Source organism: Simochromis diagramma, unplaced genomic scaffold (assembly GCF_900408965.1).
Source record: "Simochromis diagramma unplaced genomic scaffold, fSimDia1.1 OVJJ01000802.1, whole genome shotgun sequence".
In the NCBI taxonomy this organism is placed as follows: domain Eukaryota; kingdom Metazoa; phylum Chordata; class Actinopteri; order Cichliformes; family Cichlidae; genus Simochromis; species Simochromis diagramma.
The window spans coordinates 1865918-1936812 of NW_024387492.1; the positions used below are offsets into that span (position 1 = coordinate 1865918).

General features: G+C 42.1%; 3 protein-coding genes and 3 long non-coding RNA genes across 8 annotated transcripts; 3 read left to right on the plus strand and 3 right to left on the minus strand.

The window, feature by feature from the left end:
* Positions 1-7061: 7061 nt before the first annotated feature.
* LOC120725306 lies at positions 7062-16336 on the minus strand. Of its 2 annotated transcripts, XR_005694088.1 has the most exons (3): positions 15252-16336; positions 14950-15076; positions 7062-14829 (listed from the first exon to the last, which is right to left on the minus strand). It is a non-coding gene; the product is annotated as an uncharacterized LOC120725306 (long non-coding RNA). The 2 variants fall into 2 exon arrangements; XR_005694087.1 differs by having other exon boundaries at positions 7062-15076; positions 15252-15887.
* A 4968-nt stretch (positions 16337-21304) lies between these two features.
* LOC120725130 (proteasome subunit alpha type-6) lies at positions 21305-26993 on the plus strand. The gene is made up of 7 exons (XM_040017819.1): positions 21305-21496; positions 22370-22464; positions 24239-24320; positions 24711-24866; positions 24954-25132; positions 25308-25402; positions 26781-26993. Exons 1-7 carry the CDS (start codon positions 21421-21423, stop codon positions 26836-26838), a joined length of 741 nt encoding a protein of 246 aa, XP_039873753.1. The 5' UTR covers positions 21305-21420; the 3' UTR covers positions 26839-26993.
* Positions 26994-28306: 1313 nt separating this feature from the next.
* On the minus strand, positions 28307-30701 carry LOC120725129 (NF-kappa-B inhibitor alpha-like). The gene is made up of 6 exons (XM_040017818.1): positions 30402-30701; positions 29722-29827; positions 29418-29625; positions 29215-29303; positions 28842-29102; positions 28307-28745 (listed from the first exon to the last, which is right to left on the minus strand). Exons 1-6 carry the CDS (start codon positions 30623-30625, stop codon positions 28716-28718), a joined length of 918 nt encoding a protein of 305 aa, XP_039873752.1. The 5' UTR covers positions 30626-30701; the 3' UTR covers positions 28307-28715.
* Positions 30702-39709: 9008 nt separating this feature from the next.
* On the minus strand, positions 39710-40981 carry LOC120724774. Its single transcript, XR_005693988.1, has 2 exons — positions 40236-40981; positions 39710-40030 (listed from the first exon to the last, which is right to left on the minus strand). It is a non-coding gene; the product is annotated as an uncharacterized LOC120724774 (long non-coding RNA).
* Positions 40982-45457: 4476 nt separating this feature from the next.
* Positions 45458-52963, plus strand: LOC120725224 (breast cancer metastasis-suppressor 1-like protein-A). Of its 2 annotated transcripts, none has more exons than XM_040017989.1 (10): positions 45458-45726; positions 45944-46034; positions 47205-47332; positions 47827-47906; positions 48151-48247; positions 49695-49784; positions 49895-49959; positions 50051-50090; positions 50308-50437; positions 51001-51872. In XM_040017989.1, exons 1-10 carry the CDS (start codon positions 45591-45593, stop codon positions 51023-51025), a joined length of 882 nt encoding a protein of 293 aa, XP_039873923.1. In that variant the 5' UTR covers positions 45458-45590; the 3' UTR covers positions 51026-51872. The 2 variants fall into 2 exon arrangements, with proteins under 2 accessions (XP_039873923.1, XP_039873922.1); XM_040017988.1 differs by lacking the exon at positions 51001-51872 and adding an exon at positions 52825-52963 and having other exon boundaries at positions 45459-45726.
* Positions 52964-54631: 1668 nt separating this feature from the next.
* LOC120725235 lies at positions 54632-57045 on the plus strand. The gene is made up of 2 exons (XR_005694068.1): positions 54632-56139; positions 56498-57045. It is a non-coding gene; the product is annotated as an uncharacterized LOC120725235 (long non-coding RNA).
* Positions 57046-70895: the final 13850 nt, after the last annotated feature.

Genomic DNA, 70895 nt, shown 5'->3' on the forward strand with positions numbered 1-70895 from the left:
CACTCATTTTCTTTCTTTCAAAGTCTTTTACACCTCCTGCGTGACCTCCTGTCTTTTGGTTAGTGCCGTCGTTTCCAAACCACAAATCACAGCAGCTCTCACACTGTCTTGTAAAACTTCTCTTTCACTCTTGCTGCTATTCATCTGCCACAAATCAGCCCCGACATTCATTTTCAATTACCAGAAATTAATGTTACCAAAAAAGTAACAACATTAAATTGATGTAACACTTCCTATTTAAAATAAATACACCAGTTCCTTTCTTAGCCAAACTCATCCCTGTGTACACAAGAAGCTAATGGGCTAACCGCTTAGCTTAGCAAAAAGGAGCTAACCTTGTTTCACACAAAGCTCCTTGCAGCCTCCTGTAAGCTGTGCTTCAGTTTTTATGCAGATTAAAAGTATTGATTATCCAAAACTGTGTTATTCTGGGGGGTTTGGAGTAAGTAAGGCTAAACTGGACAGCTGCTGGTTTTAGCTCCATGTCATTTTTGACCGATATGCAAATCAGTATTTTAGCTTATACCACGATGAGGCATTCAGCTGTCTATGCACAATTCATAAGAATCTTTAATCTTCTTAGAAGTGCTGTCAGAATTTACCTTTCACATGAGGATCACGTAATGGGGGCTCAGTGCTCAAAGTCAAGGTCACGTGTGTTTTTCCAAGCAGTGAGAACTGTGAGGGATCATTAGTCAAATGAGATACGTCATCGGCATTCTTGTTTCCAAAATGCTGAATTTTCCACCTCTGCAATCAAAAAGATCTTTTTGATAAAATATTGAGTTTCATTTTGATTTTTTATGCAAATCGAGTTTCCCCTTGACAGCGCCCGAAAAGACAAGGCCAGTGTGTTAAGGTTAATTAGTCAAAGTGGTGTTGCTAATGCTGAGAACAAATTTTAGAGCTCAAGAAACACTAACGTGACAAACCGGAGATTTTGAAGTGTGAGGAAATTCCGCTTTCAGAGGAGTTTCACTTATTTTCTAAAAATAAAACAGGGCTTGAAAAAAAGTAGTATGCCAGTATTTTGGGGCTTAATGAGAACCTGAATGACTTATGGTGTATGTTAGATGGTGAGCACAGAATTTCCCCTTTCAGCATAATTGCTGCTTTCTTTGTCCCTCTGGTCATTTTGACAAGCTGGGAAATGATATCTGTGGACACCTAAAACTGCAAACTAGCAAACAAGCTAGGAAAGAAAAGCCTGTTGGTGCATGAAGCTCCATTTGGTGGTGGCTTACATATCACAGCGCATCATTACAGTGGTGCCATGATGAGACGGCTCATCTCTAATTCTCAGAAAGTGAAGTGAATTCACTCCACAGCCAGAGCCACACAAGGCATCCTCACACAGCACCCACGCTGGGAGACAGTACCACCCACCGACAGGCTGTGCAGCCCCGTACACAGTCATAGCACACTGATCATTCATTATGCTCATAATTCAACAGAGACAGGGCAGATTTTTAAATTGTTTGTTTCCGATGTGAGTTAGGCTGCAAGATGAATATTTTTGTTAGGAATATTGATGTTGTTGCGAGCCTGAAGGTTAATCCATATCAGCGCTTGTCCAACCTGCTGTAAACAAACCAAAAACAGCTCCTAGCTCATTTGATCTATTATTTATTTACGTGCTTCTGTATCTCCGTATCTGTACGCATACATTTCAAATCTCAGTTCAGCCTGGGGACTTTTTTTATTTTAGCTGTAAAAGGCTGATGGGGCACTGTGGGCACGGTGGGATGGTTGTGTGGACATCTGATAACTTGAGAAAGAGGTCAGGTTTTCAAACATAGTCGCATCTAGTCCTCGGAATTTGTTGCTGAGGAGTTTCGGTCCACTCTTCCTTATAAAACTGCTTCTGTTCTCTGAGGTTTGTGAACATTTGTTTAAGCGCAGCTTTCTCGAGGTCCCACCACAGCATCAGGCTGAGGTCTGAATTTTGTATCACCTTGACTCTTTTCTTTTTCAGCCATTCTGTTGTAGACTCGCTGCTGTGCTTGGGATCATTGCATAAGAAATAAGAACCACCGGGGAACATGATATAAAAGTGTGTTATGTTGCATCAGCCATGAACCTCTCTGTTCTCTTTGTCTTTGGAAAGTGTGTCTAATCCAACCAAGCGGGGCACGTTGGCATTTGCTTGCCCTTTTTGTCATTAGCCCCCAATGAAAGGAAACAAAAGGCTTTTCATCTTTAAAAACCTCAAAATCTGATAAGTTTGCAAATATACTTACATTCGGTTTCAAAAACACTCAGCTCAAGGCTACATAATGGGACCTCCCTAATGAGAGGGTGACATCATGGCTAAATCTTTTATTCCATCTGTGGCGATTGTCAAAAAATAGAACCCTCAACCTAAAAGCAGAGTTACACTAACTTCTCTTAAAAAAGGAAATGTAAATTAAAAATGTAATTCATTATATGTTGTTGTTGTTGTTATACATACACACATGTGTCTGTGTGTATTATATGTACATAGTGTATGTAATACTTACAAAGGCGCTGTTACACAAGCACACCAGGACAAATCTCAGGTTTTAAGTTAAATTCCCATCAGTGCAGTTTGCAGTTGCAGCACCTAGACTCTGGAAAAATCTTCAGAGTCTGTTCAGTCTTTTAAATCACGTCTTAAAACTCACTTTTTTACGCTGACTTGATTCAAGCTCAGTTTGAGTACCATCAGACCTGTTTTTTAATGTTAATTCATTCTGTGTTTGTTTTTCTATTTTTGTTCTTAACTGATTGTGACGCACTTTGGTCCACTCTGTTGCTTCTAAACGTGCTGTAGAAATAAAATTTGAATTGAACTGAATCAAAACATAGTATAAGTTAAAGTAATGGCAATATTTTAAATGACATGTGGACATTATTTACATTTACAGTGTACCCACTCACTACTACATTGCATTTCCTTCCTCTTGTGCACCAAAAGTAGAGCAGCATCCAAACCAAACCACCAACTACCTCTTAGATGTTTTTCTTTGAGAATGGCTGGGCTATTTTTGTTTCCTTTACAAATTGAACAATTCCTTATGAGTCCAGCAGAGGGCAGCACTCTCTTTAACAGGAGAGACTAACTGAGGTTAGAATAGAGCGGGGGAGCAGCTAAGCTAAAACAGTGTAGGTGACACTGATCGTGAAGTAAGTTTGTGGATGATATTGGGGTTTGTTTTATTTATTTATTTATTTAGCCTCAAATGTAACAAAAGCAAAACCTCATTAAAACTGCAAACTGAATTTTCCTGATGAAATCTAATCAGGATAAGCAGCACTGACTAGCAGCTGGATCAACAGAGAGGAAACCGTCTATCTGAGCTGCTTCCTTCATGGAGATGTGAGACACGTTGCAGTCATCGGGCACTCAGTGATTAAGAGGGAAAATCCAGACTTGAAAATTCACAATGCTTTTCCTTGTGACTTGTGTGTTTACTGGCGTTGGCATGAATGAGCACACGTGCACAAACATCCACATGCAAATGTGTGTGCATATTCAGAAGGGTCAGTCCCAAACTGCTGCTTAAACATTCATGTGCCAATCTCCTCCTCTCCCTTTCAACACGGCAGACTCTGTTTGTCTGCTGCTCCGAGCATACCTGGCATTTTTTGCGGGTTGTGAGCGGTGGGGGCTGGGAGAGAAGGTGTTTAGTGATCTGGAGGGAGCCATTCAAGCGAGCATTTTGGCTTCTGAATCACTCAGATGTGGTGCGCGATTCTAATCACGGATCCAAAAACAGAAAAGTAATACACCATGCTAGACTGCCATATGTGCTGATACCTCCAGTCTGCGATTAATCAGGGTGCACATGCTGTTTAGTCACTCGCAAATTACTGTTCTTACACAAGGCTTAGGTGCAGTTTGCACTCCAGATGTAAGACAACCTGCTAATCAGTCTGGCACCTGGCTGCCTTGTCCTTGAGATGCTACCATAACTCCTGAGTGTGAAAAAGAGGCATGTATATAAATGGAAACAGAAGAGAGGAGGTAAGGACATCAAGACTGTGAGACATATAGAAAGACGGAGAGAGGGAGGATGATGAGAACAGCAGCAGCCCCTTTGATGTGGGCCTCAGCGGGGCCCTGTATGTCTAAGACGAGGCTGAGGGAAGGGGATTTCCAGCACTGCTCGGGCTTCTGTCTCACCCCCTTAGCCTTTGCTTCCTCCGTGGGCTACAGTTTAAAAACAGAGAGCCTGTCTTCAAAGACGAAGCCCCTGCAGCCAGGACCATCACTTGAGAATGACAGCTATTGTCATCCCAGTGATAACACATGGTTACAGTCCCACGTTCCCAAAGGGGACGGGGGTACACATGATAAAGTTTGGTTATGCTTGCATGCCACACAGTGACACTAAGGAATCATTATTGTTCCGTGTATGCGTCGCAGTGCAACATTTGCATGCTTTGTTGCACTTTGTTGATTTTTTTCAGTGATTTTCGTTTTACCTCAAACACACGCACACAGACCCACACATATGCATGTGTTGATTTTTTGATTCTTTTTCACATGCATCGAAAACACACGATGCACGATTAGGATCTCCGCTTCACTACTGCCAAAGCTCTTTTTCTCACACATGTTGCAGTTCACACCACACTACACTCTCTGGCTGTCTGCACACAGTGCCCTTTGCACACCCAAACACACATGCACACACCCAAATGCAGAAACATGCACTTCACTGTCAAGTACTGTACGCACATACACACACACACACTATGTGGTGGAAAGTCCCTGGCACTAGCTGCCTACTATCTCAGCTACAAGTTTGCTAGTACAGGTGGCTGCCACGGTGACAACAAGGCTAACACAGTATGACCTGTGAACCCACAGGGTACTTTACTGACCTGCAGGTGTAATAAACCTTGCAGGGGCTAAAATTAAGTAATAAACATCACATGTGCAATATTTTCATTACCTAGTCTATTAATTCATACTGCAAAAAAATAAAAAATACAAATTGCAGTGGGATAAATGCACAGAAATGTTTCCTAGTCTTTGCTTTGCACTATAGTTTTGGCAAGCAACACCATCGCTATAGTTAAAAAGTGCAAAACTCACTTTTACAATTCAAACATGCATATGATACAGAAGGAAATGTCTGCAAACTGTATTTTTTTCTGTAGGTCTTTGATGTTGATGTCTTCATGCTGCTTTATTGTTATATATATATATATATATGTGAGTCAGTAAAAGCACCGGACAGGATATCATTCTTATCAAGCCATGACTCAGGCTCATGACACTAATCAAACCACTGTGTCCTTGATTACAATCTGTAAGTTGTCTTCATCTGGACACAAGTCATGGTAAGTGCTGACGCTTTGTGAAAAGTCCCGGCATGAGGCTGACATCAGTCTCATTTCCCAAAACCATTTTAAGGTTATAATGGTGGTAAAATCCGTTTTATGAACCCAATTTAACGTTTAGGTGTTTTCCAAAAGCAATTGATACATGCTATATCACAAAATAGCTCTCAGAGATTAGAAAGAGGATAAGAGCAGCACAAAAAACTCACAGTTTGTTTTTTTTTTGGCTCATGCACATTTCCTGATGGAACATAATGCGGTTCCGTGATCTGTGTTGTTTGCCGTATGCTTAAATACCCACTGCAACAAACAAATGAACAAAAAGGGTAGCATAAACTGTTGTTTTAATGCATTCATTTCTCACCCCAAATCACTTCAGATTGGATTATCAAAATTATAGCAGGAAATGCAACAATCAAATAATTGTGCATGAGCAAGGAACTGGTGACTGTGGGGAGAAAGAAACCTCTGCCAGCACTAGAAAGGGCAGCCACCTGTTGCTAACAGTTTCCAAGTGTTGCGTGCGATGAAATAGAAGAGAGAAAAGAAGATGATAATCTTAAATCTGATTGGCTAACCTTCCAGGAGCACAGACCTAATTGATTTTTAACTGTTATTGAAGGCAGTGCAAATGAAGCACCGCAAACACGAATAAACTACAAAGTGATGTAAAAACTACCACAATAGAAAAAAAGCTGCAAAAATGTAGGCAGTGTGGCTGCAAAGTGAGAGACAATGTAATCACACAGCGCTAAAAGACTAAAAGAAAGACACAAATTGACTGAAAAAGAAACCAAAAAAACCACCACAGACAGTAGTTCAGGGTTTTTTAGGCCCTGGGTTTTTCACTCGGGGTGTTTTGCCTCTATGTAGGAGGGGAAGGGGAACCATTTACGTGTCTGTTAATGAACCTACATTTTACTTTCACTATTCATGTGCTGCTGTAGTCGGGATGTAAAGTGCAAACAGGTTTAGCAAAGGTGTGCAAACTGTTCATCGTTGACATCTGCCCGACAGTTCAAGCGCCGTTGGAAGTTTGAAGGAGCAGCAGTGGGTCATTTTGGGCGTTTTGACTCTGAAAAAAGCTGAATGGTCAGCGAGTGCTGTGTTCTGCAGGGTGGAGGCCTGGTGCTTTTTTTCAGAAAGATTGATGTAACTGCTGGTCATGGCAAAGAGTAGTGAAACATCCTCTGCAGAATAATGTGCCTGCATGGGCGGAGTGTGGCACTGCAAAAGGACATTAAGGTCCAAATGTAAACTTTAGGTACTTTCCTCAGTAAAGAGCAACAACCACCCCCCCTCCCCTCCCCTAACCTCCCCCCTCCCACACCTCCAATGGTGTCTGTCACTGCTGTCAGATCTGAACAGCGTGAACACGGATCTGAAACAAGAAGGCAGTGATTATGTCAGGTGGCTTACGGGTCAGCTCGTGGTGTTTCGTGGGTTGCCGGTGACAAAAATAATGGGGACTCTATTTGTGTGCACTCTTTGAAACACTCTCGTTTTTACCATTCACAAAACAAAGACAGAAGTTGGAATGATAAATGTCTACAAAACAAAAGGGAGATTCAAGTTCTCTGCTTCTCATTTGATAACCATAGTCAGCGAGGTTAAGAACAGTGGGCAAAGCAATTGTGGAGCTGTTTGTTTAATTGTTGCATTTTCTGTATCGTGAATATCCCGGCACAACATAGCAGCCCGCTGCAAGAGGGCTTTAGTTTCTGAAATGACCGAGATCCTTTAATATGTGTCGGATGATGTGTTTTGTGTATTCTGTGTTAAGCTGGTGCCATGTTCTGTGCTGTGGTGTGCTGGAGCAGCAGACCGAGGGTAAAACACACCAACAGACTCAACAGACTGAGCTGCAAAGTCAGTAACACTGTGGGTGTGGACCTCGCCTATCTGATTGTGGTGTTTAGACAGTCCTTCCCACCACAACGTACTGGACAGTCACAGGAGGACGATCAACACAAGACTGTTTCCACGATGATCCGCTGCAGGATATCATTCCTACCCATTTCCATCTTGTTTATGTTCTACAATTTGTTTCATTTTACTTTAGAATATTTATTTTGAACAAATTGCACCTTGAATGGAATACCTTTTATTTACAGGATTTTCATATTTTCTATCTTTAACATTTATAGGTTGATTGAGCATCTGTAACAAAGCAACTTCTCCCCTGGCATTCTGACTTGAATTCCAGGGGAGATTATGTAGCTTGTTTAATCTGTTATGACAACAACAGCAGCATAAAGTTAAACCAAAGTTAGCATAGCCTATCATTTAATATCATGGCCCTAGCTGACCAAGTTAGCATTAGCCACCCATCTGCATTCTTATTCAAATATGGTCATATTTGATGGTCATCCAGCTCTGCAAAGAAACAAAATGTAAATTGCTACGATGCAAAAGTCGAGACTGCCCATAAGCTACTGGGTGATATCACTGTGGATGCATCCATCTTTTATATACAGTCTGTGGTTATTTTCATGCTATAGCTCAGTTGTACACAAATGTAATGATACGTGCTATAGATAACATGATAATTGTCAAGGTCCTGAGTCTGGTGACCCAGTGTTTGTGTGTTTGGTTTAAGTTATACTCTGAATTATTCTGTTTGTATGATACTTAGAGTTCCTGGTTTCTAGGTTTCTGTTCTCCGTGTGTTCTATGCTTAGTCTTAGTTGTCTGTCTTTATGTCCTCCCTGTGCACCACGTCCTGTTACTTTTTGTCTCAGCTGTGTCTCCCTCCTGTTGTGCATTTCGCTCGTTACCTTGTGTGTAATTGTGCTTCTCTCTGTCCCTCGTTTTCCCCCATGTTGCCTTGGCTTGTCATCCTGTGTGTCTCCTCTGGATACCTCTTCTCTCCTTCCCCTCACATTTCCAGGTTTTCTACATTTTTGTTTCCAGTTTTCAGGCTTCATGTAGTGTTTAGTTTTCCTAGTAACAGTTCCTTTAGCCGCCTGTAGTCGTTCTTTGCTTAAATTTGTAGTTTTGTTCAGTTCAATAAAAACTCGCTTTCTTTTCATCGTCACCCTTCATCTCCGATTGCCTGTGTTTGAGTCCACACTTCATTCATTTCATTTCGGCTGCCGTGACAATAATAAGAAATTAACAGGTAAAACTTCTCCTATGTTAGATAACTAAAAAGCATATTCAAATAGGACGTTACTTTAAAGAGTATAAAAAGTGGTGGTGTGCAATACTCCCGATTTTGGCATTGATCCCAAGTAAATACAGGGCCGGTACTGACAATAGTTAATAGGAATGTATTTTTTCCTTTACTTTGGGTTTTCTCCTGGGTGCAGCACACCAAGCTGTAAAGAACAATTATATAAGCAACATCCTTCACTGGATTCTTGCTGAAAAGTGACAAATTAAAATAATAGGAATTCAATAAAAACTGGAAGTTTAAAGCAAATGATATAAGAAAAAAAAGCTAAGGGACGCTAAACTGATTCCATAGAGGGAGATCATAATTCTCATTAAGCAGCACACATCACAGCACAAACTGAGATCTTATAAAAATGAAACAGAGTTCAGCTTTAAATGTCATTCATTTCCAGGGTGCAGCAGCACTCCCGTGCTTTCAGTAATGTGGAATTCATAGCACAAAAATAGCATCTGAAACTCTTTTCATTTCATAGTGAGATGTACTGATCTTGAAAGAAGAACGTCAGCTCTGGTATTTATAGCGTAGCTTCCTGTCTGCTAACAGAAACAGATGTGACAAGACATGGCGGACAAAGCGCCACTGTTTTGAACGCCCTTCCACGACGGGATAAAAATATGTCTTTACCGCATCCACTTTACTCAAACCAGGGTGTGCCCAGTCACCTACATGTTCCTGAAGGAATAACAGACAAGAAGGCCAAATAAATAGAGAGCGTGACTCTCAAGGAAGTGGTAAGGTTTTATTAAAGGCCACGTGAAAAGGAGAATGGGAGCAAACCAAGCCCAGAGAGACACAACAGACCCTGATTTCTTAAACAAAGTCAGGTTCGTATTACTCGACGCCTTTTGTGCTCCCTGTTCCAAAGGAGTTATGCGAAGAGCTGCAGACTACGTTGACCTGCATCAGCGTTAACGAGAACATCCCGTTCCGAGTCTCAAAATGCTAATACAAGGAAATCTCCCGTCATCCTGGAGGAGAGGAAACTCCCTGCTTTTGTTGTGCTGCGGCCAACCCACGCAGCAGCAAAACAATAGATATTTTTAGCCCCCTTTGTCAAATTTAACCCACTTAGCAGTGCCGTTAAACTAAAATTGCTATTTTCATTTCTTGAGGGTTTTCGGCAAGCAGAGTCCTGTCTCCTGCTCGCTGCTTTGATGAAACACTTATGGCTGAAAAGTGTTTCTTGTTTTGCTTTTTTCCCTCCTTTGTCATAGGACGTGCGGTGAGGTGCACTCAGAGCCCACGGTACCAAACAAAGCTTCACAGTTAAGTGCTTGTTATGTCTGTGCTTCAGACGCTGCACCGTATATTTACAGAAAAAGATTTGGCTCTTTTATCCTCCCTTTAAATTTCCTTAACACAAAGGATCCCACACCAGCCTGTTTGTCTGTCTGTGGGGAAGCCGATCATGACACACGGGGGAAACATGAGAAGAAGAACAGAGGGAAGCAGTCGACCAATTCATTGTCCCGACTTGAGGATTCAGGGGGACGAAAACACACGGAGGCATGCAGTGAGAGAGGAATTCCCCTCAGTAGGTTCAAATGATTGCAGATGTGCGCCTGGCGGACCGCTACTGTGCACATCTGGGCCCAGAAAGCTGCCCCGCGCCTCCTCTTCCATCCGCCGAGCCCTCCACGTCTCATCTGTATAACGCTGCCCTGCGCTCTACCCTGGAAAAGTAATTAGGTGGAACACATGGCCGCGGTAAACTGCTGCTTGCCAGGCAGCCAGAGTACCGGCTGCGGTGGATCTGTAGCAGAGCGTGTATCACGGGAGTCCTGAAAAGGCCATTATCTTGGCGGCGGGGAGAATAGATTTTGGCGTGCGGAAAGTTTGGGGGATTTCAGAGAGGAGAGATGCAGCCTGTAAGCTTTGGTGCTGCTGGAGGTCAGCAGTAGTCTACAGCCTCTGCAGAATTTCAATTTTAGCATGTAGTTTTATGAACTCCAACACATGTGGGCATTTTGAAAGGCACAGTCTACTCTTGGTATTAAAAACAGAGGCATTAATGAGTAAGCATGCTTGCCTGGGCAGTTTGTTGCTAGATTTGGAGGACAAGATGTCCTGTTGAACAGAGAATTACTTTTACTCATCGACCTGTAATAACACTCATATAAACCGGAGTCATCGCCTGGCACCTTTTACCTGACACACACCTGTTTTATCTCCTGAAACGGAGCCGTGCACCTGAGTCAGGCTGGCGTGTTTGTGTTCAGTCAGAGACAACAGCCGTTTCACACGAGCTAAAAGTCACACGGCGCGCATGCACACCGCCGCTCGCTCACGCTGCTGGGAAATTCCCAGCAAAAAATTCCACTCTAGCAGTCCTCTGTGAACACATTCCTGAGTTTTTCATAACATCTCACAGCTGAAATGAAAGCCAAACTTGCAGTTATGGGGCAGTTTTGAAGATCCAGTTTACCCTGAAGCTAACAATAAATCTTCCCAGACCGAGGATACTGCATGTAAGCTCATATCCCTGCTAGATTTCCTGGATGCAGCTCACTCTGGGAATGTCAGAGAGCTTGAAGGAACAGGCAGAGGATGAGACGAAAGGAATTCTCTAGGTGCTTGAAAGTATTTTTTTTAAATCTGAATGTGTATTAAGGTTAATTAACGAACCAGGGTCTATGCTTCTGCCACGCCAGCACCTTGTATGGTTTGTATAATTTTCAGGAACAGCTTTCTCATTCCAAATTCCCCTTGAATTCCCTTCACTGACTTCACAGCTATTTATTCCGAATCCCGTTTGCCTATCTAACATAACCAAATAAGGTCGATGAGAGCATGATTTCCATTTGCGGACAATGTGGATACACAATTAATGAATACATAAGTGTGCAAAAAGGGGGATTTTTATAGGGGGGTAACTGGGATCTTTCATTTTCTCCTTATTAGCGCACCGCAATCTATCAAGCAGTGGTCACACTTCAAGGGTGCTTAATATTTGGTAGCACAACAGTATAATTTTCTTGTACACTGCTGACACCGGTTTGATATTTCTCTTTCATCCTCGTGTATATACTGGTCCAAAGCCCGGTTGGTTTGGCCGCTGCTGCACGGTTCAGTTGGCATTGCTGCGATTGCAGCAGGGTGTTTCCTCTCTTCCTAAGCCATCAGGAGATCACTGACTTCAGTCTGTTATTACTGAGGCCACCACCAAATAATGGCCTCCAAAATTACTTGACATGGGCTTTCCAGTTTTTTTTGTATCTACCATCCCTCTTTCTCCTGGTATTGTGCAGTTTTTCCACTTTATTGCATTTCAGAAATGACCCGCTGACTTCGACAGCTGAAATTAGAAATACAGACTGTAGCAGGCAATAGTCTCTTACTGTTGACACAAATTTAAGAGAAAGGCCCATGTTTTGGCTGGTTTTTTTTTTTAAATAAATACATAAGGGAAATTTTCAGAGAACTTTAATAACGTTTAAAAAAAAGCCACACACACACAACATTACTGCTTTGTATACTTTGATCAAATCATTTTAAGAAGTGCAAAAAGTTATGCAATGCTAGCAACTTTATGCTAGTTTATGTAGGTAATTATCATTTAGCTTTGTAGTTGTCATCAAGGCTGCTGGGGCAGCAATTGCTCTTTAGCTCAGTTTTCTAGACATGGCTTAAACATGGTCTTAAACTAAACATTTTATTCAAAGTCTAGGACTAAGCTTAATTCATGTCTATAAAGCTGGCTAATACTGTTAGCTGACCTGAGCTTGTGCTAAGCCAAGCTAGCACTGGGGGCATATTTGAGTTAGCTTAGCAATTAGCTCACTAGATTTTCTTATTCTTATTTTCATTGTTCTTTTCATGCCATTTTTCTTAAAGCAGTTAGAACAGCAAAGTAACATTTGTTTCTTTATTACTGGCGAGTTGGTGAATGTAGCGGAGCATAGCTGAGGCCTAGCTAGAGAGCTAAAAGCTTTTACAAGGTTTTGTTGTATTTGCAGCTGTCAGTGCCTCAAAGTTACCACAAATTAAGCCTACACTTTAATACATTGACTTCTGGTAATGAAAACTATTTAATTATCAGTCAACTTTGTAAAAAAAAAAAAAAAAAAGTAGCATAAACAGGAGCTGATCCTCCAGTTAAAGCCTGAGGTGCAATGACTAAAGTAGCACTCACTCAGCTTATGAGTAAGGCGTCTCAGCTGCATCACTGTACATTTGGCACTGGAAGTACACATGATGAGATCACTGCACACGAGACTGCAGAGGATGATACAAGGACAGGACACAAGGCACGGTTGATAAAGCCTACTTGGAAAACCTGTCTGAATACGCCTGCTGGCATGTACTGAGAGAGGCTCTGCAAAAGCAGGCGCGAAAGCCAGAGGGGGCTTTGAAAAAGAAAAACAGGGTTTGGGTTTCATGCGTTTCATTTCTGTGACACAGACTGAGACATGTTCACTTCCTCAGCTTAGGAGAAAAGAAGCTCAGGTTGTTCTTGTTGGCTTTTAAGTTTGCCTTCTTCATTTTAATTCTACACATTCAGGCCTAGCTCTAGCGTAGCAACACCCATAGTCTATAGTAAGCCCAGAAACAGGGCCTGTTTGAATATGTCCATCCTACAGGATAACTTGGTGATACATACAGGATAAAGAGGAAGTCTGTGGGAGTGAGATGGCTGTTTAAAACCACTATTGATCTCACCCACCACTCTCACATCCAGGCATGTGGGTTTCTTTGCATATTTGCGTATTTTTAGATTAGACAGAGAACGCATTGACTTCAAAATAAATAGACTCAGCGCCTGTGAATGTCATTTGTTTTGTGTCTGTCCAGGGGATTTCATGTGCTATTCATGTGTTGTTTAAGGTTTTTTTTTTCCTGAGACTTTTATAATAGGATATGTGGGTTAAAACCACGGATACCTCCCCTCCCCTCAACGCTCGCTCTATTGTTACCACAGACACCTGCTCTTAAACAGATCACTCAGAGAAACCCGTCAGCTCTTGCTCACTCGTCATATTATACCATATTGTACGATTCACAGACCCTGTTTTTACTGGAAAAAGAACAAAGAGCGGAGGTCATGTCAAAAAGCTGAACTTTACCGATCGTTACTGCACACTTACCATCACAAAGTCGTTAAGGCTGGAAACACGTCAAAGAAACCTCTGGGAGGTCACAGCCTTGAAATACCCCCTTACTAACATTTATTTTAAATCAGGAGAGGACTCGAGGGGGAACACAAAGGACTTGCATGTGATAAACTGCACAACTTGTAGTGTGCGGCATGATTGTGTAACCATCGTAATTTCTGCTCTTAGCAGTTAACCTGCCTTTGACTTTGGCTTAAACTGCACTGTCACTGCACCGCATCATTATCAAAGTTAAATTCTCAATTTTCCAGCTACAACTCAACAAAATGAAACGTGGATATTTTGGGGGCAACTGTATAAACATGTCCTAACCGCCTGACATAAACACTTGGAAAGTTGTTCATGCTGCATAAGAATTACGATGCTGGCCCCGTCACGTGGACCCACAGCACCAGTTGTTATTGGGTGGTGTGTGTTTCTGTTTTCTGGGAGCAGAAAACCTGGATAAATGACAAAGTGCCATAAGTTAAATATATAATATTATAAAGGTGCAATGCGCATATTTTACACATCAATCACACTTTATCAGTGACAGTGAGTACAGATTACCTCATGAAGACACTGGCATGATGTCTTTATGATCACCATGCCAGGTTCTTATTGGAAAGGCAGGCATGTAGACATCCCTACAGACCCTTGTGCTAACCTTCTCATGACAAAATGTACTAAATTTTAGCTGGATTTAATAAGGGGGTCACCACCCGCACCAATGTTTTAAAAGCAAATGCAAGATAAACTGTAAATGGCTTCTCTTACAGTGCAAACTAAGAAAACTGTGGGTTTTATTAGCACTAGCCTTCTCACCTGGTGGTCCGTACCTGTTCACTGTAGCGTGCTGAGCAGGATCCAATTTTTGGAGACGGATCGTAAACCAAGTCAAAATAAAATTGTAGAAATTCACTCACCATAACTGGAGCACAGACTTCTGGATCTGGATCATCTGTTACTGCAGATTTTCAGCACAGCAAAAGGTAAAAAGGCACCAGCACCCCAAACACAGTGTGACCCAAAGTCTTACTAAAATAAAGAAAGGATAAGATAAAAGAGAGAAACTTGTTATGAAGAGAAATGTTAGGTATGTAATGTTAGGTATAGCTACCATCCATCCATGCGTTTTGTTGCACTTGTCTCTATTGGGGTCGTTGGAGAGGGCTGGAGCCTATCCTAGCTACCACAGGGCAAGAGGCGGCAGGCACCCTGGACCCTGGACAGGTCACCAGTCAGGGACTAACACAAAGAGACAGACAACGTTCACACTCACATTCACACCTACGAGCCATTTAGAATCATCAGTTAGCCTAACCAAACTAACTGCATGTCTTTGGATGTGGGAGAAAGCAGGAGTACCTGGAAAGAACACCTTTTTTTAACATTGACCCCGTACAGGAACTGACTTAACTGCAGAGCCAGTCTCAGGTGGCAACTTCAGGTTTTGGCATGTTTACGTTGGCTTCATTCTTCACCTCAGAGTTTCCTGTTTGGAGTAAGAAACGGATTCAGAGCCTGCATCGTCTTACTATGCAAATCAGCTGGACATATCAACAAACCTGTCGGGGCAAGCAAAGCTGCAAAGGTTCCGCCTGCTACAGCTACTGCCATTGCATTCATTATCGTTTACAAAGTAATTATATGGAAAGAACTGGCCTTACTGGTATGCTACGCAATGGCTGCGCTGTGTTTCGCTTTCCATTGTACAGTCAGTTTAGTGCCCCCATTTCCAGAAGAGATGAGTAGCAAGTGTTCCAGTTTGATCATCAGAGCAGCGCCGTAGTGAATGGGGTCACACCAAGTGGATAGTCAAAAAAGTGCAATTTTCTTGCTAGTTAAGTAAATACGAGCCTATTCATTAACTGGCAGACGGCCAGCTCACCAAAGCCGGAGTGCAGACGTTTGATGGAGGGGAAAGTTTGCTCTTGTGTCAACCACCAGATCATCACACCAGACAGGAAACCAAGGTTTATTATAGCTATGATATAAACCAGCTGTGATCTTTATCTCACGCTTATGTTATTTACATCTCAAAACCACACTTAGTGCATACTGTACATGCTGATCCCTGTCCAAAGCACAGCCAAAAACAAACCAAAACAAAATGTATGCAAACAGACGGGAACGACGGCATTCTCTGTTCTGCTTAATGCCTCTCAGCACAACACGCGAAAGCATTTCCAAGTAACTGTGGCACCACTAATTGCAACACACCTTGAGGCTGCTGTTGCAACCATTTAAGCATTTGCAACATGACAAATCACTCAACAATTTACAAAGAACAACATGCAAATTCTAAAGAATATGCATATAGAAGAAGGAAGTAACACAAAGCATTATCTCTCTCTTTCACACACACACACACACACACACGTTCAGCAGACTTATATCATCTTTGCATCACTCAGCACTTTAGTGCACTTTAGATAAGCCGTTCCCAGAAGCTGCTCACGGCACTGGGGTTCTTAGAACCTCAGCGCTGTGTTTTGGTTTGTAAAATGATTTTTTTTTGCCTGCTTTATGTCTTTAGGGTTTCTCGCAATATGAAAAATTGAGGGGAAAAAAAGTGATTTCAGGGAAAGTTTTTCAAATACACATTTAAGAATGTTCATTGTCATGGAAAGAAAACGTTTCATACAAAGTGAGTCAAAAAGTGCTGACATTTCATCTTACACCGTCAAGGTTTTCAGAGAAGGGCTTAATCACGCCGTTCCCCTCGTTGCTTAATATCTAAACTTTTGAGCTTGGAAAACATTAACCAGGCTGTGGCTTTCTGAAAAAGTATTTTCATCGACAGCGGAGATCCCCCTGCACTCCAGAAATCAGCCCCACGCCTCTTTGTGCTGGCGAGGGGGTGGGGGTCTTTCTGGTTTCAGATGCAAATGCTGCGAGCGTTGCACCGATGCAGCTCGAGCTAGCCGCGCTTTCACGCACTCAGAACAGAAGCTGGAGGAGACAAAGAGAGAAAGACAGCAGAGATGGGGAAGGAAGGGGACAGGCATTGTGATGGAGGGGGCATCTGCAGGGGACGGTCGAGGTCATGAAATGTCAAAGCAAAAAAAAAAAAAAACGAGAGGTGCACAAAGCTCAGTGATTTCATACCATCATCATTTCTATATTTGGCCTTCTTTGATAGAGTCATGTAAAAAGTCCTATTAATAGTCATTTTTCTACAAACTGGACATTTTGGAGTTTTTTTGTGCTGCACACTTAAAAAGGAGTGTTTGTGGTTGTGCATGAGTGGATGCATTTTTGTCTTTTTTGTAATACAAGGTTTTGAGCTCACATGATTAATCGCGTGGTCTTTTTTTTTTACCATCGTATGACATCTACTGTGTGCGGGGCTGAGTCACAGGGTTAAATTCAAATGCCCTCCCATGTGTGACATTTATCACTAATTACTTTTCACTAAGTTTTTTGTTTTTTTTTCCCACAAAGACATAATCATAAAATTTTACAAGGAAGCCCAAGATTTGACTTCTGTTAATCATATCGACACAAAATCACACTGAACAGGTTTTGTGAGTCATCACCTGGATGTGGTAGTAACTCATAAAGAGGAAGTGATCATCTTTTGTTCAGCTGCATTAGACAGAGGGGAAAACCCGGCTGACACATGGACATTAGACGCTTCTTCATGAATAAGGAAATGGGAATTGGCCATTGACCAGGATACCCGACAGTGATTTTTGTTCCTTGAAATGATCATGTTGCCTCTGTTCGGGTTTTTTTATTTTATTTTATTGTTACACAGCGGCATCACTTTCACCTTGGCTTGTTATGTGATATGGAGAAGTTGAAATCTATTTTCACTTTCGTGCAGCAGGATATCATTTTGTTTCTTTTAAATATAGTCTGCGCCATATTTTATTGGTGTCCAGATATAGAAAAGGGGAACTGGTTTCATTTGTGACAAGGCAATATACAGCTACAGTTTTAGCCTTTAATCTCATGCAGTAGTGCACAGTGTAGCGCACGAATTCATGTTGTATGTATTCAAAACACCAATGTTACAATGTACATCGGGACTGCGCCAGACACATGCTGATTAGATTCTGCACACAGAACTTACTCATTACACTGTAAGGATCTGTTGGTGTATCTGGTAGTACTCGTCACAGTTCACAGGAAACATTAGTGATTACGGAAAGAACACATTTTTATAAATGCTCAAAAATCCTGGCATCTCTCCATGCATGCACAATGTTTCAGTCAATCAGCAGCCATTTAAAACTTTTCCAAGTAAAGCCCAGGTGTGAACAATGAAATGAATCACTGGCTCTATGTATTGTAAGTGCTACCTCACTGGCAGCTCACACTGGGACACATAATGCTTTTTCTTCTACAGTAAGACAATGACATGTAGAACTCTAATAACTTTTGCTGAGTTCTAATTCGGCACGACATGTTTTCTGCATGAGTTTCTCAGTCTTTCACAACGCTGGAGGAGTTTTGGGCCTCTGTTCTTTACAGCGTTGCTTCAGTTTTGGGGCCTGTGGGCGTTCATTTACGCACAGCTCTCTTAAGGTCACAGGATTTCAGTCAGGTTCAGGTCTGGACCTTAACTGTGTCACTGCAACACCGTGATTCCTTACTTTAACCAAATCCTCACACCCCTCCACCACTGTCCTTGACAGCTAGTATGAGGTATTTGTACTGATATGCTGTGTTTGGGTTTCACCAAGCATGGCACTTTGGTCTCCTCTGTCCAAAGGACATTGTTCCTGAAGTCTTGTGCCTTGTTAAGATGTAACTTTGTAAACCAAAGTGTTGCCTCCATGTTCTTTTTAGAAAGAAGAGGCTTTCTCCAGGTAGCCCTTCCTAATAATACTGTACTGCCATAAACTTGAACCTGCTAACTGAAGATTGTGAGATTTTATTCCTTTTTTTAGTTTCGCAATGGTAAATTTGCTGGGACGTCCCATCAGGGAGCATTGTGTTAACGCACACCTCCAGACCTGCAAACTGTTGACATTTCTGCTTTTTACAGAGGTGCTCACATTTACTGATGGTCAATTAATCAAGTCCATTTGAATAACAGCACCTGGCAGCTATTCATCTTCTTAATATCCATGGACGCAGTAAGGGTGCACATAGTTTTTCTAATTTTATGTTCCCATTACTGATGCATACTTTTGTTGCAGGTTGCATGTAAGCAGTCAACATGCTGTAAGTGCTCCGTGCCAACGGGAAATTGTAAAAATACATCACTTCCTCATTGTTTCGGGTAATACAGACTATACTGCTACATATGGAACAGATACAAAGTCAGTTACTGTTACCACTATACATTTCTCTTTCTTTGGCCATTAACTGAACTTAATTAATGGCTAAAGAATTTTAATAAAGTTAAAGTTGGGGTGAAATAGATCCTTACAAGCCTTACAGACTCCTATGTTTTAGATATCAACATAATAGAAGCATATAGGATTAGTGAGATGTGGTTCTGCATCACTGCTGACAGTAAGTCAGTTGGTGGTGATGTCGCGTGGTGATGTTTTAATGTTTTGTTTTGGGCTTTTTTAGATACCATACATATTTCATAGATCACTTTGTTTTTGGTAATCAACAATTTTCATTGCAATTAGTAATAATGACGTCAGAGTGTTGTGTTATGTATGAGTATAACAGAAACAAGTGACAAGCGAGGTCAAAGAATGGCCCTTAGGAAACTCTCTTATCTTAAATTATAAGAAAACTGAAATCGTGGTTTTTGATGGTAATTTTCCTCACAGACAACTTCGGACCTGGAAAAGCTCATCCACGCCTTTGTGACCTCTAGGCTGGATTACTGCAACTCCCTTTATTTCAGTCTTCATTCTGCCCTTCTTCATAGACTGCAAACTGTTCAAAATGCGGCGGCACGCCTTCTGACCGGAACTGGGAGGTTTGCCTCTATTACCCCTGTTCCAGCTGACCTGCACTGGCTACCCATTAAATACCGCATCCAATTTAAAATACTGCTGCTTACCTTTAAAATGATCAACAACACAACCCTGAGCTACCTTATCGAACTCCTTAGCTCATACATTCCCGCTCGAGCACTAAGATCATCTACTCAGTTACTCCTGGTGCAGCCAAGATCTCGTCTGAAGTCTAGAGGCGACCGTGCGTTTGCCTTGGCTGCACCAGATTTATGGAATAACCTTCCTCTTGCTATCCACGCGTCTGATTCTCTCCAGTCATTTAAATCACGGTTAAAAACCCATTTATTTAACCTTGCCTTATTTAGAATAGAATAGAATAATCCTTTAATTGTCCCACAAGGGGAAATTTGGTTGTAACAGCAGCCAAAAAGACAAATATACAAACAAACAGTACACAGGACACGGAACAGAAACATACACAATTTTTTCATACATATTTACATTAAGGACAATGGTTACTATAAACAGAGAGTACTGTACAGTTATTAAATTAAATAAAAATAATTACAGGTAAGAGGCAAACCAGGTTGTAGTGCGAATTGGTTAATTAACTAACTTATTGCAGTTACAGCATTGACGTAAACATCTATGTTTGTTGGGAGCAGTTCAGATTGTACAGTCTGACAGCTTAATCTGATCCTTACTTACTCTATTTCACCTTTTATACATGTGCTTTTAACATGTTTTACTTGATATGCATTTTATGCTATTCCTGTGTATTAGTGACACTGACCTGTTACCATACCTGGTACTTTGTTATGGTCCTATAATATTTAATCATATTTAATATTTATAATATTTATGTCTTATTTTCTGTCTTTTATGTGAAGCACTTTGGTATACCATTGGTTTTAAATGTGCTCTATAAATAAAGTTGTATTGTATTGTATTGGATAAGCAAGTATGCTAGAAGAAGTACTCACACACTGTTTAGGAATAGCTCAAAACATGCGACATGCTACACTGAAATTATTTTTACAAATTTAAATTCAGTGTCTAAACCCATATGGAAAAGATATAAATAAATCTTATAAAGTTTGTATCTGTCTTGTGTGAAACTTGTATGAAAAGCACACAAGAGTGAAAACAGATATAAGATCCCTTGAAAAATTATATAATTAAACTTGTATGTTTTGGATACTTAGTAAAATAATATATGGAAGTAATGAGAAAGTGGCCACTTTCATGAGTAAATCATATACGTTTTTACTATTTCTTTTCCATGTGGGAAATTTTGTAACAATAAAAATGTTTAGAGCTACACCAATTGCGCAGCCTCAGTTGTAAATTTGCATTATTCAACATCATGACAGTAAAATATATTTACTAATGCATTTTTGTGTAATGCAAGATCAAATGTAAATAGCATTTTTATGGTGAAGCTGAGGTGTAGCTACTTATAACCACTTCAATTCCTGATGGCAAGTTCAAACTTGTGCTCATAGAGCAGTCTATAAAGACATAATAGGCTTGTAATCTGAAATAATAAAACGTTTAGAGATGACAATTAAAAGAATGTAGTGCGGGGACAAGACTTATGGATAATACTTGGAGAAATGCTCTCTTCACTGCAAAATAGCTGATAAGTGGACATGATGAGTAAATGTAACAAACTGGAAAACCAGCTTATATTTCTTTGTGAAGGCTTAAAAGATCGTATGTCATAAAAAGTAAGGACAGGTTTGACCACATGTTATTGTGTTATTGTACATTTTTCCTTTACCAGAAACCACAAACATCAGTAGGACCCTTGGTTTTATCACCATAGAAACGAAGCAGGCCTTTGTCACCGGATGAAGTTCACGTCCCTTCAGTTCAGTTCCGGGTAGAAATAGTGTGCATCAAGTGAAGTCTGCTTGCAAATTCATTTGGACGAACTTCTCGGCCAACTTATCCTTGTAAAATGTCCCGAGGCTCGAGTGCAGGGTTTGATCGACACATTACCATCTTCTCTCCTGAGGGCAGACTCTATCAAGTCGGTCAGTATGGGGATCTGTTTACATAAAAAGCCGGTTCGCTGGCTTACTTGTTTGCTAGCTAGCTAAATGCTCTGTCATGGTTCGCTTAGCCGAGGTTATAGTTGATTAAAAGCGACCCGCCAAATCGAAAGTAGTATGATATGTGACCACCACAGTCTTACTAATCCTGTGCGAGTTGTTATTATGGGGCTCCTTTTACGACGCTACTATCAAACTAAACACAGGGGATCAAAATAGCTAGCTGGCTGTTAGGCTAGTTAGCATAGTTAGCATTGCAGCCAAGCAAGCTGATTCATTGCTGAATGAATCAACGTGTTGTTCAGTTAAATATATTGGCTAAATAAAGTATTTTTTTGTGACTGCACTACATTTAGCTTTTTTGCAATTTTTCTTCGTCACAGGAATATTATTTTGTCTGAGAGCTGCTAGTTGGATGGATTGAAAGAGACAAGATAACATTTAATATTGTAAATTAGCGGTTTTTCCTCTAATAAAGCTGAACTGAACATGGCCATGAATTTTGTTGCTGTCTTCTAATCAGCAGTCATTCTACAGATGCCCGAGCACCTGCAGCAACAGTTAAAATCAAGTCAAAGGTTTGCAAATTTACTCAAAGTGAAGGGTTTTAAATGACACTATTTTACTACTACTGCTTTGGATGTAATGTTTGAAGCCAGACTACACAGAATTGGTACATAATTCGCTGTCAGCTGCTCAACCAGATGACATCTGATAATAGTTCTTCACTTGTGGCCCCAATTTTCCAGCTGAACAAAACAGCTCTCTGTGACTGTTAACCACGAATCCTAATGCTTGTAGCCATTGTCAAGCAAACGTGTGCTTAAAGACACCCTCTTTGTTTTTCTTTTGCAGAATATGCTTTCAAGGCCATAAACCAAGGTGGGCTCACGTCAGTAGCAGTCAGGGGAAAGGATTGTGCAGTTGTTGTAACACAGAAAAAAGTACCGGTGAGTTGATGTCAGATTGCTTGTTATTATTTTCTTACAGCCATAACAGTAGCAGTGTTATGAGAAGGGCTATAGATGTTCTGAAATTTGGAGTAGTAGTTAGAAACAAATGAATAAATAATGCAACCGTCCCTCCATCCATCCATGCTGCTTCTACTGCTTTCTGTGCTGAGGTTGTGTGGCTTTTCTCCTGTTACTCCAGCTTCCTCCCACAGTTCAGAGACCAGCATGCGTTAGGTTAGTTGGTGATTCTAATTTGGCCTTGGTTGTGAGAGTAAGTGTGAATGCTTGTTTGTCTTTCTGCGGCGACCCCATGACAGACTAACAACCTGTCAACGGTATACCCAGGCTCCCAAAACCGTCTCATATGCATAATTCTGGGATAATGTGGAAAGTGACCCTCTTTGCACGAAAATATGGTCCAAGTAGTTGAACTGTTCCTAAGGCTCTTCGTCGCCCAATCTTTAAACATTTACCCAGCACAAAGTTGATGTCACACAGCAGGTAAACATCAGCATCTACCATGTGTAAATGCCACAGATGTTTGGCTGGTATATCTGTGCATCCTAAGAACTAACCGTTAAAACCTGCACCAATCAGGAGTCGCTACAGCAGATCATCTGCCTCCATTTCACCCTATGCCCAGCATCCTCTGTCACACCGACTCTCTGCATGTCCTCCTTCTCTGTGGTCTTCCCCTTTTCCTCCTGCCTGGCAGCTCCAGCTTCAGCATCCTTTGTCCAGTATATCCACTCTCGTTCATCAGCACATGTCCAAACGTTCTCAGCCTCAGCTCTCTATGTTTGTCTCCAACCTGCTAAACCTGAGCTTATGTACTCATTTCTAATCCTAATTCTAATCTAAGACCAATTAACCGTTAGAACTAGCAGTGGAATTTGTACTTTACAATTTGCATTTAGCCCGGGTAACAATTGAGAACACAGATGGCCGTAAAACAAACAAACAAAAACAACTTTTTCAGAATTAGCACTGGACCAAAGCGCCCAGAGCTCCTGATTGGCAGTCCAATTAAGCTCAACAAGTAATTCGGGTTGGCTCATCACAGAGGTTTAAAATAGCTCATTCAAGTCCAACACCAGAACCACAATAGAAACTTCCAGTTTCCCTTATGTTGAGCTGTGAATGATTGCTTACAGCATGTTAGTGTGATGAAAGCTGCAGTGCTTAATGGCAATAAGTGACCTGGAAATAAGAGTTAATTTAGTTCATGATGTAATCATTTCGAAGTGATTAGAGGCCTTCTGCAAACTGACCTGTAGTTACCAGCACGATGTCTGCCCAGCTTTCACGGCTCAGCGCGATATCCTGTTCATCCAATGGAAACAGTTTGTGCACTGGCAAAATGTTTCAGGCACAACTGGTGTAGTTGGGGACAAACAAACAAACGGGTTACAGTCCAGCCTGTGAGAGAGAAACCTAAACTCTGAGGGGAATTTAAGAGGCGGTGTTTTACACAGCACATCCCAGTGTAGATTTAAGGAGATTTTTACAGGTTTTAAATAAAATGAAAAATGTCACATTTTTTTGACAGAATGCATTTTTCCCCCAAATCGAACTGCTAATTTGCTTCGTTTGTCTCTCCAGCAGCTTGCTCCTTGTTGTGTTTATTTTCTCACGTAATTCTAAAAAGTTCAAACCTGATTGTTACTGATTATATTTACACTAAATGTTTGATAAGTTATGTAATGCACTGAGTAATTTGTCAGTTTCACAGTTCTGTTCCTTTACATGTTCATGCTTTCCTCCTGTACAGGACAAGCTTCTGGATGCCTCCACAGTGACCCACCTTTTCAGAATAACAGATAATATTGGATGTGTAATGTCTGGGATGACAGGTAAGAAACAGGCTCAAAATGTGTAAAATTGTATCAAATCTACTATTGTTACATAAAACTTGAACATTAAAACACCCAAATCCATTTTGTCTTTCAAATATACAGAAACAGCTGTTTAGACAAAGGCTGGTTTTTGATACATAAAAGGGGGAAAAGCATCAGGGTACTTTTCCGAGTTAAACTTGGCGAGTCTTTCTTCTCAGTCCGAGCTCTTACGGCAGCTGACACTTCCTCTTTCCAAGTAATCATTTCTTTTGCAGCAAGAACAACTTTCTTACATAAGTGTGATGTTAGAGACTGGAAGTGTCACATTTATTGGCTTCTTTGGGAAAAGAAATTGACCTTTTTTTTTTTTTTTTTTTTTCTGGTCCATCATTTAATGTGTTACAGCCGATAGCAGGTCCCAAGTCCAGCGAGCTCGATATGAAGCAGCCAACTGGCAGTACAAGTACGGTTATGAGATTCCAGTGGACATGTTGTGTAAGAGGATTGCTGATATCTCACAAGTCTACACGCAGAACGCTGAGATGCGACCACTGGGCTGCTGTGAGTATTGCGCATTCACACTGCTGATTCTCCACGTAGCACTTCATGTCGTTTGAGCGCCCTTTCTAAATGCACGCTAACACGCAGGTATGATCGTGATCGGCATAGATGAAGAGTACGGCCCTCAGGTGTACAAATGCGACCCAGCAGGCTACTATTGTGGTTTCAAGGCCACGGCCGCCGGCGTGAAGCAGACAGAAGCCACCAGCTTCCTGGAGAAGAAAGTGAAAAAGAAACTGGATTGGACCTTTGAACAAACGATCGAGGTATCATAAAAGATTTTCTTTTGCTGGTGTAGCAAAGGTTCATACGGAACAAACACCAATGTGAAAGTAAAGTGTGTGCCTTTGCGGTGGTGGTTTCCAGGCATCCAACATTCTAAGAATGAAAATATCATCAACTTACCTTTTTTCCCCCAACCCTCCTTTTTTTCCCCTTCAGACGGCAATCTCTTGCCTGTCAACTGTTCTCTCCATTGACTTCAAGCCCTCTGAGCTAGAGGTGGGCGTCGTAACAACACAGGATCCCAAGTTCAGGTAAAAGTTCAGCAGCACAACTCTGTTGTATTCCTTTGAGCACTATGAGTCATTAGAGCACACAGTTAGGTTTATTTGAAATAGTATTTTTGCACCAACAAGGTGATTCCCACAGAGGCCTATCTGCAGCAGATGAACAGCATCTTAAAGTTATGTCATTAAAAACTGAGAAGAAATTCAGACCTGCAAGATGTCTCTGGTCCTGTGACAATCTTTGCCCAAATTGTCGTCACTATTTACAGAGCAGGTCAGGAGAGAGTGAGTGTCTGCAGCCACCTGTAAAACACGGTGGAGGCTGTGTCCTGGTTTGGGGCAGTATTGTTGGAGATCTTGTCAAAATTGATGGAATTGTGAACACAGAAGAGCATCATCAGATTGTCCATCATGCAGTACTATCTGGAGAACATCTGATTGACAATGGCTTGTTTCAAAAACACTGCCAGTGCAATTAAAGGATACCTGGACATAAATAGACACAGTGGAGCACCATCGGTCATGCATTGGCCTCGCCAGAGGCGGACCTCAGCATTATTAAAGCAGTGTGGGATCATCCTGACACAGAACAGAACAAAAGGCAGAAACCTCCAAAGAAGAGCTTTGAATGTCCTCCATGAAGCCTGCAGAACTGCTCCTCAAAACAACTTAAAGAAACTGCATGAAAGCTGCCTGAGAGTGTTCAGGCTGTGCTGAAGATCTTCCAAATATTGACTTTTATTTAAATTGTGCAAACCATGTGTTTGCCTCATGCACTTTATTTCCATGAATGTTTGCACATGGTTAAACAAATTGCTGCAGCAATTTCACATTTCCATAGTAAAACACACAGCGACAAGACCTTCGTACAGTATTTGAAATGCTGAAGTACTTAAAAATATTTGAATTTAAGACATCATGTGCTACAGGTGTTTGGCATTAAGTGAAATATCACTTCATAGGGACATATTGTGCTTTTCATCTCATTTACTGTTGCTATGGTGGATGCCTAAATATGGGACGCCACACGAGCAATTGACCCTAATGGGAACATCCCTGTGTGCTCACAATGCTTTGTTAGAGACCCTTTTTTTTCTTAAACTTAGCCCATGTATGGTCATTAAGAGCGCAGAGGCCCCACCCACCTACTGTTCAAACCTTCCACTTACTAGGGTTAGCCAATCAGAAGAAAGTTGTTTAAAGGTAGAGTCAAGATAAACAAAGAGGCTCCACAAGAGCTAACTATATGATAAGTACGGCTTATATTCGACTGTGGATCATGCAAAGCCACCCTGGTAAAGGCCAAGAATAAAGATATGGAGCTGAAAGTGAGCATAAAATGTTCACTTTAAAAACACGAGTTAGATTTTGGAGTCTTTATCTTCATCTCATTTTTGTCCTGCAGGATCCTCGCAGAGACTGAAGTGGACACCCACCTAATGTCCCTCGCCGAGCGGGACTGAGCGAGCAGAGCGGCGTCGCCTGTTGGATTTAGTTAGAGCATGATGGGAAATGCAGTTCCCAGATTGGAGGCTCGTGTTATCTTTGTTTGCTGTACATTTACCCCACTGTTTCATTCAACAATAAAAAGAGGTTTTTTGAGTAAAACTATTATAAATGGGCTGTTTGCATTTTTTATCATTTCTTTTTAGGGCCTCTGCTTGTCAACTGAAACCTTTTACCGTCTGTGTTTAGCAGCAGGGGAAACTGTTTGTGGGAACATGCAGCGCTTCTACTTTTGAGCTTCCTGTTGTGGCTCTTGATGCACAAAAATCACATGACTTACAAAGGTGCTGCGGAGAGGTTATTCTACTACAAACTCGGTGATGCAGACTTGATTTGACCTTGTTTTCTCTACTTTTTTGGCTTTTTTTTTTTTTCTACGCACATGTCAGAAATAGAATACTTTAACTTTCCGGAAATGTCACACAACACAAATAGTTTCTCTTTGCGAGGGGAAACTTTATAATTCAGAAAAAGTGGGGGACTTGTCTTTCTCAGCTCTCTTTGTCATCCACATGAGCAGAAATGATGGCGATGTGACCTCAGTGTGTCATTGTGAGTGGCTTCTAAAAAAAATCCCCCTTCCATATTGGAATTCTTTGCAACACACCAGTTTCTTTTAACCAGAGTATAAGTCTTCACATCTTCTTCTAATCAAAGAGGAATCTTAAGTCAGTTACTCGACCAAATTTCCAGGCTGATATTCTGTCTGAAACTTCCGCTGTCCTTGACAAGTTCTGTAATCACTGGAAACAAAAAATCCCCATCCTACTGTAATAGTTAATGTTTACAAGCCAGAGAGGATACAGCAAACACAATTGTGTAACAGAGTCATTCTGGGGCATTCGAGCGTTGCTTCAAGGATAACTTTACTGGGAAATTCATTTCGGTTGCTTCAGATAATTCCTTTCTGAAAAATTCCTAAGTACCTGCATGTGTCAGCTGACAGGGACAGCCTGGACTTCCTTCTAAAGCAAAGAAAGTTTCCTGGTCCTAATGACACGGCAAAAAAGAAAAAGAAAGGGCCACTGAGCTCTCTGGAACGCTCGCCCATATTTGTAAAACATTTCCTCCTTGGTATTTCTACCCAGTAGCGCCAGTTCCTAGCTGCCACTCACAGCCATTCCAGGGGAGGGTGGAATATTCAAGCACATCATGTTCCTCTTATGCCGCCCAGGGACTTTCAGCGCGGTGACTCAGAGACCCTGTGACCTCGCCCAACAAAAGGAAATCCCAGACTGTTCCAAGCGGCTGAGTGTGATCTTTTTGGGGTTTTTTATGTGTGTGTCTCTCTCTTTCACAAGTCTGGTTGATGACTGTGCTTCATCACTATAAGTGAGAAATGATGCTCGTATTTCAGCGTGGAAAGGCCAAGACAAAGTCATCATCGTCATGAGGAAGGAAACGCACAGCAGCCGCTCAAAGCAGTTCATGTTCATAAACTCCTCTTTTATTTTTCTTTATATAGTGTTTAAAATTCACACACATGTACAAGTACAAAAATAGTCTCTGTATTTACAAAATATTACACTCGTCTGTTCTGGTATATACACATTATTTTGTACAGTTATTACAGTAACATCAGGACCATACAGAAGTCATGGTCTTGCTTTGGTGTGGGGTTTTTTTGGTACGGATCGTTCAGCGATCCCGACCAGACTGGGCGCCACCTTCATACTCATTCGTGATCCCAGGACCAGCACCTCTGGACTTGGACGGTAGAGGGTACGGAGGGTGGAGAGGGGGGGACGTGGGTTGAGCTGTCCCCCCGTTCGGGAGCCGTGGTTTCGACTAACCCAGTAGCAGCTTTACATCACCAGTGGACAGGCTGTTCTTGTTACTTTCCAAACTTTATGTCATCATAGAGCTGTAGAGAAGAAAAAAAATGTTATAGATTCACGCCTTAAAGTGTTTTGACTCCATTGGATCTCAGTGTGATATTCAAAGCTGAGCAGATACTGACCTCGTCTTCTGACAGGTCCAGATCCTCCATGTCGCTGTCGTCCGATTCGCTTTCAGGCAGCTCCCTGAGCTCCTGTGCCGTTCTCTCATACAGCTGGCAGCGGATCTCCTCGTTCTGCCGCCCGTAGGTGAGGTGGTACGGGGCGAAGCCACCGTAGTTCAGGCAGTTGACGTCTGCACCGAGGTCGAGGAGGCGACAGACTAGCGTGGGGTTCTGGAGGTCAACGGCCAGGTGGAGCGCCGTCCGTCCACTGCACTGTTCCTGCAGGAAGCAACAGAAACACGAGGTCAAGTTTCTGCATGTGTGTGAATAAGAATAATAATCATAATAATCATAAAATAATCCAAATGGCTTCCGTGTTAGAGACACCTACCTGTGCATTGATGTCTGCACCAAGCCGAACGAGGCTTTCCACCAGAGAGATGTAGCCATTGATGGATGCCAAGTGGAGACAGTTATGTCCTATGGAGAGGGAAGGAAGTAGAGCAAACTCAGTTACACACACTTCAACAGCTGTGTAAGTGAAACATAAGAGTGTGTTTGTTTCTTAGGGCGCTATTTGATCTCGATGCTTACCACTGTAGTTGGGGAAAGACACAATGGAGGTGAGGTGACGTTGGCAGTTCTGGGTGATGACGCCAAAGCAGGCCAGGGAGCCCTTTTTACAGGCGATGTGGAGGGCTGTGTTTCCGCTGTCGTCGGCCAGCAGCGGGTCAGCGCCGGCCTTCAGGAGTCTGTCCACCAAGTGGGCCTGCTCTGTGATCACTGCCAGGTGGAGGGCGGTCTGTGTGGGACACAACAGAAACATATGTTAACCTGACTGCAAAGTGTGCAGGTTTCGGAAGGGATTCGTGGATCTGGCACAGTGCCGCTTAATTACCTGTCTCTGGTGGTTCTGCACGTTGAGGAACGGGTGATTATGAGACAGTTTGATCATCTGGACGGCATGTTCGGTGGCTTCGTGAATGACGGCCAAATGGAGCAGCCTGTGTGGGGAGGACAGAAAAAGAGAGGGGAGTTAAAATAGAGCCCTTCAAAGAAAAATTACGCACAGAGGAAGTGGTTCCAGTCAAATATGAGAGAACAAAGCCTGAGCAGTGGAGCGTTTCGCAAGAATGGAGTTTTGTCGGGTTATTTCCACCAGTTGTGGCTTGACACATCTGATGCTTTATCAGTTACTGGCAGCAGGCCAGGGACTTTCCTGAACGCGCAGAGCGGACTTTAGCACCGCCCAGACTGCACGCTCAGCCAACACACGCACACGCACACACACACACACACGACTATGCACTGCGCTGCCAACACATGCGCACAAAGTATTTTTAAGACCTTTAAAAGATGTTGTTTCCATGCAACTTTTCCGACATTTCTGTGCAGCTTTTCAGATCTTTCATGTGCACCGATCCTGCGCTCTGGTGCAAAAGCCGATTTCAACTTACGCACAAAGCGGAATTTTGCAAATGCGCAATTAAAGTTCGACTAATCGACGCGCACACACATATACATGTTCATACTAAATAAATACATTGATTTTTTTAAAAACAATAATAATCCACTTACGTGTCACCGTCTTCGGTCACCACAGTTCTCCAAGGCTCGTATTCCTGCGAGTGATCCTCGCTCGGCAATCTTAGCTCCTCGAAGTCGTTCGCCAGTTCATCTTCCTTAAGCGAATCCACACCGCTGTCAAAACGGTCCTCTTGGCAAGGCAGCATTTTCCCGTGTTTGGGCTCCATGTTGTCCAAGTTATAATCCATTTGGTTGTGGTTAGAAACTCTGTACATGCTGGCTTTCCTTTCTCCTATAAGCAAAAGCTCCGTCTGTTTCAGAGGGCGAGAGCAAAGTTGTGCTACTGAGGGAGGGCGCGCTGGGTTTTGTGTGCGCGTCTGCCGGGGCGGCGCCTAAGTGGGGATTTCCAATTGACTTATCTTAGCAAGGGAAATCACATCGGGCCTGTGCTTTTGTGAGAAAAATCCCCCCCAAAAGACTCAGACTGAAAACTTGTAGTTTCCTATTAGACACCTATTTTCACCTGTGATGTAGGTTAGGGGACATAGATTTAATTTCAGTGAATGAGACATGATTGGCATGAATGATAGGGAGACAGCCCCTGACTGGCTCTTGAAGAATTCCCTACTGCACTGGGGAAATTATCTGTTTCAAGTGGCTAACCAAAGTAGCACTGCATACTTTCCTTTCTATGCTTTCAACCAAATCTAAATACTTTTTCAAATAGACAGACATCCAAATTTCCTGTGTTTCAAAAATTACGCATATCACGGGCTCTTCGCAGTTAACCTCAGCGTGAAGCCTATAAATATTCTGTGGTTGTAATTCTCAGTAACAGACAAAGCGAATATTGGTTGCAAAGCACAAAGAGCCAAATCAATATCACGTGCAGCCTGCTATACGTTCAAATGTACAGCTCAAATATTTATTATTATTATTATTATTATATTATTAAAGATTTGGGACTTTGGCACGAAATACATAGACTGTATTAAAAGATGGACCTTTTTATATATGGCATTCCATACATTGAATCCATACCTAGACACCTGTCATTTAGTCCCGAGTTGCACGCTTAAAAAATACCAACGTTTCACTGTCCAAAACTAAAACATAAAAATATTAAAGGTTGGATTAGTTTCAGTTACAGTTGTCACGAAGGCAGAAAATAACTGCAGAACTCAAAACTATATTTTATTTACTTGTTTATGTGTCCTGTAAACACGTAAAGTTGAGCACTTTAACATTAGAGTCTATGGAGACTTGGAGCTAGCCTGATGGATATAATCAAACAAAATGATAAGCACCTTAATGTTTCTCTTCCATAATCAAAATAACACAGTTATGATCACACATCACGTTTAGAGACGTGAAGAATCTTCTCGTGTTGTTTAACTGGGACAGATTTCGGTTTACGCTACAAAGTGAAGTTATGCAGACAGAGATTCTGGGGGAAGATTCTAAAGTTTCCTCATGGAGACTCCCTTATGAAAGCAACACTGCATGTTCCACAAGAGGATGTTCTGGACTTGCCCATTCAGCATTGCACATGCCTAACACCATGAGCTCCTGGAAAACACTGTGTTAACTCATGCAGAAAACTCTGCTGAGATTTTTGGGAGGAATTTTAGGAAGTTTTCTTGGTTTGATTTTGCTTGGGATCTTTTTTTTTTTTAAAGGAAATTCCTTTCTGTTACACAACAAGGTAGAAAGGTGCGTGACAGAGCTACCTGTATGTGCTCCCCTGACATTTCACATGAAAAAAATCCCAGGATCACTTCTGTTTGCATTGTAAAAGGTAGGCTTGGTGAAAACATAGCAACAGTATCCAAGCGCAGCGAAGCTTTCACACCTCTGTGGGGCGATTCTCAGTAGAGATTGCAAAGAAAACACACACACCCGCAGGAGGGTCTGTGATGTCACTATCTAGAAGCCTGCTGTATCCCTGTCTGAGAGTGTGTGAGAGTGCGTCACATCAGAAAAACGTCACCGCTGCAAGCATGCACGGCTTTTTCTGTGTCCTTTAGAAATTCCAGACATACTTTAACCGCTGCCAAGTATCAGAATGAGGAATCTGTGGACAAACTGTTCTTGCAGACCTCTATGTTTTCTTCCTGTTGCCGTGATTGTGTGCTTTTGTGTATATATGGTCACACATTCACCGTGTGTGAGAAATGCCGGGACTTCCACTTTACGTTTATGAAAGCTGCCTTTTTTTTTTGGTGAAGCTATGCAAGCGCTCTCGTCTCCACGGGCCATGTGTTTACTGCTGGTTTCCATGGACACCAACCACTGACGCTGTACATTGCCCTCTGTCTGCGTGTGGGTAAATTACCACTTATCTGAGTCAGTAAAATGCCTCAAGGGGCTTCACACCTCGAAAGTCATGAAACTTTCCCACTTTCGTAACTGACCAACTCCAACCTCACCCGGTGCCGGTTTATTAAGCCCAAGCTGAAACCGATGTGGTCTTACATAACAGCTCTGCAATAAATAATGATAATGGTGATAATGGTGATAATGGTTTTTTTGCTTCCATCAAAAACTGCTAAATGCAACAAAAAACGTCCAGGGTAACTTTGGAATGGCCACAAAGGGAACAAAAAAAAGCACACAGTGTGTTTTGAATTTTCTGAACTTGTTTTACAGTAATACCAAAAGTCTGGTATACAGATGACGTGCATGGCTACTTTTTTTCCAGTAAAAAGATGACAATGAGGAAGTTTTGGTGTGCAGTGCATGTTTTACGTAAAGATCCTGGAGTTGCAGGACTATATTTAGAAGCCGAAACAAGGCAAATTCTGGAAAGTATCTATTTTTGTGGCTTTAGCTTTCAATTTTGGGAAATGCACGCATTTCCTTTCCCACTGATTAATGAAAAGCATCGAGTTCTCTGTACACAAAGTGTGACTCTGAAGCCAGTCGATGGCCAACTCGTCTGGAGCAGGGTTACAGTTGGCCTGCATTCAAAGACACACCTCTCTGCACCTTTCAGACATGAGAGCTATTATGCATAATCTGTACGCAAACCTGTTCAAGATCATCCCTGATTCCTTCATTAGCATAAAGACACACCCTTATATTTGTTAGAATGGTTTCAGGGCATTTCAGCCTGTTGCCAGGGTGTGTTTGCAGCCTCAGTTTTCCTTTCTGTTTTTTTTGTCTCGCTGTTGTTTTGCCCGTATTTCTGGTTGCAAAGCATTATTCACATTACCTGCACTGTGTGACTACTTTCATTTAAAAAATTTTACTAACTTGAAGACATTCTTTGTAGGCAAATGGAGTCTGGAGGTCGGTGGATTAGCCTCTGACTCCCGACAGTGTTTAGTTACCATTTCAGTCTGTTCTTGTTTTTAATTTTTTTGGGCAATTCAATTTCTTTTAAGTTGGAAATACCAATTTACCAGTCCTACCACTTATCAGTTTCTCATTCCATAATTAGCCTGCATACAGTATATTCTTTCACTTGGACCAGATATTATAGACGAGATAAAACATGATGCTCCAGCCACCAGATGGCGATAGCTGTGGCTGCAAAACCCTTCTGATCCTATAGAAATCGATGGGAAAACAGCTCTCCGTCCTGACGTCTGTAAACACTTAAATGATGCATTAAAGGTCTCAGTTCCTCATTTTGGGTCATACTGAACAAAAAATTAAGTGTGTTTTGTAAATCTACCATGCATCAAAAAATGGAGGATAATTCGGGGGGGGTGCCCATTAGCCAGTGAGCGTGCAGCTTCACAGTAAGACCCACCACTCTTTACAACATGCAGTTTTTCATTTCAAGGCTGCAGAAACTAAGGAATGATGTCACCTTCCATCTTTTATTATATATTATTTATATTTTTATTATTCGCATTTAGCTGATGCCACGTTAGTCTAAGGCAGTGGCTCTGTTGGAGAGAGTGGTGACTTTTTATGACTAAAATGTCATAAAAAGCATATTGATCATTTTCCCATCCATTTAGCGGTTTAGTTTATCCCCAGTATATCTTTGTTGCTTTCTTCTGACCACTGCTCATGCTCGGGCTTCATCTGGGTCCGAAGCTTCTCCAGGACTCAGGTCAGACTGACTACTTTTCAAATATTTATCTATTGCTATTATGCGCTGCGTCGTCTCACAGCATGACTATTATGTAATTTCTTCTTCGTCTTCTTCTGTTTTACTGGAAGTTGGCGACCCGTTTAATTAGAGCAGGTAGTTGTACTGCTCTCTAATGGAAGAGAATGTAATTGTTCAGCCCGTTACTCACGCTGGTGGCTTAGAGTACTAATCAGGTGGAACCAGATAATCTTCCACGGCACACCTGATCGTTTCTCACGGTACACCTGTGTGCCGCGGCACAGTGGTTGGGAAACACTGCTCTAAGGAGCTCATAGAGGAGGTGTCACATTAGTTTTTGAAGCCAGAAGTTATCGTTTATTTGGATAGCACAGTAGAGTGCCCTGGTTGGGGTTTGAACCAGGAACTTTCTTGCTGTGAGCTAGCATTGCTGACCACTGTGCAGTGGTACAAAAATAAGATAAATGCTCTCTTTAGCCTAAATACAAGGATGTGCCAGTGGCAAGCCCCAAAATGAAAGTAAACAAGAAACACAAACTCTGTTAATTTCAAGGATCCATACATGCATCTAGGCTCATTTATTTATTATTTTAATTTTCCATGTTTCCAGCTGATTTCTCAGCCATTTCTGACCGAGTGTCAGTTCAGGGAGTCAGCGTTCAACATCACAACTAAGAGTGTAACTGTTCAAAGGTGGATGTTTCCAGATTATTTATAGTTTGTAACCTGAAGGCTACATGTTTCCTCCTGCCTGCTACCTTAAGGCTTCTAATCTTACTTGTGGCAGGAAATGAGATGTTTTTTTCTCTCCCCAAATGTGTCAGAGTGCAAGTCTCTGAAGTGCAAGATAAAGGTAAACTGAATATAAGATAAGCAGAAAGGTTTTTTGTTTTTTTTACGTCGCTTGCATTAGTTGGTTGTATTCAGTTTAGCGTCTAAAAATAGCCTCAGCTTCCCAGATGTGGACCTGTCATTCATGACGACTTCCCTCCTGTTTCAGCAGGGAGCTATTACTTCATTTTTACAGTAATCACTCAGTGGACAACCTAAACAAGATCCTTTTTTGTGTGGGCATACTGACACAGCAGTTCTACACCCAAAGTTGACACAAACTACACCCACCTTATGTTTTCATAATGTGTGGCTTGATGTAAAAAAAGGAGTATTTTACTATGACAAGTTCACACATTGCTGTTTTCCATGGGTGATATTTGATAATGGGTAGGTAGGGTTCAATGATATGAGTCAGGATGTTTCTCTGTCAAAGGGACTTCACCGCACTGATGCAACATAATTAGTTGTTAGTGCATAACAGCGTAGATAACGTATCAGATATTATATATAATGCGCTTTAATAAAATCATTAGGATTAGATTAGTTAATGTGAGTGACGTTTGTTCTTTTCCAGTGATCTCACTGCGTCTGCATGGCTGAGGAAATGCACTGACCCTGTGTGTTTCCCATAACAAATTGAGAAATGGTTCAAACAGGTTTCCATACCTGTTTCAGTGGTGTATGCGGTCATAAGATTTTGCGTTTCCTTCTCTTTCTTCTGCTATAACTTCTGAAAAAGTTGACAGAAGACATCTGAGACTCAGTGTATTGACTGAAACTTTCAAAGTGAGGTGAAAATCTATGAGATCCTCCCCTTTCTTGACTTAGTTTCGTGCTGAATGCGCAAATGCATATTTACTTCGGGGAAGTGTAGGTGTTATTCGGAGAAGGGGTAATACCTTTGTTACCCTTCCCAGGCATTCCCACGGTGTTATATGTACATGCATATTGTAGCTGTAGGCTATATATATATACAGAGCAGGAATAAGGATCCATTTGATATCCTTTCCTCCTGCCCCACTGCCCTACTGCCACAGGCATCTCTCACAGTCAAACTACCAGGTTAAAAACACTTAGAGCAGCACGCAAACACATGAGAGGCTCTAACATCAGCTCTATGACAATATGACAGCTGGGGACAATTTTCTGGCCATTTCAGGACTTTTTTTGTTTTGTTTGTTTTTTTGGTCTTTTAGATGTTTGAGTTTCAGAGATTTATTGAAATTGTTCGGCATGTTGGGAGAATCTCATGCTTGTATGTATGTAGGCTACAGCCAGTAGCTCATTAGCTTATTTTAGTCTAAGAAATAGGAGCAGGGGAAACAGCTAGCCTGGCCAAATTGTACACAAAGTGTACAAACAGCAACTAGTACTTTTGCTGTTGTCATAGTCACAAGGTTGCCAGGCAAATTAGTGGGGTTTCCAGGAAGTCTTTGTCGTCAGCTGAGGAAAAGTTCCAGCATGTGACTCCCAGTAAATAAAAAAGGGGAAAAAAGAAAATAAAAAGAACTTCTCTGCATTAATCAAGACACACCAGAAATTAATTTAAAGGTGCTTGTAGATCTGTTTTAACCATTCAGCTAAGCTAGCTGTTTCCTCACATTTACAATCGAAGCTATGCTAAGATAAGTTTATTACTGCTGGAAAGGAATCAGAGGTCACAGATGAAGTGGGACAATGGTCTTCTATTCAATGAGTCATCATTTTAATCCCTCCTGGCTATTAAAAACAGTGTAAGTTTAGCATAAGTCGCTTCCACGTTAGCGTAAGCGATGTCTGTCTGTGCTCTTAATGCATAATTAAAATCACTTCCTGCAGTCTGGTTTGTTACAAATGTTGGAACTGTATTGGCGATGTGGGATTCATACTAAAAGTTTCTATAAATATGCTTATCTTGCGCTAAAGGTAACTGGCATGTATGTAACGTTAAAAATTAATGTGCCTATTCTTCAAAGTTTCACTCGAAATGGGAGCTGCTACCATTCGTTTGAACAAAGGTTTAGTTTCCCCTTCACCACCTCAACATGTTGCAAAACAGCTTCTTACCTGGGAAACATTAGTCCTTCTTCTTCATTCTTGGCAATTCAGTCACTGGAATGACTTCAATTGAAATGAAAACATGAATTGAAATTGAAGGTTTTACATACTGGGACATTTAAAAAAACAAAACAAATAAAAGGTCCACATTTTACAGCAATAACTTAAAGCAATTTGCTTTCTCATTATGACTTTATCAGTCTCTCATATCATTACAGAGGAATTGTTATCTGGGCGTATTTTTGATTCTTTTCTTTTTCAGCCATTCTGTTGTAGATTTGTTGCTATGCTTGGGTTTGTTGTCCTGTTGCATGATTCAGTTTGAGCCCAGCTTTAGCTGTCAGACAGATGCCTTCACAGAGGAGGTCATGGTTGACTTAATGACTGCAAGGTTGGGTCTGCAAAACAAGCCCGAATCCTTCCCCTCCACCGCTGTGCTTGACAGTTGTTATGAGCTTCTTGTGCTGATGTGCTGTGTTTGCTTTTGACCGAGTGTGTTGCTGCATTTGGTCCAAACATTTCCGCTTTGGTCTTGTCTGTTCCAGAAGTCTTTTGCTCTGTCCAGATGCAACTTTGCATATACGCTGCCATGTTCCTTTTTTGAGGCCCGAGGCGCTCCCAGCAACCCTTCCTAACAACCTGTATTTGTTCAGTCTTTATCTTATTGTACTGTCATGAACTTTGACATTTAACATGCTAACTGAAGCTCATAGAGTCTGAGACGTACTTGTTGTTGTTGTTTTTTTTACCTTGGGTTGGATTTGCTGCGACATCCACTCCTTTGAAAATGGGCAACTCTCTTGAATATTTTCCACTCATGATAATCCCACTGCTGAATAATGGACTTAAAATAGTTTGTAAATGGCCTTATAACTCTACCTACATTGATGGGCAGCAATAACTGCTTCTCTAACATCACTGCACATGTTTGTCCACCTCTGTACTATGTTAGCACACACCTGAATGCTCCACACCAGCAAAGTACCAAAACCTCTGCTTTATAAAGGTGCTCCCGTTTACTGATGATCACTTTATCATGTGCATTTGATTAGCAGAGCCTGGCTCTAACTTACCCTCATAATTGTCACAGAAGATGTAAGGGTGTACTTTTCACACACTACTCCTACATTCAATAGCTCAATAGGTCACTTAAATAATTTTAGAACCTGCTAAGGCCAGAATAGAATAGAATAGAATAGAATAGAATAGAATAGAATAGCGGTCATTTTATCTGTACAATGAAATTATGGGCGCTCCACACCAGCTGTGCCAGAATAAAATATAAATAATGGACAGCAGGAGCAAAAAGCAAACAAGAGAAATATATACGAACGTGATGGATAACCATGCATATTTGTGTGAGTGTATAGTGTTTGTTAACAGTCCGAATGGCCCAGAGGAAGAAGCTGTTTGAGAGTCTGGAGGGGTGGAACCTGATTGACCTGAGGCGCTGACCAGAGGGCAGCAGGTCAAACAGGTGGTGGGCGGGGTGCAAGGGTCACCTGTGATGGCCTGGCTTTCCTGAGACAGGAGGATCTGGCGATTGTCTCCAGGCATGGCAGAGGACCGCCGGGGATTTTTTGGGCAGTGTAATTACCCCCTGTGCAGCCTTCCTGTTCTCAGTTGTGGCCCCTGCGCACCAAACACCAGGCAGGAGGAGAGCATGCTCTCCACCAAAGGGGCGGCAGAAGGTCAGCAGCAGTTGTTCTTCCACAGGACACGGAGGAAGTGCAGCCACTGCTGGGCCTTGGATGAATTATTTTGTGTACTAATACATAACCGTGGTGACCGTGGCTCAGGGGGTTGGAAATCGCATCTGTAACCGGAAGGTCGCCGGGCCCCGGGCTCTCTGTCCTGGTCGTTGTGTCCTTGGGCAAGACACTTTACCCTACTTGCCTACTGGTGTTGGCCAGAGGGGCCGATGGCGCGATATGGCAGCCTCGCTTCTGTCAGTCTGCCCCAGGGCAGCTGCGGCTACAACCGTAGCTGCCTCCACCAGTGTGTGAATGTGAGAGTGAATGAATAGTGGCATTGTAAAGCGCTTTGGGTGCCTTGAAAAGCGCTATATAAATCCAATCTATTATTATAAAAACCTAGTGTACTTTCACACAACATGTAGAATCCTAGTCTACTGGTTAGGCCAACATGCAGTTCAGCTTAAGGGGGCTGTTGGAGCTCTGCCTTTACACGTGTAGTGAGTGAAACAGGCTAACGGCAGTTAACATTGTAATAAAAATTTCAAAGTGTAAAGCAGAGGAGGAATGCTAATGGAGGGGATTTACGCCATTTCAAAGCTTCCCACAGCACAATGAGCCCAAGAACTCAAACTGTCTTTAGAGTGAGACGATTAGCTCCAGTGGTTCAAAGGAGACAGAAGAGAAAACGCTTCAAGTGAAGAATAGATCATAATTACAACTACAGGTGATTTCAGCCACATTTTAATGATGTCAGAAAATAGGCAGGGCAGTGACCTGTGCACACAAGTATGATCTGAGCTCATGTATTTACTTTGCTTTACACATTATTATCACAGTGCTGACAGCCATGTGACTGGACATGCAAAGCAGTTAAAGCAGGTGACAGTGAGCTATGATTCTCCCAGCAAAGCTTTAAGTAATACAGTTGGAAGGAAATTAGGAAACATGCAGCCCGACCACAAACTGTGATTCTCTGTTTAGTTTTCTTTCTCTTCTCTCGAGTTTCTCGTTGATTGTCTGTTGTGCCAACCCAGCATTGTATAAGACTCTGAGAAACAAAGAAAAACATTACAAGTGTTCTGAAATAAACCACAGACAGCTCAGACTTTCTGCCTGAGTACTATACTGCGCGAAATACAAATTAAACAAGCAAAGTTTCCTGACACACTTAGAGCCGTGTGAAGCGCTACGCACTACGGAAATAGTGAGTCTACAAGATAAGCCACGAATCAACTGAGCAAAATCTTTTACCGTCTAACACTCTCCCATATATTTCTGCATCTGCCGAACATCAGGCAGGCCTCCTGTCAGCTTTGGTGTCGTGCACTAGCTCGTGCTGCTAGAATGACCCGGACTGTTAAAGGAGTTCAGAGAATCAGCAGTCGCTGGTAAGACGACTGGAACATTCTGTGTGTTTTTGGAGAGAGGAAAAACAAATGCAGCCAGCAGACACATAATGGATTCATTACTGCGTGTCAGACCACCCGAAAAGCCACAGCGTATTTTTGGCCTCCACCTAAAAAGTACCTTTGTGATCTGCTACAGCCTCCCCCTTCAGTCTAGCTGCAGTAACGCAGTAACAGGAGACACAGAGAGACGTCCAGTGCAGTTAGAAAGCATGGAATGGATCAGATTGCATCCGAGATGTGGAAATCATGAACAACTGGCTTAAAAAATAAAGGAGAAACTAAGATGATTTATAAAGGATAAACTCAAGAGATAAGGGGGGAAAGGAAGGGGGGAAAATCTTGTTTATCTACAGTTATTTAAATGTTTTGATTAATCATTTATTATCACTATCAAAGCAACTATAGCACCAAGACCAATATGGCAATGTGGCCAGTAGAGGATGCTGTGGATGTGGATAAGGACTGGAAGTTCCAAAGAAGGACTTAATAGACACAGAGGGCAGGCCAGGAACAACTGAAATCACAGCTGCTTATAGATTATGAACACAAATGCACTGATTCAAGACGAGGCCCAGATTAAATTAGAAAAATCTTTGCTTACTTTTCTTTCTTCTTTTTTCCACAGATAAAGAGTGAAATGAGCCAAAGGGATCAACACTCTCTTAATGTGCTTATTGTACTGTTACATGGGCAGCAGCTTGTCTCTGGGGCTTTACCCTCTGCAGGTCGTCTACTCGTATCAGAGGGTTCTTATTGCGCTCTTGACATTTATACCTCATGGAGGCCAGGCTTGAGTTTCTGGGCCTGAATGTGACGGTACAAAAATTACCTTTAAAAAATGCAGCAGTATGTATTATTTGACATTATTAGTAGATCTGCATGTGCAGCCACCACACAGAGAATAAAAGCTCATTAAATGACTTTAATGTAACTTTAAAAGAACATTAAAAATTAAACTGTTTTTCTTGTCTGTTTCCTGATAGTGCAGAAATGTTACAAATGTCTACACGGGGAACTTAACACACCTCTTTAGCCCCCTAAAAATAGCCATGTGCCGTCACCTTGAGGCCTAATAATCAGCTGATTGTGAAAACAACCGGTTTAATTCCCTGAAAGCTCACCCACTGCCTTCCTTCTTATCCCCCCGAGCATATGATACACTGGGTCAACCTTTATGAAAGGAAAGCCAATAATGCCATCCCACAATGGGACACACTATCCACTTGTTTACAATGCAAAAATGGATGTGAGACATTGTTATTCAGGTGACCCTCTTTCTTCATGATGGCTAAACATAAAAATGCGGTGTGAGTGCAGTCGGATCGTGTGTTCCCGAGTCCTCTCTGAGATCTCATCCTTCGCCACTGTGGACAAAAAAAATCTGAGGAAAGACACAGAATGTAATTTTTAGCTCAACCGGCCTAAAGACAGACGAGCCCACGCCGTGACACATCCGTCATCCCACCGGTTCATCTGTAGTTCACAAAAATTGCTACTCCTACAAACACAACGAGCACCTAATGGGGTTTTTTACTCCTAACGTACAGAACAAGATGCAATAGTTAGCACGGTTGCCTCACAGAAAGAAGGTCCTGGGTTCAAATCCCCCATATGGCCGGGGCCTTTCTGTCTGGAGTTGTTCTTCCTGTGTCTGCGTTGGTTCTCCACCTTCACACAGGCCAAAGACATGCAGTTAGTGGGGTTGATTTAATTGGTGATTCTAAATCATAGGTTGACTGTAACGGTTGTCTCTCTGTGTTAGCCCTGCGACAGAGTGGCGACCTGTCTAGGGTGTAGTCTGCCTCCCAACATACGGCAGCTGAATAAGAGCCAACATAACAGAATGTATGTATGGAAAATGATAAAGAAGGAAAGTCATCAAATGCCAAATACTGATCATGGAGGGAGTGGTCCAGTGCAGCGACATGCCGTTCACATATTTCCATGTATTTTATGGTTACTACTGATAATACTCTTGAACTTTGATTAATTCGGTGAATTAGATTGAACTGTTCAGGGTATGAGCTCACTGGATTTCTTTGTATCCTAATTCTCATTGGTTTGTGCAACACAGCCAAACAAGTATCACCGTCTTTCTGTGGAGTTGTTACACCTCTGCTTTTGACTGTACTCTCAGGAAAATCCTGCCTAATCCTGAGACTTTTGTTAAAGGGTTAAGAAATTCACAATCCCTGTCTTGGGTAGAGCTTTGCTGTTTCATATTTTTGTACCATTTGTGCAGCCAACAGCAAGCATATTAAGTTTATTTGTCTATTGTGTAATGCAATCAGCTATTCGTAGTTAAATTGTGTACTATTTTATTTGTTTGAGTTTATCATTATTCTTAATTGTTTCTCTTTCACTTGAGTGATTTCAAGAACAGAGGAGCTTTGGAGAACCACCGTCAAAGGCCTCTATCGCCCTCGTGTGGTTGAAAGGTGAAGCTTGTGGGCTCTGAGTGGATATTGTGTACAGCACTATACTAAGTCGAATATTGTACATTTCATGAAAGCAAATGTTTAAAAAACGTAAACTACCTCATTACAGGACACCAAAATCCATTTTTATCAGACATCAAAAAGCTGCGTTTACATTTCCAACAAATGGATCATTGTATAATAAAAGAGAGCTGTGCACAGATCTCTCCTGGCAACAAGTAAATTAATAACCGAAGGAGCTCAAAATAAAGACAAGACTATCACAAGTGAGGGATCATTAAACTACGTTAAAAAGCAACTTCTTGTCAGGTAATCACATTTTCTGGCTTAGTTTCTGTCTTCTAAAGGTTGCAATTTCATGGTGCTTATTCTGTACATACCTAAGTCTAATATCTGTATGAAAGCCTGTATGGGGTTTGTCTCTTATCCCTGCATATGCAAATATTAAACAGTGAAACTGAACACCATTCGGCATGTACTGATTTTATTTTACCGAAGTGCTGCAATCTTCTCCAGTAAAAGAAAATGCACTACTTTCATTCTTCCGACTGTCCATCACGGCACAACACAACATCACGACTGCAGCCTCCTCTCGCTCCTCAAGTCATCCATCACTGCCACCCAGGTGAGTGAGAATAGAGTCAAGCGTCGAGCCGTGACAGCTTGAACCCCGAGGTGCTTGAATCATCTGCCACTCAGCTTGCAGAGGCTCTCTAACACCTCTGCAATGTGTTCCTGCAGCTGCACCGGGTGCTTGGAACCTGTCTGGTTCCAGAGCCAAATAAAGGGTCCAGACCTGCAGGACTAACACGCTGTCATTCATGAGTCAGCTCCGATGAGACTTTCTCTGTGCTTCCAGTCTCCATGTTCATTAGAGCTCCACACCTGCAGCTCTCATATTCCCTGCAGATGTGAGTTACTTTTAACTCCTGTGAAAACACTTCACAGAGCCATAACTCAGGTGGTATTTACTATTTAAGTGCAAGTAACAACACAAAGAAACATGAATAGTATCCATTTCTGTTGAGATGTTTTTTTTACAGCTTTAAGGTGGAAATAACAGCCTTAAAGGTTAATCGTGATCTAACCAAAATGTCATCTTGCCTTTTGAGTGAGTTCAAGTTATTGAATATATTATATTACATGCTTTTTATATTATTATATACTTTTCCAACAGCTCGTAGGATGTTTGGGAAGTTTCTTTTAGATGATTTGCATTATGAAGTAAAGAAAAGGGGCAACACAATAACCATTTGGAGGAACTTATAAACCCCTACAGTTGACTTACACACTGATGAGGTATAACATTATGACCACCTGACTAATATTGGTCCCTCTTTAGATGCCACAACAACCCTGACCCACTAAACCTGAAGGTGTGCTGTTGTATCTGGCACCAAGATTTTACCAGCAAATCCTTTAAGCTGTGAGGTGAGGCCTTCATGGATCAGACTTGTTTGTCCATCGCATCCAAACGATTGGCCGATTGGATTGAGGTCTGGAGAATTTGGAGGCCAAGTCAACACCTCAAAGTCATTGTTGTGCTCCACAAACCTTTCCTAGACCATTGTTGCTCTGTGGCAGTGCGCTGTTCCTGCTGAAAGAAGCCACAGCCATCAGGGAATACAGTTTCCATGAAACCATGTTAATGGTCTGCAACAATGCTTAGGTAGGTGGTACGTGTCAGAGTAACATCAACAAGGATGGCAGGACCCAACAAACTGATGCATGGTGTATTCTGACACTTGCATTAACTGTTTTGGTCATTTGAGTTAGCTCATCTGTTAGATCGGACCACACGGGTCAGTCGCCACAACCTTACAGTCATGAGCGAGCCTTGGCCGCCCATGTGCCTGCTGGTTAACCACTCTCCCTTCCTTGGGCTACTTTTGACAGATGGTGACTACTACAGACTGCCAACATCCCACAAGACCTGCAGTTTTGGAGACGCTCTTAATCAAGTAACATGACCATGACCTTTTTGTTACTCTTCGCTAAGCCAACTTTCTTCTGGTTGGCTGCCCCTCACAAACTGTCTGTATTGGTGCATTCACAGAATCCTGAAGTCTGGGATTACACAAATACATCCAGATACACTAAACTTATTATCTGAAAATGTGGCTGTGTAACTATCAGACAGAAAATAGGAAAGAAAAACGAATACAGTAACAGTATAGCTTAGATACTACAAGTAGCATCTAGTTATAGTAGATTTATGGGTTAAAAAAAAATGACCTCCAAAGATAGAAAATGAAAAGGATACAATTTTTTTTAAAGGTATGGATTTTGATCAGCACCAGAGACTGCAGTGCCAGCCTGTCTAAATCAATTAAAGATTTGTAATATTAACAAAAGGTGCTTGTCATGAAATATAAATATAGACGCATTTGTGAGAGTCTCTAAACTGCTGTGAGGAGTTAATGTTTAAGTTAAGTGTACAAGAATTAATCTATGGACAAAATAAAGAATTAATCCTCACAACAGACTTGATATAAAGAGACGTTTTGAAAAAAGTTTTTTTTTAAAGACTACAAATCCCTGCAAGCTTCCGGTCGCAAGCTCGTTCACAGAAGCATTTGATTGGACAAACTCAGTAAAGCGCCTTATGATTGGTTGACGGTGGCCATGTTTGTATTTCCAGCTGGTAGATGCGGGCTAGCTAGCCGGTTAGCTACCGCTGCATTTGGCTCTTTCTTCGGGGTGAAACATTAAAGAAAGGCCGTGCCACCCCGTTAACACCGGCTTATCTGACAGTCGCAATGCCGGTCCACTCGCGGGAGAAGAAAGAAAGCAACCACGAAGAAATGGAGGTGGACTTTCCCGAGCAAGACGGCAGCACAACAGACGAGGAGGATACCGTGAGCTCGTCCGTGTCTGAAGATGGAGACAGCTCGGGTGGGAAAAATAGGCCTTGAACATCAACCGACAGTTAAACTCGTGTTACATACTCGAGTGTAATTTATATGTTTAACAGTGCGCGTGATTTCTCTTAAAAATGGGCTGACAGGTTGCTTGGGTGTGAAGTGCAGTGTGGGGTTGTCATGTGGATGAGGATAAAAAGCAGTTGTGGTGTGGAGGGGTTGTCAAAGCTGTCATGTCTGTATGTGAACAGAGATGGACGATGAAGACTGTGAGAGGAGGAGGATGGAGTGCCTGGATGAGATGACCACACTGGAGAAGCAGTTCACTGACCTGAAGGAACAGTAAGCTCTCTGACATGTTTCACACTGAAAGCAGCTCTGACATCTGGGACTCACACTCTGAGGTGTTTGTCAGATTCACTGGGATATTCCCAGTGACATGGACCGTGGATCTTGGTCCATTTTAGCCAGTATTACTGGTCAATATCATGGATTTGTCTTGTTGCCTTCAGGCAGTTTGTATAAAGTACTGGTTCTGAAATGGTGTTCCAGTATGCTGTGAGTCCAGAGGCCTATACTACAAAATAAGTTCAACATACCCACGCAGCCATCTACCAGTTTGCCCCAACACAGAGGTTTGTGGAGCGAGATCTGGAAACTATCCCAGCTGTTACAGGGAGGGGGAGACATGAGCGTAGTGATGCTCAAACACAGCTATAAACACTGCAGACTCGCTCACTATCTGCACACTGAAGTCCACACATGATAGTTTACAGGAATGATTGACATAACCTGCTCTGGAGGAGGTTGTAGATTACCATGGCAATGTACCCCGCCATGACCTGACTGGGACTTCTGTGCATGATCTTTGCTGAACCTACGACGTAACCTATACAAGTGGCCGATGTCATTGAAACATTTATGCTTGTGCTAGTGCATTACATGCTATTTACCATGTCCTTTCTCCCCTCCGTCGTCCCCCGCTCTTTGTTGTGGTCGGTTTTTCCAGGGTTAACATATTTGTCCCTCTAGTTTTCCCACTGCTTTGGACATTGTCCCACAGCCCTTCTGATAGTATCAGCAATCAGTGCTGAAGGCCAGTCGCAATAGTTGTGGGCTGCCTCAACTGGTCGTGTAGCTCCATTTCTAGAGAGGTGCTACATTTCACACCAGGTTGTGCCATAGATTTCCTGCTGAAGCATAATTCCCCAGTAAGAAGTGAGTCATAACACACCCTCGTAACACTGAAAACCCAAAGGGTGAACCTGGATTTGCATCAATAAGCCCCAAATCTTGCTTCACAGTACAGACCTCCAGTGTGCCTTTGGATTCTGTGTCATTCCTGGGTTATTACTGTCCAGTCCAGGTACTTACTTATGTCATATTTGGAGAGATTTCTACCTGTCATTCACCGGGCCGGGCCATGCCAGTCACATTTATACATCAGTTCTAAAATGGGTTTGACAACAGACATTACAACACGGTTTTAAAATGCAACTATCTGCCGTTCAGGTTGTATAAGGAGCGTTTGAGCCAGGTGGACATCAAGCTCCAGGAGGTCATGGCCGGTTGTGCCCAAGAGTATCTGGAACCTTTAGCCAACCTGCAGGAGAACATGCAGATCAGGACCAAAGTGGCCGGTGAGTCTATAGTCGTCATGGAGACGTATAGGTCTGACTGTGACCTCAACATACAAAGTTTACATTGTAGTTTGTGAACCCAGTTGGATTAACAGTATTTCTGCAAATATTACTTACAAAATAAGGTCTGACCTCCATCTAAGTCACAAGTCCAAGCAAAGATGGTCTGACTGAACAATACTGAATCATGCAGGCTGGAGAAATTAGGTGCATCCCTGAAGTGAACTTGTTTAACAGCAGTAATCTCCATCAGAGCGTTTCTGTAGCTTCTTCTCAGATTTCCACAGATTTCATCTGTGCTTCAAGCACGTGTGTATCGATCTTCATTTATGTGCAGAGATCCTGATCATTTAAAGGGTTCACTATATTTTCTTGGCATTTTAAATGGGAATATAAACTGTGAAATACTATCACCTCCTTTATGTACGACTCTCAGCTGCAGAAAAGGATCTTGTCCTTCCTGCAGATTAGATTTGTATGATTTTTTTTTCCAGGGATCTACAGGGAGCTGTGCTTGGAGTCAGTAAAGAACAAATACGAGTGTGAGATCCAAGCAGCGTGCCAGCACTGGGAGGTGAGAAGTTAAAATACATCTTGTTCAAAAACAGAGAATTCTTTATCTTTTTTCTTTCTTTTGAAGTTTCAAATACGTCTGTAATTTTAGATTTTTGAGATGTTTTGCTTAATTGCGGAGTAAATTCAACTCAATCCTACTAGTTTAAGCTATTTGACCATTTTTGCTCAGTATTGTTGTGTGTGCATGTGTGTGTGTGCGTGTGTGTGTGTGCGTGTGTGTGTGTGTGTTTTCTGCCTTCTAGAGTGAGAAGTTGCTGCTGTTTGATACTGTGCAGAGTGAGTTGGAGGAAAAGATCAGAAGACTGGAGGAAGACAGGCACAGTATCGACATTACCTCAGGTAGCAACAAGAACATCTTTTTTTATTATTCTGTATTTTTATCAGGTATTTATCCAGAGTTTAGTCAGGAATTGCCAAACATTTGTCAGAAGTTGGGTCTATGGTGACCAGAGATGGGCAGTAACGCGTTACTTGTAATCCGATTACTTTTTTCAAGTAATGAGTAAAGTAAGGGATTACTGTTGCAAAAACAGTAATTAGATTACCGTTATTGCGTTACTAAAACCGTGATTTTATTGCGAGAATGTCTCACGACAGTGACGTAAGCGAGTGCGACGTTAGTGACAACAGCTGTGTGCAGATCAACAATGGATAATATATCGTGTGCAGAGAGAGTATGAGCGTGCAGCGTTTAAAGCGTGGAAGTACTGACCTTACTTTGAGTTTGATTCCATAAATGTGACAAAAACATTAGTGTCCACTGTGCGTGGGAAGAAAACGTCTAAACTTCCGAGCAAGCACCGAGTAGCTACCATGTAATGGGAAACTCACAGAGAAACTCGCGGATTCTTCCACTGACCGCTGCGGCACACCTGCACCAGAGTAAACCTCCGCCTGCCCCACTCCTGCTTTACAGGTGAAAATAGAGCAACAGGACCGCTGAGTCTTTGACTTTATTTATTTTCTGCTGTGTTTTACTTGCATCTATTTGAAAGACTGAGTGTAAACACAAAAAATATTTTATTTTATGTGCTGGAATGTGCAGAAAATTAGTTTAAATGTTAAACTAATTTCTTCCAGTCAGAGAATGTTGCAGATAATTAAATGTTTGCTTGATGCATAAAGTTAAAAGATTAAAACTAATAAAACAAGGCAGAAAAAGTAGAATTGGGCTGAAAGATCTGTCGCTTTATCAACTATTCAGGGTGTAAATCATGTTTTTTAAAAAGTAACTAAGTAATTAATTACTTTTGAAAATAAGTAATCAGTAAAGTAACAGGATTACTTCTTGGGGGGACGTAATCAGTAATTAGTTACTCATTATTTTTCAAGTAACTTGACCAACACTGATGGTGACTCACATTTAGGTTGCCTAGCTGTACTATACTGTAAATAAAAGATGGACGGGTACAGCTTTAATTCTGCAATCCTCGTGATGACCTGCGGGGACCCACAGCTGCACTGCTCATCTGATTTATAATCCAAGTAATGACATCGGATGAGTTTATTGTCAGTTAAATCTACACTGTTTCAAAACAGACAACCCCAAAACAGGACTGTTGTTTCACTAGTTTTGCATTCGACCAGGGTCAGTGTCACTGCTCGTAGGTGATCCTACACGGGTGGCCTGAGGGATGGACATTGTCTGGTGGAGCCTTCCTGTTCTTATGAGTATAGATATCCAGCATGATTTTGATCCTTGTTGAAATCTGATGTGTTGTTTTGAGCAGTGTAGAAGGAAGTGGTCAAACGCACAGCTGTTTTCTGCTCTCTCTCCGTTCTGCAGAGTTGTGGAATGATGGATTGCACTCACGGAAGAACAAGAAAAAGGACCCGTTCTGCCCGGTCAAGAAGAAGAAGCCCGTCGTTGTTTCTGATATCCTTCGCTGCTGTTCTGTCCTTGTCTCATTCGTCTCCACACACAGGCGTGCTGTTAAAACCAATGTTTTGTTTGTTTTTCCTGTTTTTTTCCTCAACTTCTATCACGGCCTTATATTGTTTACATGCTGCAAGACCTGGATATCCTTGAAGACTGGACTGCAATAAGAAAGGTATTCTTCTGAAAGCAGAGTTTGTCACCTGCTGAATGTGTCCAAGCTGTGATTTAACCTTTCAAGTTGTGTCTGTGTCCTCCCCTCACAGGCAATGGCATCACTGGGGCCCCACAGGGTGAAGGTGGATGGTAAGAGTTTCTCCTCGTCCTTGGTTACAGTCGATACCTGGCTGAGTGTGGCGATCGACCCGCACTTACACACGAGGGGTTTTGACTCAGTACTTTGTGCTCAGAGGAGACTCCCTCCTTTTTTAGAAGACTTTTTATTTCTTTTAACCTTACTCTGTCCCCGTCGCTTGTCTTGAAACCTCTCCGTCTCTTCCTCTCTTTCCTGCTCCTTCTCCAGTGCCTGCAGTAAAGCCTGACAGACATCACCACGTGGCACGCTCCGAGGACGGTCGACTTTTCTATGACAACCAGTGGTACTCCAGGGGACAGGCCATCTGTATCAACAGGAAGGACGAGTACCCAACTAGGTGTGTGGGAAGGGGGTTTATTGGAAACAGCTTCTAGTATGAATTCTGAATGTGTGTGCGTCTGCTCGTGACACACTGTGCAAGGCTACGTGACTGAATGGCTCTCTAGTCACATGCTGGGGAGACAATGTGACTACGAGGCTGAATGTGGCTGCACATTCTGCGTCGCGCCCTGTGTGCCGTCTGGAAAGGATGCGCTGTCAGTTGAAGGCACGCAATGATGCCACATCACCTCCCCCTCGCTTTTACCGCCACCACTGAGTGGCGAAACAAGCAGGTGGCTGTTATGAGCAGTTAGAGCTGTGATATGGCAGCTATGCACACCAGACAATATACCCCAGGGCAGCTGTGGCTACGACTGTAGCTGCCTCCACCAGTGTGTGAATGTGAGAGTGAATGAATAGTGGGATTGTAAAGTGCTTTGGGTGCCTTGAAACGCGCTATATAAATGCAATCCATTATTATCATTATTATTACAGGTAATGTACTTAAACTTATACAAATACACAGGGGCCAAGTTAAGTATTAAGAACTGTAACAACAAATGCAGCTGTTTTCTGCAGATGTGTTCCAGCACTGTGCTCTTGAACTACCATCTTCAGCAGGCCGAGGACGACAGTGTAGTTGGAGTAGCTCTGACCATGTGATGAGATCCTTCCTGTGGAAGCAGCTCAGTAATGAACCTGAACATCACTTCCCTGTCTGTAGTAGAAACTCATTTGTTTTATGCAGGTGTGAACAAATTCTTCCTGTGTCTGCCTTTCACAGAAAAGGTGCTCAACATATCTGCTGTACTGCAGTCGTAGAGGAAGCTCTTCTAATAAAGGACTGAATGAAACGTTTTACAGAAGGATGATGAAGCAATTTACAAGCAGTTAAACATCTGGTCCTTTTTTAAACCCTTTACCAGGGTTAGAAATGACTAATCTACAGTATATTCCACTTCCAGATCTCATGTAACAGTAGTACAGTAAAAGGATACTGCAACAGTGACAGAAGTACAAGCAGTTTCATCCATGTGTAGAATGAATCGTGTTTCCAGTAATGCTGCAACAAGGAGCCAGTCAGAGCAGCAAATGAGCTGCTGAAATAAAAGCCAGGAGAAGTGCTCACATGACCAACACTGCTAAACACAGACACCTGATATACTTGGACAGCTATTCATTAACTGGTCAAAGGATAAAATGTTCATGTCGTTATTTAGGTTTTAGTCCTCCTGTGCAGCTCTGGACTCGCAATGATCCAGTTATTTTTGTTCTCCTGCATCAGGGAAGACCTGTAGACACCTGAGGCTGGGTGTATGAAACGCTCGTATGTTTGCAGCTCAGATCTGTGAGATCCAAAGTGTGGACACACGGTCTCAGATTTATAAATCTGTGTACACTCTTTGTTAGTTTAGATTTAGAACTCATTATTAAACTTATTAAACCACAAATTAGGCCACTACTTATTGAATTGTTCTGCCAGTTTTATGGTCAGTTTTCTTCATTCTTCACTATTATTTGTCAATGATTGGAACACAGAAGTAACCCAATGATAACAAAATAAAAATATGTGTTTTTCTAACTGTCTTTAGGAAACTTTGGCCATTCAGTGGAATATATGAAATGGTTTGTTGCTGTTTTTCAATTAAGCTCATCTACTCGCTCCTGCTCATCCTAGTTTCAATCCGTCTGTCCGCTTGATTGTATAATGTCTGTATTAGAGCAGTGTTTTTTCTCTGCTTATAGAAAGTGTGGAAGCTAACGGCTCAGGGAGAGTAAGTGAGGTCACTTCTGCACTATAGACTGTATTTAAAAGATGGAGCGCTACCACGATGCCTCCAACAGTTTAGATACTTTCACTGTGCAGCAGGGTTTAGGTGTGCGAAGACGTCTGGAGCAATGTCCTTTGGACAGATGAGACCAAAGTGGAGATGTTTGACCGTAATGCACAGGTCCAACATATCAGCACAAATGCCTCATACCAAACGCACAGTGGTGGAGGTGTGATGGAAAGAATCAGTTTGCCCAGTCACAAGTCCAGAGATTATATCAAAGTGATTGATATGCTGTGGCGGGATATTTAGGACAGCTGTGCATAAATGAATGGCCACAAGGCTCTGTTGTAAAGACGAGGGCCAAAAACCCTGAACGACAATGTGAAACACTGATAAACTAATCAAGAACATGTTTAGGACACATCTATTAAATCTTTATTGTTTTCTAACCAGAAGCCTGCTGAGCATTACAGAGCAGGTTTGACTTTGGCTTCCTGCTTAGAAGCTGCGTCCTCCTGTGTGTTTGCACACAGTCATCACACACGTCTTTGGCATCTGAGAGGACTGGGGGGCGATTGTTCACTGACGTTGTTGTTGTTGTTGTTGTTGTTTTTTGTGTGTCATGCAGTGCCATCATCACCACCATCAACAATGATGAGGTGTGGTTCAAACGACTGGATGGTACCAAGTCAAAGCTGTACATCTCCCAGCTGCAGAAAGGCAAATACACAATCAAACACTCGTAAATGAAAAACACGGCCACATACGAAAACCATCATCTCTGCTGCGTTTGTCTTTCTCAGTGTCCTTTTCCATGTGGTATTTTTGTACATTTTACTACTACTACAACACACACATACACATCTCATTTCACTCCCTCTGTGCACAAGTTGCAAATACATAAACTGACCCTTCTGCTATAAGGAGACGATCTTCTCTGTAAATATGTATATGTATCTTATCGACAAGGTCACAAAGTGTCATTTTCTCTGGAACGGAGATCAATGCAAAGTGCTGCTAAACAGAAAGGTGAAGAACCAGAGCATTAGCAAACTGTGAACCACAGAGCTCAGTCGCGTGCCTTTCTGAGACTAGACAATGCCTCGGCTGATGGAGGGGTTTTGGGGGGGGACAGAAAGTCCTGAACAATATCAACGCAGTGAAGCCATACTCTGTACTGGGTTAGCACCAGGAGCGGGAGAAATGAAGCGGGTCAGCGAATGTGTGAGTGAGAAACACTAACGCCATCAGCAGTGTGTTTGATTTGCCTCTCCAGACGCACCAGTTACACTTGAATTTCATGCTCGTACAGAGCCTGATAGATCTGTATTGGGATCCCCAGGGACCCCAGACCAACTTTAATTTAGTTTAAAAAGTGTAACCGAATCAATATTATGTGAGTAGTTATATTATGAACACCATGAGATTAAAGCACCCCAGAGGATTTATTGAAGGGGAGACACTGTACTAAACAAACTCTTGGTCTTTTAGGATTATCTTTTTTTTCCAGCACTACATTTTATTTAACTCCAAAGTAGGGCTGCCACAAACGATTATTTTGATAGTCGACTAGTCACCGATTATTTTTGCGATTAGTCAACTAATCAGATCATCATCCATTGGATGTAAAATGTACAGCTTATTGCACCAGCAGCATCTGCTCTTATATAACTATCATTAGCTTACAGCTTTAAGTGTTTCAGGTCTGTTCTAACTAAAAATAAAGACAAGATGATAGTTTATTAAATTTTAATGAAATCTGCAGATTGTTTCGGTGAAGTTTAATAAACTCCTTGCTATCTAAAATATAACAGGACACCGGAGTAAATTCTCCAGCATCTCACACTTCTGATAATCAGCTGTCTGCTTGACGTTTATTCAGCTGTGTAAAAACTATAACTTTAATCTCAGCCAAACCGATTTACTCAGGAACAAATAAAATACTAAAAAAAAAAAAGCCAAACAATAACATTTTGAAGTTATCTAAGTGACTTATATATCCTGTTTAACCTGAGCAGCGAAAGACGGCGGTGGGTTTGAAAACGATTTGCCGGGAGTCCGGTGTTCTCACGGCTCTAGTGAGCCTTGCCCCCGGCTAGCTATCGAGCTAGTGGGTAACAGACGTCTCCGAAAACGTCGGAGCGCTTTTGAAAATATGCGGTGTCTTGATAAACTGAGCAGATATTTGAGGTTTACACAGCTACATTCTCGCCTGAAAATATGTTAAACGTTTATTTTGTGACCCAGAAAGAATAATAAGAGTAATATTAAAACTAACTAGCTGCCGCCATTGTTGGAAACTGAGCTGGGCTGCGCTATGAATTCTGGGACACAGCTTCTTCTTCTTCGGGGTTTAACGGCAGCTGGCATCCTTGTACATGCAGTGCTGCCATCTTCTGTTTCAGTCCGTTATTACACTCTTAAATCCTACTACTTATTCCTGCGTCTTTTGTGATCTTACAAAGCTTCAAACTACGCGTCGACTATTAAATCAGTCGTCGACGATTTTGATAGTCGACTAATCGTGGCAGCCCTATTCCAAACCGATCAGCAAGGCAAACACGACAGTTTAAATTTACGACAAAGAGAGCTGCCCTGTACATGCAGACGTCTGTGTGGTTTGTGACTCTTCTGTCTGCCTCCTGTCATGTTGCCATTTCTCTGACAGTGCCTCAAACTTCCAGACTTTAGGTTTAAAAAAGAAAAGAAAGAAACCTCCACCTCCCAGGTTCGAGCTGCTTTTTTATGTGCTGGTGGAGTCACAAAAGACTCAAATCTGTAAATCGTTCCATTTCATGCAGTTTTTATGTCGTGTTCCCCGTCCTCCCTTCTTGTCCTTCATGTCACCCCTCTGTCCTTATTCCACTGTCTTCTTCTTTGCTGTAAGTAAAAAACAAAAAACAGTTTGTCAGCATTGATGTATTTGATGTGATTTTGGTTTTCTTTTTTATGCGTGTGTACGATCCATCCAATCAGACGTCCCTTCGTACGTGTAAATTAGGTTCGATTAACTGAAGGAGATCCTGCTTTGCATTGCGTTTACCGTGCTCTTTGTTTTTTATCTTTGCAAACATGTTTTTAAATGATGACTTGCCAACAGTATTGTAAAGAGAGGTGCTTGCAACATTCATAAAAGATGAAAAAAAGTATGCGTAGTCCTGGCGCATCAGCGTACATGTTTTTCATTTGTTTTTTTTAACCTTTTTATGCATCACGGTTCTTTTTTTCACATCACAGCTAAAAAGAAAAATAAATAAAAATGTGATATTGTGCCAATGCATGTACAACTGATTAAAGACTTTGTGTCATTTGATTTGAAGAGTCTAATCTGCACATTCACATCACCGTGGCCTGACCTTCATATGCTAGTGTTAGCTTCACTGTTCTTTCTATACTTTTAAAGAAGAAGGAAAAGGAAAGCGTCTGTGCTTTGAAGTGATTACAGTATCACTGTGCACTGCTCAGCTTGAGTCAAGCTAACTTCTTTTGATTTTGCAGCTTTAGATGAAAAAAGAAAAATTTGAGCTTTGCATAGAACTGTTATATCCTATTAGATTTGGCCTAGCATGCACAAAAAGCCCAGATACAATCTTACATAATACGCCACTGAACAAAGAGAGAAAGTCCCTGACAGTGCTCAACCCAAAGTGACCTCTGAGGTGCGGCGAGCCAGGCTACGCTCCTCTGTGATGGAGGGAAAAAAGTAACGTAATTTGAAGGTATTTGCTGATCTAGTGTTGTTGGATAATGGCTCTTTGCTCTGCTGTGCTGTTCAAACTCTCAGTCATGTGTTTCTGCCAATCACTAGATTAACACCACATTCTGGTATTGATTGAGAATTGGCGCTGATGTACCACTTACCACATACAAGAAACCACTGCAGCCTCTGATTGATCTATCGGGAGTATTGATCAGATACAGCAGTGCAGCCTGGAATTCAAAGGTACCATTGTAAATCAATATTTACCATATTTTCTATGGCATATATGCACCAATCGGGTATAACATTATGACCACTGGCACATCTGAATAAGACTGGGATATATTTGGAAGCAAGTGAACATTTTATTTCAAAGTTCATGTGCTTAGAAGCAGGAAAAATGGACAAGCATACGGATTTGAGTGAGTTCAGATAGATGACTGGGTCAGAGCATCTCCGAAGCTGCTGGAAAAATAAATGCTGGCTTTGATCGAAGGGTGTCAGAATCATCACAGTTTGTATGCTGCAGACCAGTCAGGGTGCCCATGCTGACTCATGCTGGTCTGGTCTGATGAATCACGTTTTCTTTTATATCATGCAGATAGCCGGGTGCATGTGCGTCACTAACCTGAGGAACACCTGGCAGCACTATGGGAAGAAAACAAGCCAGCAGAGGCAGTGTGATGTTTGGGGCAATGTTCTGCTGGAAACCTTGGGTCCTGCCATCCATGTGGATGTTACTTTGATACGTACCACCTACCTAAGCATTGTTGTAGACCATGTGTACTCTTTCATGGAAACCCTGCCAGCACAACAAGTTTGAGGTGTTGACTTTGCTTCCAAATTGCCCAGATCTAAATCCAATCCAATCAATCATTTGTAGGATATGCTGGACAAACAAGTCTGGTCCACAGTCCCACCTTACAGCTCACAGGACTAAAGGATCTGTTGCTAACATCTTGGTGCAGATATCACAGCACACCTTCAGGGATGGTGGAGTCCATGCCCCAAAGGGTCTGTTTTTGCAGCAAAAGGGGACGAAGAGAATATTAAGAGGGTTGTCATAATGTTGTGCGTGATTGGTGTATATGCTCTTACAATCCTGAATACTCACATTAAACATGCCCTAAGTTTCAAATAAGATCAGAGTAAACACTCAGTTTCAGGGTTTTTTTTCCTCATGGCTCTGTGTGATGTCACTGAAACAAGCCCCACCCATCTATTGGACAAGAAGAAGAAGTAGCGTTGAAGAGACGGCAAACAGAGCTGTAACGGCTTGTTTCAGATGAAGCTGCACTGGAGCTGCACGAAGGCCCAGTCCAAGATGAATAAGGCACGATGTTGAACTCCGACTTATACACAGCTGTTCTTCAGTCTGATGGTAAAAATGTGGAAGTGGCGAATAAGAGGTTGTAAGGAAATGACTGCTATGGTCATACCAGGTCAACATCATGAAGTTTAGAAAATCCCACAGTTTGAACTGCCACACGTTGTGTCCTTTGTCTGACCAGAAGGTGTCAGTAGTGTTCCACAATAGAGAGGAAGCATCATCTGCACTAGATGGGAGGAGGGAGGTGGCCTGTTAATCTGGGGCACCCTGCTGCTGAAGCCTTCCAGCTGATGAGAGGGAGAGGAGGGATGAAGGCACAGTTTGATCACAGCTCGCTGGCCACGTCTGCTACCGCAACAGAGAGAGAGGGAGAGGAAAATCCCCATCACCGCGTCAAAGGCAGAAACAGCAGCAAGCACGGTGCTGTCTGTCTCTGCACAAGCCGTGCAGCACTCTCTCTAGAGCTTTCTTTGAATCTGCTTTACGTCTTCCTGTCAATGTGCACATGAAAGCATGCATGAATGTGGTCAGGGAAGGATGGATGCTGTTAGCTTCACACACGACAGGAAGAAGAAAAACGAGGGGTTTCTAGTGTCTTGATTGTGAATGTATAAGTGCTTGTTGAATCCTGCGGTCGGTCCTGAGGTTCTGGATGGTTCTGGGGAGCCGCCTCCATGACGAGTCAGGTCCCGACAGACGAGAGAGGTTGGGCCATCTTCAGCTCCATCTATACTTAATGAGTAACCAGAACTGCGGGGTCATTGGGACGTGTTTACTGCAACACTGGGGCTAATTAGACCGTGAAAGTGTCACAGTGTGCTAAATTACTTATATCCCTGCCCCTTTGTGTGATGTATGTGCTCCATGTGTTTTCAGGAGAGCGACGCTGTGCATTGTGCATCTCTGCGCATGCATGCATGTGCTGTGTGCCGAGCCTGTGTGTGGGCGTGCGGCTTTGTTAGCGATTGTGTAAGAGAATGTTAAATGCACGCGTCCATAAGTTACCATCAAAGGCATGAAGCATCACCTGCATAGATGTGGAGGGAGACAGAGAGTGAGGTGGATTCAAACGGACAGGGCCGCAGCACGCATCCTGCGCTCCACACGAGCCTGGCTAATGCTGGCAGTGGGCAAGGATTCACCATCAGCGCCCAGTTTATCTCTGTTTCTCTATCTTGTCGTTCAGTCGTGGAAGCAAATCTGAATGACCTTATGTGCTGTTACAGATTTTTTTCCCTTGATGCCGTACTAACTAAAAGATCAATCTCTGTAAATGTTTGATGGTGACCGCCACATGCTCAAAACAGTGGGATGACAACAGGAAGTAATCAAGCGTCTTTACCCTCAGTACAACTACTACTACTGTAGGGAGCTCAGGAAGTAGAGGAGGTCATCTACTAATTGGAAGGTTGATGGTTCGGCCTCTGACTGCTCCAGTCTACATTGGCGAGATATTGAACCCCATTCAACAGAGTATGAGTTAGGTAGGATGCACCCAGGTGTAGGGAAAACAGTTCCTGTATGAACTGGGGTGAATGTGCGAGTAGAAAAGCATTATGTAAGAAGGAATCCATTACAAGTCTCTCTATTTTCTACATTTTTGCTTTTTGAAAAGTGAACTATAAAAAACACTCGAGGATGAGGCTGGTGGATGAAAAATGTCAGACTCATGCTGTCTAAAACACAGCAGCACATCGTGAAGGACAAAAAGAGCATTAGTCAACTTTAATTGGCCCAGGGTTGGCTGGAAGAGGAAATAATGTCAAGTCCCCCCCGAGATTACCCAAAGGTCTATTTTATGAGGCAGTTGTGCTTCACGTGATGTTTGCTAGCTTTGCTTGTAGGCTTACTTCCTACCCATGGGAACAATCTGAGATGGCTCTGAAGTCTCAACCAGCACTTATATCAGCTGCCAATCAAGCCCTACAAAGCACAAACATGGTTTTTACACGATTTACCTGCTCATTTAATGAACCAGTGTTTGTGATGAGGAACACGGAGCTCCACGCTCCAAGACTTAACATGAACAAACAAGCCTAACTGGGTCTTATCCAGTATCCTGGCATCTTCAGCCTGTCCCCAACATGGTGTGTAAACACTATTTGCTGGATGAAGCAGCGAGGATGAGAAGATGGGTTACCATTTAAGCAATATTTGAGATCAAATGAGTTGTAGCATGAAAGGTTTCCAGAACTTCTTCCTAGATGACAGGCTGTGGTGAAGATCGGAGCCGTCACTGAGTCCCAAGCTTCTCTTGCTGATCTCAAATCAGCTAGACATGATCCATGACAGCAGCGATATAGCCAGGTCTTCATCGGTGTCCTGCTCTGACAGATTCACTGTCACCTCGGGGTCATCTAACCTTAGGAATAGACATGTTTGCTGAGCTGTGGACACCCCCATACTAGGTTGAGGCACACAGATGGGGGCCTCACAGATGAAGGACAAGAGTGCCCTTCATCTGAGACTCCGACATAAACAGGATGCATCGTGACCCCAGCAGTGGAGGGAAAGAAATAGTGTTTGTCTCTTTAACAGGCAAAACAGCCAGGCTTTCAGAGGCAGTGTGAACAGAGGGAGCTGGCCCAATCTGCTCTGTTCTCCCTTTCCTGTCTGTCACAGGAAAGGGAGAACTTAATCTACTATTAAGGTGTATGCATCACTGATCTGTTCTTGTCATGAGGGGTTTGGGGAGAGTTTATTTTTAGCCACCCTCTACTGAATTTGACTAAAGCATACTACATCCTGTGGTTCACTCCTCTGCCCCTCAGTAGAAATTGCCAGTTTTTACCCATTGGGAGGGTACCTCTGAAGCCGTTATCCATCAAACTTTGACAATAGCTAATAGGGTGAATAATTCATGCGTCGTTTTGTGCTACCCAAACTGCATCCTTGTTGAGATGTCTTGGGGAGGTGCTGCCAGAATCTGCTCTCTTGGCCAAGAAATAGTAAAAGGTTGTTTAGGTGCACAGCGGCTCAGTTTCAGTGCTTTTCCTCTGCAGTTCTACGGGGGACAGAGAAATGGAAAAATAGTAGCAGACCTTTCTCTATGTTGCAGAGTTACTAGTAGAAACCTCAGGTGCTACCAGTGGCTGTCCAATGGGAACCTCGGGCTGCAGTGTTTGCTGTGTAGGTTTAACAAAGGAGTGCGGCGGCAACAGGTTCTCTCAGTGAAACATCTGTTCAGGACATCTGTAAGTTTGTGATTAAGGAGACTTAGCACAAATTTCCTCTAACCAGGCCGCCTACAGCAGTTACAAAAAAACAGTATCATGCACTGGTGCACCATTTTCATTTAGATAAATATACTGCATCCTGTTGGATTATGCCCAAAGGTGAATGTACTTGGAAAAATTTCCTCTATGCAAATCTTAAACGTACAGATGCATGAGAACAAGTGACAAAGCTTTTGGAGTTCACAGAGTTCACAGCTGTAAATGGTCAGTTTAGCTGGCTAACACTGGTGTATTTCCAGTGCTCGATGAGTGTACGCAACCTGTTTGTGGATTTTGGTGGCTTTCCTCATTGACCTTTTTCTACCTAAAAATAAGTACCTCAGCCTCCTTTGAGACTCTGCTCTTGTTCTGTGAGAGCGCAGAGATAATTCATTTCCAAAGTTATGCCTCCTTCCGACTCGATAGCTCAAAACTGAGGAGCTCCAACAAGCTCCCGGGCTCGTAAGTGTCAGGTTTATTTAGCTGACCAGACGAGGTGGCAGTATCACCTTTCAAATCCACACCCGCTGTCCTCAGACACCATACAGTATCTCCTCATTATGTCAGGTCTGATATGCAAAGTAGCCTCGGGAACTACTGTAGCATGGCAGTGGCAGACAGGGATAGGGTGTTTGTCTGTGTGTGTGTGCGCACATTAGAGAGGATGTGTGTGTTTGTCCTTCTCTGTTTGTATTTTTGTGTTTTGAAGGTTTCCCAGCTGGTGGCAGGACTGTAGCAAAGATTTTACATGGAGAGGCTATCGGGTTGTCGTCATTGGCTCAGACAGATAAAACACACACGTCTTATCCTCCTCTCGGAGACTCGGCCTTAATATGAAAATGTAGTCAAATGGCCAACTGGCATCAGCAGCTGGAGGCTACATAGACTTGGAACAGGCAGCTTTGCTGCATACAGCCTTCCTTTCTTTCACATACGTTTCCTGTAAGGCACACTTGTGCAAATGTAAAGTGGTGTGAAAAAGTGTTTGCCCCCTTCCTGATTTCCTAGCGTTTTGCGTATTTGTCATACTTACATGTTTTAGATCATCAAACAGAGCCATTATACACAAATGGAGAAAACTTTTGTGTATAACTGTGGTGAAGCTTCCCAGGAGAGACCGGCCTACCAAAATTACTCCAAGAGCACATCGACAACACATCCAGGACGTCACAGAAGAATCCAGAACGAGATTAAAGAACCACAGGCTTCACGTGTCTCAGTTAAGGTCAGAGTTCATGATTCAACAATGAGAAAGAAACTGGGCAAAAATCGCCTCCATGGGAGAGTTTGAGGAGAAAGCCCCTGCTGACCAAAAAGAGCACAGAGGCTCATCTCACATTTGCCAAACAACATATCAATAATCCTCAAGACTTTGGAGGCTCAGTACCTGGAAGACATGCTGTGGTAAATGGAACCATGAATTCTGCCGTCTACCAAAACATCCTGAAGGAGAGTGTCCGACCATCTCAAGCTGAGGCGCACTTGCGTTCTGCAGAAGGATAATGATCCACAACACACATAAAGACTTTGGAGTGGCCTAGCCAAAGTCCTGATCTGAATCTGATTGAGATGCTGTGGCATGACCTCACAAAGGCAGTTCCTGCTTAAAAACCCTCCAAAGTGGCTGAATTACAACAACTCTGCAAAGATGAGCGGGGCAAAATTCTTTCAGGGCAACATTGACTCATTGCCAGTTATCGCATACCCGTGACTGCAGTTTTTGTGTGTGTGTATATATATATCTATGTATATATATGTATATATAGATATGTATATATATGTGTACATTTGGCCTAAAAGTGCACATGAACTTCTTTACCGCCTGCATGTTTGCGCATATATAGTTTTAATGTTTTATTTGGGAACAGAATGGTGTGTACCGGTATGTGTAAGTTTGGTGATGGAGTTTTTATTATGAATGAATGATGAATTTTTATGAATTATTATGTCTATTTTTTTATGTTTAAGGACAACGGATGGAAATTAGCCTTTGGCTATAATCTGGCATATTTGCATTCATGTAATTTTTTTTTTTACATTTATGTTCATTAACATGCACTGTCCTAAATAAATAAATAAATATCTCAGTGTGTATGTTTGTGCTGGACACAGGATCAGTGGAGTGAGAAACAGAAAGCTCACCCAGCCATTTGGCTGCAGTCCTAATTGGCTGCGTGCTGTTGACAGGATGCTGACGGAGCACATCGCTTAGACAGGTACTCTTTTTCCTCTCTGTTTCATCTTTTGTGTTTTTGTAAAGATCTCCTCAGAGGACTTTCCTGCTTTACTCATTTTAAGCTTAAAAACACTGAAGTGGTGCCCTTTGACAAGTCACAAAGCTCGTTTTTTCTTTGTTTCTGTTGTTCTGATAGAGAAAATGGGAATGTGGAACCTGGAGTTAGTCCAGCCTTAATGAGACTATTCTGTGCTGCTTGTCGGGCCTTGTGGTTTACTGTTTGGTGACCTGGTTGGCCTTTGAGTGTCTGCATATATGTATGTGTATATACAGGGATTCCTTTTTATGTTTAGCATGAGCAGGCAAAGGTATACATGCATATCGATGCTGGTGCAAATGGCTAATCGACTTTGCACTTTAAAATATAGGAAAACATTTTCCCATCCCAACATCCTGAGCTCACATATGAGTACCACTCATCATAATGGCATACTTGACTCTAAAGAACACACATGCCCACAAGAGAGCTTTTGATAGACGGCAAAGACCACAGTGAGAACGGAAGAAGGGGAGGGGATATAAGCAACATCTTAAATGAAGCATGTCAAAAGACGGGACAGCTCGCCGCCTCGGGATGCTTTTACCCAACACTTTATTTTGATGGGTCACAATGCTCGCATATAAGGCACTCCTTTCTCACTCTGCCTGTCATTCATGAATACCTTTACTGAGTCTGAGACCCCTTAGGGTTTCTGTGCACGCTGTGTACATTTTGCGTAAGGTTATGTCACGCACTGTATTCACGTCAGAGGTGTAACAGTGCTGCATTCAGTCAGGTATGTTCAGAAAGAATAACTCGGCATCATCGTATCTGTCAGTCAAGACTCAAGAATAAAGGAGATGTGCTTTTTGCCATCAGGGCGTCGTAGTTCTGAAACATCAGCTACGTCAGGATCACCCTGTATTATTTTTCCTAGCTATTTCCTGCTCTTACATTTTTTGCAGTGTTGGGATTTTTGGTTGTTTTGGGGGTGTTTTGTGCACAAAGTGATAGTTCACCATTTTTGTGGTAAAACAGGCTCAAGTCCTTTCAGACCTCCTTTCCACTAACCTGAAAGTCAAAAATTTAAAAAAAAGTCAGCAGATAGGCCTGCACAAGAATTTGCACTCTCACTCTCAGACATTTCTAAAAGCACATTTTTCCCATGTTCGCTACGCTGCACACCTGCACATCCCTTTTAAAATCTCTGTAAAATTCAATGAAGGCAGTCTGTGACATTTCAACTCAATGACCACTAATAAAGGTAATTTTTGCTTAACAAGGGCTAACGTTTGCTTGCTGCTTCCAGCTGTTTCCAGAAGTCTTTCCTTGAAGTTTCCTGCAGCATCAGGCAGCAGCTTAAACATTTCCAGTATACAAAGGTGCAGTTTATCTCAACAATGCCGAGCATTCTGCCAAGAGCAGAGTGCAGGTTTTCTGGAAACAGTGTTGGAGTTCGGCTCAGTGAGAATCAGCCGAAAGGTGAAGTGTCAGGAACTGTGTGTAGATCAATATGTGTGGTCAGGTGGAGTTTGCCCGTGTGGATTTCCTCCACAGAGAAACACAAAACATCATTATTACCGTAGAGCTTATGCTTTTGGTAGCGTTTGCGTGTATGCGTGTCGTCGTTCTGACTTTGGCTTACATCCACCAAGGCCTTCAAAGTCAACTTTCAAATATATTGGTTGAAAATTGACAAAAAGCCTTATAACTTAGAAACTCACTAACTTAGCACCGTATATAGATTTTAAATATCATGTCACATGTGACCTCTTCTTCAAGGTCAAATAAGATCAAACTTTTATAAAATGGTTTTTACTGTGCCACATGCAGAAATGTGCCAGTTTTTTTTTGTTTTTGTCATATTGTTTTTTTCCTGCATATTTTACAGATGTTTCACGTGGTTTGTAGCAGGTTTGATGCCAAAGACAAGGAAATACTGCAGCTGTAGTAAATCTATGCTCAGTCAAGAAGACGACTGGCGTATAATGAAAAAAGGACTTTCACTGCTTTTAAATAACGTTTTGTCATGATCATAATCAACATTGTGGCGTATGGCCTCAGAATTATTGTTAATTGCGTACTTCTTTCAGGGAATGCTCTAGAAAAAGCCGGAGACTAATGTGTAAGGCCCGTGGGAGCGTCTGCTTTGAGAGGAGCTGAAGCGTTCTTAATTCCCTTAAACTGGAGGGAGAGTTTAAAAGGTGAAACTGCTGTTTGGCTGAGTGCAGGAAGGAAGGCAGACAAATTTCAGAGCCATCAGGGGATGACCCCGCATTTTAAAGTACAGTCTCTTCTGTGTGTTACGCCCTTTGACTACGATGACCTGGATGACTGAGAACCTTCACAGACATTTTTCTGTTCCTAACCATTTACTGACTCAGCAAACAGCAGTAATAACAGAGCAGCTCACAGATTGAGAGGTTTAATTTTTGAGTCTTTATTTTTCCTGCTTCAGATGAGTCACTGACTGACAGGATGACTTGGAGACAAAATGGCTTAGAGGACACAGGATGGTCCAAAGTTCAGTACACTCAGAGTGCTGAGAGCACACCTCCTGTTACTAAATATAGCTTTTTAAAATATTCAGAGGATGTTCCAATTTTAATAAAGCTCTGTCACCAGAACTGTTCAAACCAAGTGAGCTAATAACATGTGACATCTGTGATCCCTTGTGTTTTTCCCCATTTGAGAGCAGCATTTTTGTGATTTTCAAATACATTTGTACCCGTCCTCAGTGTGCCATCTTCCCATATTACTACAATATATATTGTAGTAAGCTAATGACGTTAAATATGTGGGTTTATAATGTCTTCCTTACACTGGAATTCTGGGAAGACATTTGGGGTTTACCACAAGTGCATTAACAAAGGCTGGTGCCAAAGAGGGTATTACTGTGTTTTTCTCCCCTAAGGGAAATTATTATCATTCTACAAAAACATGTGGCCTACATGTGACTACAGATATGCAGTGGAGGAGAGCAATGGCTTGTGATCACCCTGCTCATGTTAGAATCTGCCATTTTTGCATATTTCCTAGAGGCTGTGGCCTCAGTTGCCCTTACTCTGGTCACTGTTTGTGGCTGGGCTTTTATATAAGACCATACTTGTGATTTTATTATCTGACATTAACAGATAGATTGTCCGCTGAGAAACCCCACATATTCAAATTTGAGTCCCAATAACAAGAGGAGGAACTGTAATATTTTACACGGTGGCTCAGAAATCAAACAGTGGGTGATGGAGTGATGAAGTCAGTCAGAGAGATCCACAGCTTTAGTCCAACACAAAATATCGTGAGTTTAGTTTCCAGCGTATTACTTTGTTAATACGTTGTGTCCAGAATTCGCTACTTTCAATACTCTTGTATTTTCCCTGTTTGTACTGTGCTGTGCATAAATGTGTGTTCTGCTAGGAACATTGGAAATAGGTGCAGTGATTTGTTGAAACTTGCACTTATGTGGAAATACAGAATATAATGCAAAAATATTTTGCATATGTGTGATAAGTTTGAACGTCGATGCATGGGATGACTGCCTTTATTATCCAGGTAGATTTGCATGACATTAGCAGTGTGTTTGGGATGATTGTCAAGCCGCACAATGAAGCTGTTACCAATCAGACATTTTCCAGATGGTATTGCATGGTGGATCAAATCTGACTATAATTTTCCGTGTTTATATTTCCATCAATTTTAGCTAAATCCCCAACACGACCGACTGAAATGCAGCCCCAAACAATGACATAGCCTCCACCTTTACCTCCACCACAACCTTCTCCCCAGTTTCTTTCCTTAACTATGGTTTCTTCACAGCCATCCTTCCACTGAGACCATTTCTGATGATAGAGTAGATGGATCAAATGAAGGACCAGATGCTTCTCTCAGGTCTTCTGCTAGGTCTTTCCTGGATTTTTCCTGTTTCTTAAGAACGTAACTTTTTACTGTTTGTCAGCTGTTGATAGCTTTTTCTTCTTTTGTCCAGTTTCCTCAACTTTTTTTAAGGATACACTGCACGCCATTCCAAAATATGCTAGCTGTTCCACTAAAGGTTCTGTGGGAGTCACCTCACTGATGCAAAAATACAATTCTATGCCTGTCAAACTGTGTTGTTTATGGCATTTTCCATAAATTCAAAGTAACATTTGGGAACAAATGTGTGCACTTGTCAAAGCTGTCTGTATTGTGTGCTTAAATGATCAATAGGTCAATACTAGATGGCTTAACAAATAAAAAATATTCTTCTCAAAATGGTCAGGTATAACTACACTGAAAATGAGTGAAGAAGCTGCCAATGTCCAAAGAAAAACATTGGAAGTCCTCCAAAAACGCCTGGAGAACTAGTGCTCAATATTGCTCAAGACCACTTTAAAATGACACGAAAGTCTGTCTTCATGGAAGCAAAATATAAGAGAAATGAGTCGAGCATGTCCATGATCCTCACAGACAAGAATCCTAGTTTGACGGTAGGGTGTTGAGGTGTTATTGGAAGACCAAGCAAACAGTTTTGTGGGACTTTGTGATCTTCAACTTTGTCATCATTTGTCCAGTTCACCTGAGATGTTAGTAGAGACATGATCAGCCTCAGCTGTACTTGTAGCCCTTAGCATATTAACATATTAAGCTCGAATGATCGTGCCGGACATTACATCTTCTAAACAGCATGCATATTTATCATCACTGTGATCACGATGACAATTCACAGCAGTGCCTTAACATGGCCTCAGAAATCTGCTAGCGTGGATGTAGACTCTTAGCTTTATTGACAGTAACAGCTACTGATTAATCAGTCTGTCCTTTAACCTTTCTTTGTTTACGTAGAATGATATTAACAGCTGTTGAAAATATATCAAATCTGACAGATTTCCTGTACCAGGATCTAGTAAGCTAACTGTTTAGAATAGCAGGTGTAAAAGATTGCACACTTTTATTTACTGTCGTATCCAGTCATCCAGTTGAACGTGTCCCCTGAGCTACATTCTCAGAAACGTCTTTCAGTACAAAAGAAATATGCACACAGTGCATGGGTTTACAAAATCACTAAATCAAAATCACTTTCCTCTGTCACTCATATGAAATGTGCAGCTGTGAGCTGAGCAGCACTGTCAGGGGATCACAGAGTACAGCGCTATTATGAGGTTACTTGTCAATGTTTTGGGCCTTCGGCTTAGCCCTGTCATAAATCTCCAAAGATGACATCCGATTGTCTGTCATCTCCATTCATGATCAAGAGTCTGCCTGTGCTCTGTCTAAGGTAGGGCTGCCAAAAACGATTATTTTGATAGTCGACTAGTCACCGATTATTTTTGCGATTAGTCGACTAATCAGATCATCATCCATTGGACGTAAAACGTACAGCTTCTTGCACCAGCAGCATCTGCTCTTATATAACTATCATTAGCTTACAGCTTTAAGTGTTTAAGGTCTGTGCTAACTAACAATAAAGACAAGATGATAGTTTATTAAATTTTAATGAAATCTGCAGATTGTTTCGGTGAAGTTTAATAAACTCCTTGCTATCTAAAATATAACAGGACACCGGAGTAAATTCTCCAGCATCTCGCACTTCTGATAATCAGCTGTCTGCTTGATGTTTATTCAGCTGTGTAAAAACTATAACTTTAATCTCAGCCAAACCGATTTACTCAGGAACAAATAAAATACTAAAAAAGCCAAACAATAACATTTTTAAGTTATCTAAGTGACTTATATGTTTAACCTGAGTAGCGAAAGACGGCGGTGGGTTTGAAAATGATTTGCCGGGAGTCCGGTGTTCTCACGGCTCTAGTGAGCCTTGCCCCCGGCTAGCTATCGAGCTAGTGGGTAACAGACGTCTCCGAAAACGTCGGAGCGCTTTTGAAAATATGCGGTGTCTTGATAAACTGAGCAGATATTTGAGGTTTACACAGCTACATTCTCGCCTGAAAATATGTTAAACGTTTATTTTGTGACCCAGAAAGAATAATAAGAGTAATATTAAAACTAACTAGCTGCCGCCATTGATGGAAACTGAGCAGGGCTGCGCTATGAATTCTGGGACACAGCTTCTTCTTCTTCGGGGTTTAACGGCAGCTGGCATCCTTGTACATGCAGTGCTGCCATCTTCTGTTTCAGTCCGTTATTACACTCTTAAATCCTGCTACTTATTCCTGCGTCTTTTGTGATCTTACAAAGCTTCAAACGACGCGTCGACTATTAAATCAGTCGTCGACGATTTTGTTAGTCGACGTAATCGTGACTAGTCGACTAATCGTAGCAGCCCTAGTCTAAGGTACTGTAAGCTCCTCTCAACTGAGACGTTGAAAGACAGGTGTTGAGCACGCGGTCCAGAGCCATCGTGATGAAGCACTGACTCGTGAACACGACAGAGGGACCACAGTGAGAAACTGTCCCAATGCTGCGATTCTCAGCACAAATCTGTGTGTGTTTGTATGGCTAGTAATGTGAAAGAGAAGCAACTGTCAACGTGTGGATTGCAGATAATCTAAACTCATTTCCACAGATGCTTGCTTTATGCAACTGATTTAGTTTGGTTACTTTTTTCTGTTTGTTAGCAAGTTTTACCTGAAAGTTTGTAGCCAACTGGTGGGAGGGGCTCAGTCTCAGAAGTGATTGACCTGGATGTGGATTTGGGAACTTTTAGAAGGATTATTTTCCTTTGCCAAATAAGGGATTTTGCAACATTCACAAATGCATATGCAGATATAAGAAAAACTCAGATATGACTCACTAGTATGGCTCCAGGTATTCTGACTCATTTTCAAAAGACTGTTAAAAGCTGAATATGACTTCAAGCAAAACTCAAGACAAGACAAAAGCCTTTGTTGGGGACCACTAACAACAGAAACCAAAACATGTAAAGGTCACTGCAGTGCTGTGAGGGGAAAAGATGCAGCTAATGTGTTTTAATCACATGATTCATATAATACTGTAGATACATGTGTTTTTTTAAAAAATTCATCTTCCTTTGAGTTTTATTCAACTTCCATTTCAGGCTTTTTCTGTTTACTGGTGTTTTCTTAACTCGCAGCTACTCTGAGTAACAACTTTCCTCATGACTTTACTGTCAGCCTTACACGAGGTTATGCATTCTCTTAGGATGGCATGTATTTTGTCCAAGTTTTTTAACTACAGGCCTCCTCGATGGAAAAATGTAGAACATGTCGGCCCCAGTATCCACCAGTCAGCCCATGTAAACATGAATGCATATATTTTCAGCACCAGGATGGGGCAGGCGGGTGGGTCAGCAGGAGTGAAAGACAAAGAGAGGGAGGCCCACCATGCATGTTTGCCACACAACGGGGATTTCTCAGCGCTGAGCTCAGCGAATTCTGGTGCGTCTCCAGCAGTGTCTGCGACATGAATATTCATGAGGTCATCTTGTCTTTGGTAAAAGCTTCATGTTGTTCCACAGAGGGTTCTGGGTAAGGGGGTGGAGCTAGGTGGGGGGGTCAGAAAGGTAGGGTAAAGCAGAGCTTGGGTTATTTGTCAGTTGCAGGTTCGTCCTGTAGCATCTGGTGGCGTTCATATGGATCGTGACTGTGACTGTGACAAAGCATTTTTGCAGCAAGTTTGTATTCTCCACACACTAATACTCTGTAATATCTGCATTTTACCTACTGGCTGATATGTTTCCTTGCTTCACATTTAAAAAAAATAAAAGGCTCACACTTACTCAGTGAGTGTGTAGAAAACAAGTCCTCGAGGTCTAGATTTATGAATAAGTAAATAGAATTTCGTGTCCAGCAGTGGCTCCATTTGCCTCGGCCCAGCCCACCGCTTCGAGCAGTCTTTTTTTTCCCTCATCCTCACATGGTCCTCTCTAACATGCACACACTCACACACTTTTATCACCCCTTTGGCTTAACAGGCCTACTTTCACCTCCAGCTGCAACAGCGCCGGTATGCCTGCATCTCCCATTCTTATGTAACCCTCAGAAGGAGGGCGAGCTGAAGCGAGCAGGCTCGATCCGTCTTTATGTGCTGGCTTCGCTGAGCCTCAGTGATGCTCATGGGTGCATGTTAAGCCCCGCAGACTGTGCACTGGAACATACATAAAGACAGAAGGCCCTCAGAGCAAAAGCAGTTCCGACTACCTGGTCTGTCCATGCATCTATCCATCTGCATGCGGATAGATGATGTGTCTGCATTTTCTTCATAAGGAGACACTCTGTTCTCTTTATCCGTCAGCAGCCTAATGCAGTGAGCTGCGGAGCAGAAAAAAAGGCTTTTATTGTGAAA

Coding starts and splice junctions, on each gene's coding strand:
- LOC120725129 (XM_040017818.1), bottom strand. CDS start 30,625: ATGTACAGAGTTTCTAACCACAACCAAATGGATTATAACTTGGACAAC. Junction 29,103..29,214: donor GTGCAGACATCAATGCACAG/GTAGGTGTCTCT, acceptor TGCTTCCTGCAG/GAACAGTGCAGTGGACGGAC. Junction 28,746..28,841: donor TGGACCTGTCAGAAGACGAG/GTCAGTATCTGC, acceptor TCTTCTCTACAG/CTCTATGATGACATAAAGTT.
- LOC120725130 (XM_040017819.1), top strand. CDS start 21,421: ATGTCCCGAGGCTCGAGTGCAGGGTTTGATCGACACATTACCATCTTC. Junction 21,497..22,369: donor GGGCAGACTCTATCAAGTCG/GTCAGTATGGGG, acceptor TTTCTTTTGCAG/AATATGCTTTCAAGGCCATA. Junction 22,465..24,238: donor TAACACAGAAAAAAGTACCG/GTGAGTTGATGT, acceptor CCTCCTGTACAG/GACAAGCTTCTGGATGCCTC.
- LOC120725224 (XM_040017988.1), top strand. CDS start 45,591: ATGCCGGTCCACTCGCGGGAGAAGAAAGAAAGCAACCACGAAGAAATG. Junction 47,333..47,826: donor GATCAGGACCAAAGTGGCCG/GTGAGTCTATAG, acceptor TTTTTTTTCCAG/GGATCTACAGGGAGCTGTGC. Junction 50,091..50,307: donor CCACAGGGTGAAGGTGGATG/GTAAGAGTTTCT, acceptor CTCCTTCTCCAG/TGCCTGCAGTAAAGCCTGAC.